Source organism: Tasmannia lanceolata, unplaced genomic scaffold (genome assembly GCF_043159265.1).
Source record: "Tasmannia lanceolata isolate RefF3 unplaced genomic scaffold, GAP_Taslan_0.1 ptg000011l, whole genome shotgun sequence".
In the NCBI taxonomy this organism is placed as follows: domain Eukaryota; kingdom Viridiplantae; phylum Streptophyta; class Magnoliopsida; order Canellales; family Winteraceae; genus Tasmannia; species Tasmannia lanceolata.
In genome coordinates, this window is record NW_027518688.1 from 16,892,522 (window position 1) to 16,956,111 (window position 63,590).

The following is a 63,590-nucleotide window of genomic DNA, read 5'->3' on the forward strand; positions in this document are numbered from 1 at the left end:
ATGTGAAAGGCCTAAAGATTAAACACAATGTTAATGTAGAAAATATGAAGGACCAAAACCGATCTGATCATGCGTAAAGCAATGAAAAAAAAAGGGAAGAAGAAGGGTGCAATGTGGTTTGGAAAATTTACACCTACATCTATGGCACACAATCATATAGAAGATTTACATTGTTCAGCAAAGATGCCTACATCCACAAGTGAGAACTCATTTTTCACTATGATAAAAAATTTAAAAGGTTATAATTAAGAACCAAGATCAACATACCTGAGAAAACCAAAAAGTATAACAAAGGCTACAATTAAGAACCAAGATCAAAAGATCTCTTAAAAGTATTACAAAGGTTACAAATAAGAACTGAGACAAACATAGTAGCTTAGGCCCAGTTTGTTTTGAATTTTGAGTATTGATTTTGAGTCCTGATTATTAGACTCAAAATTAAACATAATTTTGAGAGAAATAATCAGTTTTTGCGTGAAGGAATGACAATCTTCAATGTCAATGATGTCAGGGCCTAAACTCCTAAACAATGAATTGTTTAGATCTTTGAAGGCGTATAGCATAAAAATGCATTTTTTGAAAAAAAAAATCACCCGGGCTCACTTTGATCGAAGATCCAAACTGTTCATTTGTTTCGACCCAACATAAATAGGCTTTTGCCCCTTAAAAAATCTCCCTATGATGAACCTAACTCGTAGATCCGTGGAGATCCATATATGGTGTGGTCGTATTAGATCTGAGGGTTAGGATCATTGAGATGATTTTTGGGACATAACCTATTTACAATTGAAGCTCAACAAATGAACTGTTTGGATCTTCAAACAAAGTATCCCAGTGAATTTTCTAAAAATTACATGTTATATGATGTATGAACTATGAAGTATGAACTCATGTGAGGTGGGCCCACAATATATTGCGTTTGTTCATAGGTGAGCATATCTTTCGAAAAAAATACCATGAAGGCCACTTGTTCGAAGATCCAAACCATTAAGTTGTTGAGCCTTAATGTTACTAGATTGTGCCCAAAAATAAGCTCTATTGGATGATCCTAACCCTCTACTCTATAGATAAACTACACCATATAGAAAACTCTATTGATCAAAGAGATAGGATCATCCAATTGAGAATATTTTGACGCATTTACGTTGGGGCCTACCAACTGAATGATTTAGATCTTTGAATAAGGTGGGCCCCACTCTAATTAAAAAAACCGTGCACGTCCATACAAACGCCATATAATGCATATTTATTAGAAAATTCACTGCTAGCGTTTCGATGAATCTATTACACAACATGGAAAGATGCTTGTGAATGGAGATGAAAATCATTATGATTTTCTTGTTCTAGAAAATATTCTATCTCCTAGACGTCGTAGAAAATTGAGAATTTTAATGTGTTTCAATTCCATATTGTTCTGTTCATAAACGAAATGTTCCAAATGTTCCTGGAAGTTCCTGCTCTCATTAGACCATTTGTATCTATATGCATCAGATTCCCGATTCATGGATCTCTCGGTTCGAGAAATAAGAGGATCGAACCATTTCTTCTTACTCTTTTTCAAAATCAATTCCAAATTCGCTATTACATGTTTGCTCTAGCTTTTGTTGTTTTATATGTTGAAACGGTCTTTCTTTATCCATGGGCAATGAATGATGCATTGGTGATGTTCGGGCAGCTGGTAGAGCAGAGGACTGAAAATCCTCGTGTCACCAGTTCAAATCTGGTTTCTAGCACGTGGTTAATATATCAAATAGATACTCATACAAATGAATCAATATGGGTCGGGATCTATATTCTATTCGTTAATAGTCTAGATCATGATACATACTTATCCATCTAGGGATATATCTATATCCCCATTTTATTTTTATTTATTTTTTGAATGGGTAAAGAAAAGAATTAGATTATGTACCCTCTTCTAAGCGAAGTTGTGTGATGATCTAATCTTCTTGGAAGTGAGAGAAATGTGATAAAGATTGGTCCCGGTAGCAAAGATCTAATATGCCAAAAAATGCACTACATTTTTTTATTTTATTTATTGATAAGATGGTCTTAACACTCCGATCTATAGTGGCTGATTGAAGGGATCAGTATGGAGATGATTCTATGGGCTATGTTGGGGCCAAACAAATGAACAGTTTCGATCTTCCAATCAGGTGGGCCCAAGTGATTTTTAAAAAAAAAAATAGTTCATATGAGAGAGAGAGACCTTTAAAAGGGTCATCTCTCATCTCATTTACATGTCCATTGTTGGTAATATAAACCCCTTTATTCTTTTTCCTTTATAAAAGGTATATGCATATCTATTTATCTTTAAAAAGAAGCCATGATTCGGGCTGTGATGGTGATGAACACGCAGGGCAAGGCTCGATTGGCCAAATTCTATGATTTCCAGGTTTGGGTTCTCCTCCTCTCTCATTTCTCAATTACCAACCAATTTGCTTATCTCATCATTTGGGTTCGTTTACTCTTCTAAATTTTCATTAGGCTAATTGTTCATCATCAATGGAACTTCCTTTATTGAATCAGAAAAATTATAATTCTGTATTTATTTTGGGTCTTGATGTTTTCACATTTCAGAGGGGTATCCAAATTTGTTGTAGTTGATTCTTTATATTTTTCCCTTCATTTTTTTTTCCACAATAGGCCCTAATTCATTGATTTGGATTGCAAGATTAGCCTGTGGAGAAGCAACAAGAGCTGATACGGAGCATATTTGGAGGTTGTGAATCTTATTCATCCACCTAGTTTTTTATGGACACATTTTTTCTGGGTTTTTTTTTTTTTACATTCAGAACAGTTATTACAAGAAAAAAAAAATATGAAAATGGTGCTAAATGTTGTTAATAGGTTTTTAACTCTAGCTTATTACTTTGTTTTAATTTGTTTTAGATTTTTATATTAAAATTCCTTTTTGTTTGACTAACCAAGGGGTTTATTGGAGTAAATGGTAATTAGATGGCAGTTGTTTGGAATTTTTAGTTCAGTATTATTATTTTCTTATTATTACTCGTTCCAAGTTCCAAAGTCACCAGCATATGAAACTCATTAGAGGATATCCTACTTAGTTTCTGATTTATTTTACGATGCCTATGGCCATTATAGTCTCTTTTTCTTGCATTAGTTAGAGCAATATGATTCTTAATGTCTTGTGTATGGTTTGGACTTTTCTCCCTCTTTCATGAGTGAAATAATTCTCATCCTCTCTGTAATGGTGTATACTGTATGGTATACCTGTGGATACGGGGCAGTCTTTTGCATATGGGGGGCCCAACATTATTTCAAGATCCACACACCCACACCACCACCACCACCACCATCCATGCCCAACGGAAAGTGGATGAACCAACAAAGTCGGCAAATGATTTTAAGAAAAGACAAAAAAATTTGAGGTAGCCCGCATGTGAAGTCATCTTCTTTGGTCTCGTGAGTGCAATGACTGGAGGGAGGGTTTTTTATTGTTTAGTTTTAGCACTTACATAGGTTTCATTCTTTTTTAGATTTAAGGTTTCTTCGATCAGTACTAGCTACATTTTTTAGACTTCAGTTGTTTTTTCAGGGAAAAAAAAAAAAAAAAATTGTTCGTGGGGGGGTTGTTGGTGTTTTCCATGGCCAAATGTTGTTTTCAAAGGTTCAGCTTCAAGCTGTTCCAAAAGTCAGGTATCTGCCTAAAAGACCCCACATGAAGAATTACATCGTCATTGCTTGGAATGCAATGGGCCACTTAAAACTCCTCCATGATCCACAATACGTTGATTTAGATGCTCTGGCAAAAGGTCTTCTGGTCTTTGAAAAAACCAAAACCAACTAACTCGATCATCATGTTGCCACTTAGTCACATGGAAACCGCCTGAGACATGTTAGCGGCAATGGATAACCAAATGTGTCTTTCTAGCATTAATCCTAGGTCCTTTGCTTTCAAATTTCCTTCTAGAACCACCTCTTGTTGCTCTCACTTTGTGTAGCTAATACAAAGATAAAAAAGGGTGGCCCAGTGCATGAGGCTCCCGCCATTGTGCAGCTAATACGAATATGAGCCATAATACAAACTACTTACCATGATATAAACTAAACAAAGGAGAAATCCTATTATTTATGTTATCCCCAATGCTTCAGCATACAATCCCAATGCATAAGTTGGTGATATAGGAAGGAGAAACACTACCTTGCACATGATGCAAGGTAGCATTGTCTTTTCTATTGGCTACCTGAGTTAGGTGATTTGACTGAAGGTAATATACGTATGTTGAAGTTTGATCTCTATTTTGCTTATAGTGTTTCCCTGTGATGCTATTTTTTTTTTATGACATAGGGTATCCCCGCCCCAATTTTTAGGGAGGGACTATTCCCTACGAATGCGCGCAATCACCCGTAAACCACACGCATCAGGTAAGCCCCGGGGGATTTGAACTCTCGTCAATGGGGACCATACCCATGACTTTAAGCCAAAGAGCCGCACATGTACGGTTCTTGTGATGCTATTTTTTGTTCTAATACAGATGTAAATATTCTACGAGCACTGTCTTTTAAACACTGTTCAGTTTTCTGCCCAATATCACTACTCATTTATTTTCCTACCAATGATGGTCAGTTTAATGTAATGTAATTAGTATCAAAATCTATGCTTTGTGCAGTAACTTTTACTTAATTAAATCCAAGTATTTTCTTTACACACTCATAGAAGTAATCCACATGTTTGCTTTTCTTTGGCATTTTCTTTTCTCATTCTACAATACTATCCTTGCTTGTGAATTAGCACAGTTGTGGACGTCTATACAATTAATGATGTATCGGGTGTCTCGAAGTCACAGTGTCCACCTTTTACCCATCTATTTGTGTCCAAGTTTCATGGAAATGCGACATAGCATTTATATGCTCATATGTTTTTATGTCATTATCACTGGATTATTCATTATTTCCATGGCCTTCACTCTCACACAGTTCTATGTGGTAGACCAGAGAATGTCAGCAGTTTCATTGAATCGGATGCCATTTTTGGCCCAGTATGTTTCTCTTTCATTATCTGAAGAGCCTGTGATACTTTGCTTGTTTTTTTTAAAAAATGGTCACTTTGCTTGGTTATTCTCTTATGTATTTCTCGAGTGTCTTAACTGAGATAGGAGTTTCGTGTTCATGATCTGGTCATCTTTTCTGCAGGATACAAGACTGGTATACAAGCATTATGCTACACTCTACTTTGTATTTGTATTTGACAGTTCTGAAAATGAGCTAGCTATGCTCGATCTTATACAAGGTACGTCCAAAACAATTCCTTTATGGGGTCCCAATCCCCTTGCATTGACTAATTAGGGCTGGCAGGGCATTAGGTTTTGGAAAAATGTTTGGGCCTGTTGAATCTTCTTTGTGCCATGCTTTTCTAGACCTATTTCTCCTAGCCACAAATAGAGGGCCGAACATAAAAAACTTGTGTTGGAGAGGGGGAAATGGAAATATTGTTTGGAATTTATATTTAGGATACTTGAAAGATTGTGAAATTAATTATCTTACTCTGATGCTCGGGCTTTTGGATACGCCATGCCTACCTTTGCATGAAGTTGATAGAAGATTTTTGAATCCCGACCCGAAAGGAACATTACTGGTCAAATCCATATTCTCCTACTTATTAGACAATCCCTTTAACTCAACGGGTTGGTCTAAACTTTGGTTGTCTCGATCCTCATCACAGTTCGTGGCCTTCACTTGGACAACGGTGAAAAAGAAATTTAATAAGCGAAGGAACGTCCATATTGTGAGCAGATGCGTTTTTTGCTTGAAGGCAGAGGAGTCTGACAAGCACCTCTTCATCCACTGCCCAGTTTCCTCCTTTTTTCTTTTTTTTTTTTTTGGGGGGGGGGGGTGGGGTTGTGGGAGGCAATCTCTCGCTTTTTGGCTTGGCTTGCTCGTTCTAGTTTTCTCTAAAATCCGTTGTTCTTGCATGGAATCACGGACCTTTTGGATGCAACAGAAAAATATTATGGTAACTACTACTGTTTGTAGTGCTGTGGCATATTTGGTTGGCGAGGAACAATCTGATTTATTTATTTTTTAATGGTGGGGAGGAACGATCTGATCTTTCATAACAAAAACAAATCCCTAGGGAAGATCATCACAGAGATTAAACTTGATCTACTTGCTTGATCTAAGGATATGATGGCCTTTGGCTGAAGTGTTTCCCTTCTCAATTGGAAGACGGTCATTTGGGAGAAGAAAGGAAAAGAGTCTCCCCTAGATTGTGCCCTTAATAAAGCTGAATTTTGATGGTAAGCTCTAAAGAGAACCCTGGCTCTCCCGGAGTTGGGGGTATCTTTAAGTGCAGTTAGTGGCCTTCAATTGCGGTTTGAAAATTACTAGCCAATTTGATTTCTTAATGTTTGATGCTTATATTTGCTTATCCCTTCCTGGAATGTTCTGTTTGCCTGAAATTTCCTGGTTTTCAGTATTTGTTGAGACGCTGGACAAATGCTTCAAGAACGTCTGTGAGCTTGACATCGTGTTCAACTTTAACAAGGTTACTATTATCTGCTCCCTAATTATTTAATAGAATTTCTCAACTTTCCTACAGTTTTAACTTAATATTCAACAACTTGCTGATTGCTTGGAAAATAAGGTTTCAAATGTTGTGAAAATTTTAATTAGGATTTGCGTGCATGACAAACATGCACGTGTTATACTTACATCTATAATCTTTTTCTCTTTTTTTCAAATTGACGGGTGTTCTCAGATGCATACTATTTTGGATGAGATCGTTCTTGGAGGTCAAGTGTCGGAAACGAGTTCTGATCAAGTGATAAAGGCTGTTGATGAGATTATAAAGTGCTCTCTCTCTCTCTCTCTCTCTCTCTCTCTCTCTCTCTCTCTCTCTCTCTCTCTCTATGTGTGGGAATGTATTGTGCGCACTCATAGGGGACTGATTTGTTTACACCTCATGCAGGATGGAGAGGTCTTCCAATTCTCTGACACTGGGTCCGAAGACCGGTTCTGGCAGGCAAGGCCGATAATAAATGCCAATTTCCAAAGCAATGCCTAATCCTCAATTATGTGTAAGTTGGCACTTGGTTGCTGTCTAAAAGTTCATTAAGTTCTTGGAATATTTTGTTGTTCTTGCTAAAAGTAAACTCTTAGTGTATGTTGGGGTTTTCGTGTTTATGTTCTGTATTTAAGCTAACTCGTATTTTTAATAGTTAATTAAGAACAAATGCGGATGACGGTTGCTTTTAGGGGATTCTTAGCTTGAAGGAAGACAGGATATAATTTGATTTTATTGCTGTTCGTCGCCATGATATAAATTTGGTTTTGAAGCAGATTGCCTACTCAAGTGTCTTTTCACAATTTAAGATACTAAATGGGAGAACTTTCTCAAGGTTACATACAGAACTATAAACTGAGATATGTTCCAGTATAACAGCATGTTGAAAATCTTACCACCCTTAGACGGGTGGCATTAGGAACAGAGAATCCAAGCCCATTGCACCATGAAAGATATTCCCTTCTGTCAAATTTATTCAAATGCAGAGAAGTTAGCACAAGGTAAAAATTATGAAAAAGAGAAACTGTGCTACAAATGTTATTACTTAATAAAAGTATGGAACACCAAACAATGTATACAAATAGCAATTCAATAAAGATCACAAACAGCAACATGAAAAGAAGAAAGATAATTATTTTCTAATTCTAGTGTACAACATTTTTTTTTTTTTTGAAAACTGAAATTTTATTAATAAAAGTGAAGTAGATATCTTGTAGGGAAGTGATATATCCGCCCCTTTTTTACTTGGGACAGCCAGCTCTAGTGTATCTATGACTGGAGACGGACTGATGTACTTCACGTGGGAAGGATTCAACGTTCCTGATTGCTACGTACACTGCAACTGGCTGTCAGGGGTGAATTTATCATTTCCCTATGTTGTATAGTGCAGGGGATTAGCTATAATGCATCATATTAATAATCCCCAACTAGTCAATGTGTTCTCTGTGTCATTTACTGATCTTGGGATTTGCCTATGAGATTATTTCAGCTCTCCATTAAATCTTGTAATGATTTCCGCCTATTTTCAAAGCCCCGGACTTTTTTTTTTTTGATTGGTAAGATAGGGTTAGGCAGGACCCCAACCAGATATCATAAATGGAAAAAGATTACAAAGTTAGGGGGGCTCGAAGGCCTCACCACAGGGAACAAACTCCCTTGGAATTACATATAAGCACCCATCAGCGATGGTGGGGCTACAAAAGAGGGGGCAATCCACAGCCTGGAAGAGACAAAAGAAAATGAACAATACCAGAGAACAAAAGAAGCTAAATTCTTCATTTCCTAGTATAAATTTTACCCGAGGAGTCCTCGGAAGCGATTGCGACCAGATCCTGTGGCAAGCAGTGTAGGGGGATGTCCTCTCCTTTCATCGGACTGTCATGATTTGATATGAAATCTGCACCTCTGATTGCTTCTCCCCATGTGTGGGATATCTTCCATTGAGAAAGAGATTGAAGCTATTCTTTTATCCTATGAAGGATATGTTTTCTTCTCCAGGGGCAATTGGAATGACCTTTTATAATGTTGACTGCAAGGAGGGAAACGGATTCTATCCATAGATTTGAAATGTTCTTCTTCTGAGCCAGAACTAATCCTTTGTAGGTGGCGTCAATTTCCAGTTCCTGAATAGTAGCTGGAGGGCAAACAAGAGGAAGATTACAACCGAAGGTAGGATTTTCCGGAAAAATCCTCGGAGAGAATCATAGAAAGATCAAAAGGCAAGAGGTTACGAGGGATTGGGTTCCCTTTACATAAACAGTTGCTTTTTGAGAGGTAATCAGCAGCTCTATTACCCTCTCTCCAAATGTGAGAAATTTTCCAAGATTCCAATCTATTGAGAACGATGAGAAGGTTCTCTAATGCGGGAATTTGCTTCCAAGGGCAAGGCCATTCTTTTCTAATTATATTCACTGCCTGGAGGGAATCAGATTCAATCCATAGCTTTGGATTGGCGGCTTTGTCAAGCAAATGGACTCCTTGGATGATTGCTTCTAATTCAAGGTCTGAAATGGGCCCACGATCGACATCAATGGAAAACATAAAACGGGCATCTCCACTGCTGCCTCTGAGAATGCCTCCGATGGAAGCGGAATCACTGGACAGCGAGGCATCAGTATTAAGCTTGACTTCGTTGGCCTGCGGGGGAATCCAGACACAATATTTAAGCGCTGGGGCAGAACGAAATAGAGAAAGGTTCCATATCCGGGCATTATCTTCATTATGATCATCATCCAGCTTCAGGAATATAGCTCGGTTTCTTGCAGCACAAATAATTCTGTTAAGAATAATTCTTTTATGGGTTTTTACCTGGTTGTGAAGTCTGCTATTTCGTTCGGACCAGATAAAGAAGATAGAAGCAGTGAAAAGGAGTCTTGCGAGGATGCTCGACTGACCTTTGAGATTAAATTTTCGACGAATCCATAGCTCCTCCTCCCCCACTGAATTCTTCTGCTTTTTCCTATCTGAGATATTCTTGAGAATCGTCCTCCATAACCAAGCCAAGAAGGAACAGGAGAAGAAGAGATGGTTAACACTCTCAGTCTCGCAGCTACAAAGGAGACAAGATTTATCAACCGAGGGACCAAGGAAATGGAGGTTATCTTTGGTGGAAAGATGGTTTTGAATGGCCAACCAAGCAGAGAAACTGAATTTTGGGATATGGCCCGGGGGAACCAAATGGAGGAGACCCAACAGGGGGGCGAATCTTTTACTCTAACAGCATTCTAAACACTTTTAAACGAGCAAATATCATCTGGTTGAGGCTTCCAAATGGGATACGAAGGAGATAAAGATGAAAAAAGCCCATAATTTAAAATTGGTTTCAACTCCTGGAAGAGAGGGAGCTCAAGGATTTCATCCCAACCTCCATCTTGGATGGAGCCTCGAATAGAGGCAAGCGGGGGGATGAAGATGGAAAAGGATCCGAGGGAGGATTGGGATTCAAGAGGGCCTTTGGGATGCCAAGGGTCCTTCCAAAACAGAAGAGAAGAATCCGGACCAACAATGTAGCAAATGTGTTTCTTCGCAACCTCTCTAGCCTTGAAAATGCTTCTAACGGCCCAAGAAGGATTGCTAGGCATAGGAGAGAACCAAAAACTTCTGTTTCGAAGATACTTTCGGTGGAACCAGGTGACCCAAGGGCTGTTCTGATCAGACACAATTTTCCAAAGTCGTTTGATTTGAGCAGCAATGTTGAGGTCTTTAAGTCTTCGAATTCCAAGCCCCCCTTCAGATATAGGCTTACAAATACTATCCCAGGAGATAGGATGATGCTTTCTTTCCAGGTTCTGACCCGACCAGATGAAATCTCTAAACACTTTTTCAATGGAGAGGAGAACAGCAGAGGGCAGATGGAAAGCAGTAGACCAATAAACCTGAAAAGATGAAAGAACTGTTTTTACTAATTCTACTCTTCCCACTCTGGATAGATTACGATTCGTCCAACTGGAAATCCTCTTTTTTATTTTGTCTATGATTGGCTGACAATCATGAGAATTAAGCCTTGATGTAATCAAAGGGAGGCCCAAATATTTGATAGGGAGGGTTCCTTCTTCAATATGTAAGATGTTGCAGATGGCTCTTCTCACACTATTCTGAACCCCTGCAAAGAACACTTCACTTTTGGTTGGGTTGAATTCCAGCCCCGAACAGAGTTTGAATGACTCCAGACACTTCAAAATACCTGTGGCAGAGCTAGGGTTTGGGTTAGCATATATCATGACATCGTCAGCAAAGAAAGTGTGAGAGATGGATAAGTCTCCCTTAGAGAAAGGAGAGGAAATAGAGCCTTGGGCAAGATGGGATTGAATGAGAGAGGAGAGCATATCCATGACAAAACAGAACAGAAGGGGAGAAAGGGGGTCTCCTTGTCGGAGACCATTAGTGGATTTAAAGAAGCCATGGGGAGAGCCATTTAAGATGACAGAAAAAGATGCAGTAGAGATGCACTGATGGACCCATTTACACCATTTACTAGGAAAGCCCATTTTTTCCATAAAGAGGAGAAGGGAGGAATGGTTTACACTATCAAAAGCTTTTTTCAGATCCATTTTGATGCACATTGCTTTTATTGGATTCTTCCTATGGAAATTGTGGCATAAGTCATGAGCTATGAGAATGTTATCTTGAATGCTCCTACCAGAGATGAAGGCTGATTGGAAAGGGGAAATGAGAGAGTTCATAAGGGGTTTGAGTCTATTAGCCATGATTTTGGTGATGGTTTTATAAAAAAAATTGCAGAGGGCTACGGGCCTGTAATGTTCCGGGGTGGAGGCTTCGGGGCATTTCGGGATTAGACATATGAAGGTGGTGTTGAGCTGCGGAAGAATTTTATCTTTATGGAAAAAAGATTGGATTGCAGATGTAACATCATTACCTACTAAGTACCAGAAAGCTTTGAAGAAGTCTCCATTAAATCCATCAGGGCCGGGGGCCTTATTACCATCAGCTTTTTTGATAGTCTGCCAAATTTCCTCAGGGGAACACTCTCTGGTTAAGGAAGAAGCTTCATCTTGGGAAAGAACTCTGAGAGGATTGGGAATCTGGTCAGGATCGGTGATTCTCGAGCAATTTTGATTATTGAGCAGATTATCAAAGAATGCAGTCATGAGACGAGCAACTTCATCCGGGTTGGTGGTGGTACTCCCATCAGGATAGGTAGAACCTTGGATACTAAGCTTATTGAATCTAGCTTTTACTGCGGAATGAAAGTAGGAGGTATTGGAGTCACGCAAATTCAGCCAGCTATTTCTGGATTTCTGCCTGTAAAATTGCTCCTCTTTGTTAGCTGTCTTGACATATTCATCTTTCAGGAGATGTTCTGCATTTCGGAGAGATAGATCCATAGGAGAGGCTGCAATAAGGGATTGAATAGAAGCTAGTTTCTGCCTCATCATAGGGGCTTGGATATCGATCCTCCCAAAGACATTTTGATTCCATATTCTGATACAAGCTTTGACTTCTTTGAGTTTTTGGGTAACTCTGTAAAGGGGGGTACCATCAACCTCCTTTTTCCAGGCATTTTCCACCACTGGATATAAGGATAGATCTTCAAGCCACATCGAAAAGAATTTGAAAGGTTTTTTCAGGTTTGGAGTTGGTCTAAAGAGTTGGGCAACAATTGGGGCATGATCAGAGAGGCCAGGGAGAAGGTAAGTAACAAAAGAAGCAGGGAAGTTGAATAACCATTCTTCATTCACTAAAGCTCTATCCAGCCTCCTAAGTTTCAAATTTCCAGTTTAAGGATTTATTGTTCTAGGATAAGGGCTGGCCAAAGGATCTCAGGTCGGAAAGGGAGTTATCATCTATACAACGGTTGAAGTCTTCCACATCACTTCTGGAGGGCCCAACCCCGCCCCATTTTTCCTCTTCATATCGAATGATATTGAAATCTCCAAATATGAGCAAGGGGAGCGAAATGTTCGAAGCTATTTGGGAGAGATGAGACCAAAGAGGTCTACGATCAATTCCTTTGTTCAGAGCATAAACAGTAGTGACAGAGCAGCTGGTGTTGGTTTGAAGACATCTGATTTGAGAGAGGACAAATTGCTCGTTTTCTTGAAGAATTGTGACCTGGATCAACTGCGGATTCCAAAGAATCCAAATTCTTCCTCTAATGGAAGAGGAATAGTTGGAAAAATGATACCAGCCTTCACATATCTCATTAACATATTTCTGCATTTTGTTCTCAGGGACATGGGTTTTGATGAGGCCTAAGAAAGGCAAATTTTCTTTTTGAATCAATTCTCGAACCTCTTTTCTCTTGTTTGAGGTTCCAAGGCCTCTTATATTCCACATACCAAGTTTAATCATTTGACAAGATGGAAGGAGAAACAGGGCCTACATCCACAGTAGTTCTAGGGAGAGGAAGGGGTTCAGAATGGGTTTCTGATAAGGATTCCAGTAAAATCTGAGGAAGGGAATCTGAATTTCGAGCTGAGAGACCAGGGTCTGGGGATAATAATGAAGCAACAGAATCAATATCAGAATTATCAATGGTTATGGAATCTATATCAGCTTCTATAGGAGGGGGATCAGAGTCAAATTCTAAGACTGAAAATTTGTTATTTGTGGGAATCAAAGAAAGATCAAGGGTAATTGAATTGGATGAATTTGATGGAGGGGGGAATAAAGGTGATGAAGGAGAGAGGGCAACTATGGGAGGATCTGAGTTAGCAGCAGGGAAGGGGGCGGAGGTTCTAGGAAATGAAGAATCAATGGATAAGGTTGCATTAACAACTGAAGAGGGATCTAAGATTTCAGGTTCAGAAGGAATGGGATTATCTTGGGTTTCTGGAAGGACTGCAGAAGGGGTGAGTTTAGTAACCCATCTTTTGGCCGGAGGTTTCTGAGAGATCAATGGGGGCGGATTATGACCAGGGGAGTGAGAATAATCTTTGCAGGCTTGGCAGGCTATCGGCTTCCAATCGTATTCCACCAGTTGGGGATAGGAATCTAGGGGGGTGTGAATATGGATAAAATCGGGGAGCTTCGTCCCTGCATCAACTTCCACACATACTCTGGCGAAGCCCAGTCTTGTCCCTTCGGCTGTTTTGGAATCCATGTATAGGGGTTTCCCTATAGAACTTACGATTTTACTGAGACCTCTTCTGGACCAGAATTGAAGTTGGAGACCTGGGAGCTTAATCCAGAGAGGTATATTTGAGAGTTTGAGCTTCTCCAGAGAACATCCAGGAACCCATTTATGAAGGATTAGGGGTCTACCACTTACATTCAGAACCCGACTTTCAAGAGCATTTTTACAGTCTTCTGCAGAGGAGAACTTGATGAGGAAGAAATTTTTTGCCATGGGAAGGATGTGGAGGAAGCCTTTTGTTTTCCAGCTTCTGACGAGATGATCATGGAGAGCTTTGAAGTACGGTTTTTTTCCCAAGAGGTAGCCTAGAAGGCAATTCGTCCATTTTGATTTTGCTTTTTGAAGGTCGTTTTCCTGGAGGTGAACTTTCGTGAAATTAGGATCTTCAGAGAGACATTCTGGAAAATGGTCGAGCTCAGTGCTTTCAGCTAATTTCGAGGATTTATTCTCATTGAAAAGACCTCTCCAGCTCTTAAGGCTGTCACGGTTTTCTGGAAAGGGGCTTTGGGAAGTGGTTGGCGGGATTGCCTGAGAAGGGGTTGAAGCTTCTTGAAGGGGTTGGGGGCATAAGTATGGGCCAGCAATGGGGTGGAGGGCGGTAAGATCGGGAGATTCCGAAATTGAAATTTGAAATGAGGGGGGCTTCAAGGAAGAGACTGCAAGAGAGGAGGCGGGTCCCGTTTGTCTGAGACAGACGGAGTTTGAATTTTGAATTTTCAGAGAGGGGCCAAGATATTTTTCAACTTTTCCCGCTGCTGCAAGTTTGAGATTAAGAGGGGGACTCGGGCTTTGAGGCGGGCTATGACCCGAAGGATGCAGGGGGGCAGAAGATAGACGTAGAAGGGGAAAGTCCTGACTTTTCAGAGTTGATGGAGACCTTTCAGCTGACAGGATAGGAAAGGAAGAGTCTTTTTCCTGGTTAAGGACCGAAGGGCAGGAGGACGAACCGAGATTACCATTTGTAGTTACGGGTTCAAAGGGGATATTTTGAATTTCCAAAAGAGGAAAATTAGAAGGGAAGTCTTCTTCTCTATTGGGGCAGAGAGAGGTAACAGGGGGGAGGAAATGGCCTAGGGAAGGCGGTGGGGGAGGTTTGAATTCAATCAGAAGTTTTGGATCATGAGGGATGGGAGGCTTTCCCAATGAAGCAGGTAGACTTTTCTTCTTTTTTTCTGCTAGGGGGGCCAAGCGAGGAGATTTAGGAAAGATTTTGTGAGTGCGGGTACCCTTTTTGGCATGAGTGGGGATGGCAAACTCAAAGTCTGAGGGGGAAAAAAGGGAAGGTCTTTTTGCAGGGGGGGGGGGGGGACTGGAGGAAGAAGGGGGAGGGGAGAGCGGGAGGGGGAAAACTCCAGGTCAAGATGTCAACCAGCAAGAGGCGGGTAATCGCCAGAGGAAGCGGAAGACTTAGGGAAGCTTGGAACCGGAGAAGCTAGCATCGGCCAACCTTCAGATACTACCTGCAGGGAATCCGTACCCTTAAGCTTATCAAACCCAAATTTCTCCTCAAGGCCCAAAGGATCCTCAGAAAGGGGAGAAATGGAGGGCGAAGACCAAAATCGTCCTCTAATCTCTTCAATCGGAGGTTTACCAGGATCCGGAGGATCCCAAGGAGGAAGAAAGCTCGCTCGAAGAGCGCCAGAACCAGGACCGGAGGTGGACTCCATCCTCCTTCAAAAGGGTTTTTGCAAAGACCAGAGTCTTAAAAAATATATTCCGCCTGCTTCTTAACAAAACAAAACCAACAAAGCCCCAGACTTTATTTCTTCGTGCAAGCTATTGCATTTGTGAGACCAATGTTTTGAAAACAGGAATAGTAAATCGTAAGATTAGATAGATAGATAGATAGATAGATAGAATGAATGAATGACTGGTTCAAATCAGATCGATTCGTTAGAACTTCTCCACCTTCTTTGTCCTCTTTTTTTCTACAAGAGGATTTTCAAAGGCTTCTTTTAATACAAAAGGGAAAGGGGGCCTTCCTATTTTCTTTCAAAAAAAAAAAAAAAACTTAATTAGGATAACTCGCATGGTTTTATATAAATCCTACGATTTATGATTGAATGACTCCTTTTAATACAAAAGGGAAAGCGGGCCTTTTTGAAAGAAAATCTTATTTTCTTTTATACAAAACTTAATTAGGATAGGTCACATGAATCGTACAATTTATGACGATAAAAATCATAAGATTCGTACAAATTAAGATTCAATCATAGGATTAACATCATAATCTATGAGATTTAATTTGGATCGTAAATCGCAACAATGGGTGGAACAGCCTCCACCGGTGAACAATTGGCAAATTTGTCTTTGAAGATGCGAAGCCCAAAGAAGAGTGACCAACTCTTTGCTTCATTTGAATCTTTGCCGATTGGTGCTGAATACATTTGGTAATCTACCCAATGTGTGCTAAACCCTCTCCTCCAAGATTTGGTTTGATGCCGACTGCCGAGGAGACCCCTAGACCCCATATCATGTCATAAGAAGAAACTTGCCACAGGACTTTCCTTCGTTTCCCATTTGCTTAGACCAATTGGAAAAAGATACACCATAGTACAAAGAAAGGCTCCATAACATTATACTAATACAATCCCACTATAGAAACAACCCTTTTTCCAGCAGCATTTCACCCTCTTTTTGTTTGTTGTCTCCGCAAAATAAAGTCATTTTAAGGTCAATACAAAAACAATAGGGGCTGAAATGCTGAGATATGGGTGAAAATATCATTTCCCTATATATGAATCGCATGAGATATATATAAATTACAGAAAGCCATTGTAATGAAATTGAGCTCCCATCTCAATCTAACAAATGTGTGAACTTAGCCTTTCCTCGATGATTTTCACTGACCTTTAGACCATGTCTGGCTGCAAGAAATTTTTTTTCATGATAAATGAGTGTCGAGGTGAAAGAGGTGTCGGGCGGGGTGAGAGGAGAGATTTGAGAAGGCTGGTTGAGATTAGTGTGAAAAGTGGCTAAAAAAGTCGATCGGATTTTGAGTATAGTTTTTTGTTTCCTGATATTTAATTAGCCCCTTCTCACCACTTGGAGACGCTAGTTTCCTGTATTTTGTTTCCTGATTCTTAGCCACTACACCTACCCAACGCCTCTCACCACTTGGAAGCACCAGTTTATCATTGTGGGGGGGATTTTCATGGTAGCCAAATGCGCCCTTACTTAGAAAGTTTTTTTCCTATAAATCCAAAATTAGTTCTCAATTAATAATTGAAAATATGAATTGATCAAAAATTTTAACTGTTTAGAAAATACCTCCAACAGTCCCTAAATAGTTCACTAATTCAAACTAATTTATTGACAAAAATGCCCTTCTTCTAAGAGCATGACTCCTTCAAAAGTTGGGGCAAAAAGTTCAGAAAGAAAACCTTCGACAGAATGGTAGGCGTTGCAATGGACTAAGTTTTTTTATTTATTGCATTTATGGTAGGCGATGATGAATCTCTTCTTCTCTAGGGTCTCTTTGATCTTCCCTCCCCAAGGACACTCCGATGGCAGGGTCCGATTCAAAATGCATAGTGACCCAGACTCACAAATGAAGATCCGAATAAGGACACCAAGGATTATTCTTTTAGATCTACTCGAAAGGCATTTTTGTCACGGTCGGTACCCGATGTTTGTTACTCATTTCACCCTTTCTATCTCGGTCTGACAAATACAATTATAACCTAATATCAAGCATGTAAAGATTCATCACTTGAAAAGATTTCACCTTTTCTTTACAGACATTTTTTTTTTTGAAAGATGGCATATTTTATTGATATTAAAATAGCAGTTGGGACCAGGAGTCCCTTCCTATATTACGGGATATGATTAAGAACCGGACCGGGCATACATAACAAGATCCCAGATTTTGAAGCTCTAAAGTAATCACCACACCCCAGGAGATAAAATAGCAAATCAAGAGTTTCCAGATTGAGACTAGTTTAAGCGAAAAACGTAGTCTCTCATGCCAAAACCTTTGGAGTTGCAGTTCCTCTGGATATAGATCGAATACATTCTCTTTGCTTTGTAACCAGGACACTCATCCCTCTATAATAAAAAACTATCACCATTCTCCCCAAATCTCCCCCGTACTTACACATCTAACAAATCTACTAGCTAACTTTGAAAAAACTCTTCTCAACCAGCTATGCCATGGCCCTAAGGCAGACTCCCCTAAAAGACAAAAAACTCGTAAATTCCTGGACTCACACCAAGCCATTGTGAAAGACCTAATTTGAAACGGGAGCTCATTACTTGTCAAGAAACCCCTCCCCAGCCTTCTTTTCAACCTCTTTCTCTCTTTCCTTTCTTTCTTCCAAGTCTCTTGTCGCCATAGCCAAGAACATTTCTTTAGTCGCCCCCAAATCCTCCTCATATCCGATCCCAAAGACGAGAACATTTCTTTAGTCGCCCCCAAATCATCCTCATATTTGATCCCAAAGACGTCCGTCATTGATAACAAATCATCAAACTCTTCCGAGAACGACCCTCAATCCTCAAATTTTCCTGAATTATCTATCATCATTTTACCCTTACATTTAGTATCCACGATAGGCCCCAAACGCTCCCCAACTAGCTGACTTGCTTCCAACCCAAGCGAGTCGTGGGAAACAATAGGCTCATCAACCGAGACGGTCTGTATTTGCTCCAGACCCCTTATTACAGCCCTCTTTTCTGCCTCCCAGCGACAGCTACTGGTGCACCTTTTCTTCTCTAGAATCTTACTAAAGATGGGGAGTTCTAGGAGGGGCACATGCAATTCCTTATCATTTGTCTTCTCAGGTGAGTTATGGCAGTTACCCCCACTGTTTCTGGAGTCATTCTTTAGCTGAGCCCATCGCTTTTTTAGCGGGCTGAAAGAAACCTCACATGGAGTGGGTAATTCCTTCCTCGCCAGTTTTATGTCATAACTTATGTCTTTTAGGAGGTCTAAATCTTCAGCTTCGAATGTAAAGTCCTGAACATTCCTTGTGTTGCTAGTCTGGTTCACTTCCTCCCCTGACATAGCTCCATCTGGAAATTTATCGAAATCTCGAAGAAACTGTTGCAAATCGAATACGAGTTTTCTCTTAAGATGCCTCTGAGTCTTCTTTTAAAATCAGAAACGCCACCTCGAGTAGCTAGCAATCGTGCCTCCTGATTAGTACCTCTACGCGGTATATTACCTTTCCTAATACGTAGACGCTTCTCCTTGATATTTTTACTCTCCTTATAAAGTCCGTTTTTTTTATTTTTATAGATTTTTTTCTCTTTTGCCGACTTCAGTGTACAACTGTCAGCAAGGCTTTTTCGAAGAGCCTTACCCTTCTCGCCACGTGCTGCTATATTTAATGATTTCAACATTACCCATTTTTCGAGCTAACCCCACTTCCCACTCACAGCAGCAATTCTGCTATCTGACAACCTAGTCGGATTGTTGTATGTTGAAACAGGCGAGGAGCTAGGCAATTCAAAATTCAAAGAGGGACCCACCAACGACTCCCTGCCACAGCCATTACCCTTGGGATTAACGTCTGCCACATTTTCCGATGGGACGACCATCACCGGCGACGCCTTGTCGGAAGCCTGCATATCGGGGCCCTCAAAAAGAGTCAGAGTTATCTTTACTACTTGATTCCCCCCCCACCACCGACAATGCCAGGCTTTTAATACTATCCATGGAAATCACCTTAATTCCTACTGAATAAATGATAGAATCTATCCTTAGATTGATAAACGAGGAGATAGTCCAAAGGGGTGTCATGACCAGAGCCGAGGCAAAAGCCATATAGTGGTCATGGTTGCCATAAAGGTGGGTCTGGATCACCTGGCCCAGGTGTTAGCCAAGGATCTCCACGGTTGACGTGAACCATGCATGAAGGGGGATATCATAGAATCTGATCTTTATGGTTCTAGCACCCGTGCTATATGCAGGAAACTAAGGCTGAAGAGAAGAGAGGTATCCACCCAGGGCATCACCTCCATGCCTGAGAATAGAAATGGCATGGGATTCCGATTCAAAGCAAAATAAGATGTCCACTGAGTTGAGGGAAAAAAGGTTTTTGCAGATCGGGGAGACCCCACCATCGTCTAGCCCACTCCAAAACATCTTCCAACAGTCAGGATCCAGACTTACAAGCTCCCAATGAGGCAACTCTTGAGTAGACCTGGCAAACGGGTGGGTCGGGCCCGGTCAACCCGCGGGTGATGCAGGTGCGGGTCACACGGGTCGGGTCAGGAAGTGACCCGCATTTTTGCGGGTCAGAATTTAGGTGACCCGCGCGGCCCACGGGTGGGCTGGGTCAACCCGCAGGTCACCCGCAAATTCAAACAGTGGTTTATTTTGGTAAATGTAATCACTGGATTTTGACGAGGGCGGTATGCCAGCACCGTGGGATGATCCAAACCGTCCATTAGATGGCTCACAGCCTAAATAGGTTGTGCCCAAAAAATCATTTCAATAGGTTGATCCTAACCCTCCGATCTATAGAGGGTTAGGATCAAGTGATCAACCCTATAACATTCAAATCGAAGGGTTGGGATCAACCTATGGTGCCAGCGACAACCTATTTATATTTTATGGTGCCAACCATAACCTATTCAGGCATCAAACCCTTAAAAAATAGATTAGTATGACAAAATCACCATCCTTTGCATTAGAAAGAAAAAAAGCCATCTAACTAGATTAACATGACAAAATCACCACCCGTAAAAAAGCAAAATGACCCGCGGGTTGACCCGACCCGACCCGTGTTTTTGCGGGTTGGGTCACCCGCGGGTCAGTTTTGACGGGTCACTAAAACTCAGACCCGTGCCCGCAAATTTGCAGGTGGGTCGGGTTGACCCGCGGGCACGGGTCGCGTTTGCCAGGTCTACTCTTGAGGTTCTTATTCCTTTCCTCCACCAGGCTAACTGGGATATCAAGAGCCGGGAGATCATCCTGAACAGAAACCTGAGGGGTTCCATCTTTAGGTCTCCAAACCATGGATGGAGCCAGCTTGTTCTTAGGTCCTGGGCATTTCCTACAAACATTGGGCGAGCTAAAGTTTTTATCATGGCACTTCAAGCACATCCAATCGCTACCATTCGATGGCACACGTCGATTAAACTCAGTAGCTCTGCGATCAGGGACTTTTCTAGCCCCAAATTCCAATCTTCTCACTCTAGTATCCATATCCTCAATGCTCCCCAAGGATCCAGAGCGAGATCTGGGGGGAGCCCATTGGGGTCTGACAAGAATGTATCCTTACCCAAACAAGCTTAAAGACTACCGGCAACAAATATTGAAAATCCCCATGGATTCAAACACTTCCAATGCATGATAACCGGATTCTATAAAATTTAAGAAATGCCCCGCGAAACGGTCAAGATTAAGACCGCGTGCGTGCAGGTGAGGGAATCCAGCGAGAAACTAGAGACAGGAGCCATCGGAGGGAGAATTCGGCGGCTTCTGAATACATCCCTAATGGTCATCTAGTCCTTTTCTTTACAGACATTAGCAGGCACAGATCTGCAATAGCCCCTCCAATTGAACCTTCTTCCACATGTAGTCAGACAGAATCATATATTTAAGAGATAGTTAGAGAAAATAGTATCTTATATTCAACTGAGGGCAAGAAAGTAACATTATTGAAGAATAAAACAAGGAAAATGAACAGAAGAACATATGTGATGGGTCAGTGTGAGATGAATTAGAATTTACAGGAAGACAAAAAAACAGTAGCAGCACTACCTTGTGAACCCCATCACCCAAGAAGTGCCAAGGAAGAAACAAAACATAAACGACCTCAATACCTCCCCGCGGCACCAGCAAGAACCCATTCTTTGAGAAGAATGGGCCGCGACTTTGATATTGGAAGTAGCATGTATGAACTGGAATGACCCAAAGTATAGCAATATATATCGATTGGTTAGTATAAATACTCTCAATCTTATGACAAGTCAAACGATCCCTGCCCTTCACTGATAGCATATAGTAGTTTCTTGAACATAATTTCCTGAAAAAGAGTAAAATAGAACTCGGTAAGGAACAAGAAAAGCATTAATAGGAACTCGGAAATTATTATAAGACCAGACCTTGGTTGAATAGGGAGGAAGCTTGAGATAATTAGCACAAGTCATAACACTTGGCAAATCATCATCAGCCGATTCAGATGGCCCAGTTCCATTTGATGCTGTGTTCGTCATAGTCGAAGAATGCTGCAGTCAGATGTAAAAATTAGAGGCATTAACACAAACATTTTAGAGAAAGTCTAAACTGAAGGGTGGGCTGCCCTTCCAAAAATCAGATGATAGGGCACCCTCATTGGTTGCTCATCACCAAAGTGCATTTATGATTTATGACAGCACCGGGCATTGTAAAAATAAATGCACTATGGTGATGAGCAACCAATGGGGGCGCCCTTTCATCTGATTTTTGTGGGGAAGCAAAAATGCTAGCATAGCAAATATAAACCATCTATGTAAGTATTAGATGAGTCATTTGCATACTACCTTCCTGACTATGGTCAATTTTGGATTCAACACAGCCAGACCACCCGGTGGAAGCCTAGGCGCACCGGTTACGAACTGGCAGAAAGCACGCTGCTGGTCTGGGTTGAACTCTCCCATGATCTCCAGTAACTACGGCATCAGTAACAAGAAAACAAGCATTTCGTGTTTTAGATGAGGTGAGAAATGAATATAAACTCTGAATGAAAATCTCTCCCTCGAAATTCGGAAAGTGAAAACATACATTAACAATTGCAGGGCTCTTAGCAGTGTATCCATGATCGAATTTTATATGATCGACCAGAGTCTCAGCCTGTAAAAAAGATAGCAGGGAGTATTTGACAATGACCCCAATAGGTGAGCCAACTTCTAAACTCATAAAAATTGTAAAATAATATAATATAAAAACAAGCTTACCTCCCACAATTCTCGGCGGCCACATAGTAAGTAGTCCAGTTCATGTGGAGAGAAGATTTGCAAAGATGTAATGTCAAATACCTGAACAACATTTTTTTCATAGAACACCAAATAACTTTTAAATCTCAATAGATAGAGATGCCCAACAGCGAAATCTACAAGAGTTCAAAGACGAATACAATTATAGAATGATTATAGAGCTCCAAAGCAAACCAGCACATAGGCCTCGGAACTGTTTTAAACCCACGAAGTATCAAGTGCCTGACAGGAAATAGATCGCTTGCGATGATTAAAAAAAAAGGTTTGAAAGATGCTCTTTTTAGTGTTCTACAAGGGAATCTACTAAGGGATATGTAGGAGACTTAAAAACTTAACGGGGTTTCCTTCGATCACGGAGGAGGGTATTTTTTGAGATAATCGATAACTTTATTAAATCCCAACTAAGGAGATCCAAGGCATAAGACGCAGGAAACAAGATGTCTCCCGGCATCATTACAACCAGTTACACATATGGCTCCATCCTATGAATTAGCCATCTCGGAGGAGTGTATTCTTTTCTTTTATGGGTAATAAAGTTTATTCTTGAAAGAGCTTCTGAGAAACAAAAATTAGGTGGGCGGTTCTCTCAATAAATTGTGACAAGGAAGTGGAGCCAGATGGATTCACCATGGCATTCTTTTAAGAAAAGTCAGATATGTAAACGAATGATGGTGGAAAATCTTTAAGGACTTCATTGAAGATGTAAGGTGAGCGTGGAATGTGGTGCCACTTCCGAGTTTTTAAGCTTAATAAAAGAAAAAATGATAAAAGATGTCAGGTTTCACTCGGGCCGGGTTGCCCAAGCCCTCAACCCAACCCCAACCCGAACTCAACCCGACTTATTTTCGGGCTGAACCTGACCCCTTAGTCTACGAGGTTGACAACCAAACACTACTTACCACTATTCTCCGAGGTAAGTTCCAGGCAAATCCAATGACTACTTATTGCACTTCTCTCAGAGTCTATTAGGGGTGCAACTCGGGTCGGGTTAGGTCGGGTTGAGGCCAACTCGGACCCAATCCGAATGACAATTTGATCAAATCCCCGGCCCGGTCTCAACCCGAAGAGGGTCAACCCAACCCAACCTGCATAAAAATTTCCCAACCCGAATCCGACGGTCTCAACCCAGCTGCAGAAATCAAAACAAACAAAACAGAAATAGAAGAAAAGATGTAACTTGGGCTGCTTCTATGCAGTGTCATAGGTGTCGAGAAAGATAGAAAGAGGTGGAAGATTGCAAGTTTGCAAACTTGAAATTCATCAGAAATGAGATCTGCCGGGCGCTTCAGAATCTCCCTGTCAGCGATCTAAATCAGCCTGAGGGGCTGAGGCAGGAAATTGCCTTCCCGTCGAACTTCTTCTGATCTTCTTAGAGATGATGAACTTGAAGAAGTCGCCTTGAGGTCAGCGGCGATCTCGCCGTGCTGGGTGGACAAGAGGATCGTGGGGTCAAGGATGGGGACCATGGTGCCATTGTCGTTTTGGATAAGGATGATGATTTCGTTTCGGTGAGGCACCACCAGCAAAGGATATGCGATTAGGGTGGATGAGAGGTTAGGGTTACTGGGTTTAGGGGTGGATATCCTTTAAAGTCTATCAGCAATAGTAATTAAACCATCCAAGTGAGTTTCAAACAATAAGTTCTGGCCAAGAAAATCAACTAGCTAATCAAACAAAATCAGATACCAAATAAAGTCTGACCTATAAATCAGATCAACACAAAAATGAAGAAAAAATATGGACAAATGGTATTTAATAGCGTGATGGGATAGGGGTGGATGATATACTCAGGCTATAGTGTCAGGGTGACAAGGATAGTATTGGTTAGGGAAGATAAAGAATAAAATTGATGGTGTAGGTGGTGTATTTATTTGCCTAAGGGCATTATGTTCTTTGTATCCTTCCTCTTTTAATCTAAATGCATACGTGAGGGGAGCATATCTCCATCTCACCATTTCTTCTCATTCTTCTCTCTTCTCTTCTCCTCTCAACATGGTATCATAGCCCTAGGGTTTTGATCCCCTAGGGACCACCATTGTTTCTCCTTCTCTTCTTCTTCTCCCTTAATCATCTCCCTCAACCTCATCCCTCATCCCTCTTCCCTCACCACTCCACCCTCGCCACTCCAGCATCACCACCTCATCTCTCCCTGACCTCACGTCTCTCCCTAACCTCACTGATGGGGATCCAAACTCAGGATTTCGAGTATACCAACGATGGAGAAGACATAGGGGCAAGGAGTTGACTTCGATTTGGATGGACGACCATATTCTTTGATCCAGATGTTTCAGATCGACGATCTGACGGCACAGATGTTGCAGACGCTTTTCATATGCCCGACCGGTCTACATACATTTTCAGAGATGATTCATATATCATGCGGGCCCTTTTGAGTCTTAGATGATTTTCTTGAGTTTTTCTTTTAATTTTAGGGTGTTAAAAGAATCTTTTATGAGTCTTTTTAGTTCTATGGGGTAATAGGGTCTTTTTGCATCAAAATAACTCACGTTGTGTGAGTTATGGTCGTTTTAAATTGGCCCCACATGTATTACGGGATTTTAAGTGGGAGCATGTCTTTGAGTCTTTAGAAAAGGGTAGTTAGGTCCTTAGGGTTTTCTATTGGTTTGATAAAAATACTTTATGTTGGGTTTGTAAAAGAAAACAGTATTGTCATTTTGTTATAAGATATGGAGAGCTTCTTGAAGAGAAGGGTTTCATCTTCTTTGGTGAGATGCCAAGGATTCTTTGGTGAGATGCCAAAGAAACTCATGGCATGAAGCCTTGAGATAAGTAGTGTTCTTGTATTACTGCTCATCTATTGATTTACTATTTTCTCTCCTCTTTTAGTTTTTCACCCAAAACCTACCTCCCTCCAAAAAAAAACCCTACACATCTTACATTTTCTTTTTTCACCTACCTCCTACCCAAAACACTAGAATACCTAATAAAAAAATCCTCAAACCTTAAAACACCATCAAAACCTATCGTAAACTTTGTAGGAATTTTTCCCAAGCCTAATCACCTATTTTAGAACCCAAGCCCTAAAGTTTTACTCATTTTTACCCACATTCACAACCCCCATAGTCTACACCATCCAGACATCCTTCGACAACTACCCGGTTTGTGTCCGCACAACTCGAAACTTACCCAAAGCCCCTTTTGAGGACCAAAACCTTCCACAGGCATATTGTTATTATGTGAGACCTTGTGAATTTTCGTACGTGAGATTCGAATACATTTTGTGGGGTTAACGAAATTTCTTGTTTGTGAGAATTGTGACTTCTTGGAATTCTTGCTATTTGCATGCATGTGTAGATTGATTACATAATTAAATTTACTCATGGATAATCTTAAAATCTCAATCGTTTAATCATATTTCCATGGTTGAATCATAGAAGTTGTTCCCATCCTACGTCACTCACGCCTCTCCTCCAAGCCACTCCACTCCTCCTCACTCTATTCCTCCCTCCCCACTCTATTCCTCCCTGACCTCACGCCACGCCTTCAACCTTGCAGCCCCATCCTTCCTGATTACTTGAACCCAAAAACCTAAGTCGCACAACCCTGCATCACTCTATTTAAGCTCTCGCCTCACCCTCCTCTTTTCTTCTTTTTGAAATCTTCATGTAACACTCTTTCATGGTTTAAATAATCCTTGGTACCTTCTTCCTTCCTCTCTTTCTTCCTTCCTCTCTGTGGCTCCGTGTTTCACCAGCTAGCCTTCATGTGTAGATTGATTACATAATTCAACCATGGAGAATTGTGACTTCTTGGAATTCTTGCTATTTGCATGCATATGTAGATTGATTACATAATTAAATTTACTCATGGATAATCCTAAAATCTCAATCGTTTAATCATATTTCCATGGTTGAATCATAGAAGTTGTTCCCATCCTACATCACTCACGCCTCTCCTCCAAGCCACCCCACTCATCTCCTCCCTCCCCCCTCTATTCCTCCCTGACCTCACGCCACCCCTTCAAACTTGCAGCACCATCCTTCCTGATTACTTGAACCCCCAAAACCCTAAGTCGCACAACCCTACACTCTATTTAAGCTCTCGCCTCGCCCTCCTCTTTTCTTCTTTTTGAAATCCTAATCTAAAGGCTTTTCATGTAACACTCTTTCATGGTTTAAATAATCCTTGGTACCTTCTTCCTTCCTCTCTTTCTTCCTTCCTCTCTGTGGCTCTGTGTTTCACCGCCTAGCCTTCATGTGTATATTGATTACATAATTCAACCATGGAGAATTGTGACTTTTTGGAATTCTTGCTAATTGCATGCATGTGCAGATTGATTACATAATTAAATTTACTCCTGGATAATCTTAAAATCTCAATCGTTTAATCATATTTCCATGGTTGAATCATAGAAGTTGTTCCCATCCTACGTCACTCATGCCTCTCCTCCAAGCCACTCCACTCATCTCGCCACTCCACTCCACCCCACTCATCTCCTCCCTCCCCACTCTATCCCTCCCTAACCTCACGCCACCCCTTCAACCTTGCAGCCCATCCTTCCTGACTACTTGAACCCAAAAACCCTAAGTCGCACAACCCTGCATCACTCTATTTAAGCTCTCGCCTCACCCTCCTCTTTTCTTCTTTATGAAATCCTAATCTAAAGGCTTTTCATGTAACACTCTTTCATGGTTTAAATAATCCTCGGTACCTTCTTCCTTCCTCTCTGTGGCTCTGTGTTTCACCGTCTAGCCTTCGGTCTCCTTTTTGCCAGTGCTTATGTCTCTTTCTCCAATGTATATCGGAGCCATGGTGCACACCACATGTTTGCTAAAATGTCCGAGTGCAGTGTTGTGCCTCCTATTTCATTTCCTAGCCTCTCTTCCCTTCCGGCCACGGTGCACACTTTCTTCCTCGGAGCCGCGGTATCATGGCCGGGCCCGTCGTGTGATTCGTCACCTCTCCATTGTTTATCTATGCCATTGTTGTGGTCTGCACCTTTTCTCTCTATTTCTGTCATCATGGATCCTCATGTTAATTCGGCTCCTACTCTCGGATCAATTGCTTCATCTTCAACTACCGTCTCTGGTTATTCCTCTTTTTTGGAGGTTACTTTCCCACAGATGACTTATGTCCCTCTTGACGGATCCTTTCCATCCCCCAAGGACCTCTCTCTCGCGTGTGGCCCCATGGGTCTAATACCCCTTCTATTGGTACTTCTATTCTTGGCACGTATTCTGGCAGTGACAATTCTAGCCGTGGCGAAGGTCACTTTGCCAGAGGTCTAGGCAGTCATTGGTGGGCGTGGGCGCCCTTACTACACCCCTTATCAGGCAGCGAGACATTATGTGCCTATGTGTTATGCCTCTACATCCTCCTCCGATGGACCAGTAGCACATGATGACAGTTTCCTTGTCACTGAGGCTGACTATGATGAGTTTTTAAGCTTGCGTGCACACTGCAAGCACCTACTGCGCCCTTTGCACAACCCAGGGGTTCACCAGCTTCACTTCTTACTACCTCCAGCTATTGGATTATTGATTCAGTGGCCTCCAACCACATGACAGGTACCTCTGCCTCCCTCAGTTCTTCTCAACCCCTACAGTCTGCCTCTAATACCGTTACATTGGTCGATGGGGCTACTACACCTATTTCTAGTATTGGTGTTATTTCCCCTCACCCTAGTCTTCTCTAGTCCTTGGTACTATGTGTTCCTCAATCCGCATTTAATTTACATTGTATCAGCCAAATTACAAAGAATCTTAAGTATTCTGTCTCTTTCTTTCCTTCTTATTGTGTCCTTCAGGATCTCTCAACTGGGAAGACAATTGCTTCGGGTCGTATGACGATCTCTATCGTCTTGATTGTGTTCCCCGTACTGCTGTTTTGCATACATTAGTCAATCCTTATCAATGGCACTGTCGTCTCGATCATCCCTCCCCGCAAAAGCTTCAGCAGTCATCCTTTATTCCAAGTCATGCTCCCTCTTCCCAGTGCGAATCCTGTGAGCATGGGAAGCACCGTCGTGTGTTCTTCCCGTCTCAAGTTCTTAGTCGAGTCTCTACGCCCCGATATATGGGGCCCCCCTCCAGGACCACATCTCTCTCTAGTTATTGATATTTTGTCATTTTTGTCAATGATTTCTCTCGTATGACTTGGTTATTTCTTCTCAAGGACCGCTCTGAGGTCTTTCATGCCTTTCGCACATTTCATGCAGATAACTACACAATATGCGTGTACTCTTAAATGTTTGCACGCTGATAATGCTAAAGAGTACTTCTCTGCTGCCTATTGCGATTTTCTATCCTCCCATGGCATTGTTCAACAGTCCTCTTGCTCCTATACCTCTCAGCAAAATGGTGTTGCCGAGAGGAAACTCTGCTACCTACTTGATATGGCTCGCACCCTTCTCTTTCAGATGCGGGTTCCTCAACTCTGTTGAAGCGATGCCATCCTTACATCATGTTTCTTGGTCAATCGGCTTCCTTCCTCTATTTGAGATGGTAACTCATCCCTTTCGATTTACATCCTCAGGGGAATCCCTTTCCCCTCACTCCACACGTCTTTGGTTGTGTTTGTTTTGTTCACCACCTATCACCTTGCCTCGATAAGTTGGCTCATCGGGCAGAGCAGTGTCTTTCTGGGGCACTCTCGCACCCAGAAGGGTTGTCATTGTTATAGTCCTTGACGGTGGCACCGCTTTGTTTCCTCACATTCTTTGAGTTCGTCTCATTCTTTATTGCCCATACAGCGAGCAGCCCCTTTCTGCCCAATCCTCCGGTTCCCTTCCTCTTTCGGTCCTTCCTAATCCGGTTGTCCCCTCTTGTCCACCGTTAGAGGTATCAGTGGCTCCTACTATGTCAGATTCTACTCCTGCTCCTACAAAGACCTATCAGCGGCGTTCCCGAGCAGATCCCTCTCCTATGAAGGCATTGTCTTCTCATCAGGAGATATTAGCTCCTGCCTCTCAGGTACCTTCTCTTGCCTCTCCTGATGTTGTTACAGATTCTCCTATTGCTTCACATACTCATTCTTGCTCTACTGCCCACGCTATTTCTCACTTTGTTTCCTATGATAAACTAACTCCTGTCTTTCGAAGCTTTGTGTCTTCTTTGTCTTATGTTCCTTTACCGCAGTGCCGAGGCCCTTGCTCACCCGGGATGGCGCTCTACTATGGACCTTGAGAGGGGTGCTCTTCAAACCAATAAGACTTGGGATTTGGTCTCTCTTCTTTTGGGGCTCGACCCGTGGGGTTTCAATGGGTTTTCTTCATCAAATACTTGCCGGATGGGAGTGCCTGAAGGCGCGCTTAGTTGCGGTTGGGGTTGATTACACAGAGACTTTGTTTCCTATGATAAACTAACTCCCGTCTTTCGAAGCTTTGTGTCTTCTTTGTCTTGCGTTTCTTTACCGCAGTCTGTGGCCGAGGCCCTTGCTCAACCAGGATGGTGCGCTACCATGGACCTTGAGAGGGGTGCTCTTCAAACCAATAAGACTAGGGATTTCATCTCTCTTCTATCGGGGCTCGACCCGTGGAGTTTCAATGGGTTTTCTTCATCAAATACTTGTCGGATGGGACAGTTGAGTGCCTGAAGGCGCGCTTAGTTGCGGTTGGGGTTGATTACACAGAGACCTTTTCCCCTGTCGCCAAGATCCCTTCTGTCCGTGTGATGCTCTCCCTGGCCGTTAACCATGGTTTGCCCCTTTCAGCTAGATGTGACGAACGCTATCCTTCCTAGCAACCTAATTGAAGAGGTGTACATAAAGCAACCTCCTGGGTATGTTGCTCATGGGGAGATGTCCTTCGTGTGTCGCTTGCGAAAATCTCGCTATGGCTTAAACAATCTCCTTGAGCATGGCGATTTAGTGAGGCTATCATGCGTTTTGGCATGAAAAAATTCGTCGTCGATCAATCTGTTTTCAGTCATCAGTCTGCGGCTGGTTGTGTTCTTCTGATAGTATATGTTGATGATATTATCATTATTGGCAGTAACTCCGTGGGTATACAGATATTGAAGACCCTCTTGCAAAAAGAGTTATCCACAAAAGATCTAGGTCGCTTGAGATACTTTCTTGGGATTGAGGTAGCCTACTCCACTTAGGGGGCCTCTCTCTGAAAGAAAGTGTTGGATTTATTTGATGAGACGGGTTACCTTGGGGTGAAACCTGTTGTTGTGCCCATGGATCCTAATGTGAAACTTTATCCAGAAGAGGGTGACTTGTTAGATGACCCTGGTAGATACAGGAGGTTGGTTAGCATGAGCTCCCCTCGTACCTCCCACTGGGCCGCGGTGCTTCAGATTCTAAGGTACTTGAAAGGCGCTCCAAGAAGAGGCCTACTCTTTAAGAAGCATGGTCATACGAAGATAGAAGGGTTCTCTGACGCAGATTGGGGAGGATCTCCAGCAGATAGGAGATCAACCACTGGATATTGCACCTTCATAGTAGGTAACTTGGTGTCATGGTGAAGCAAGAAATAGGATGTCCTAGCAAAATCCAGTGTAGAAGCCGAATGCAGGGCAATTGCTCACACGAGTGGAGAACTGATCTGGTTGCACTCCCTTTTGTTGGAGATCGGTAACGCCCCTTCCTCTCCTTCTCAATTGTATTAAGAAGGAGATTTGTCTGTCCATTGATCTTCTGGTAATTCGTCCCACATGACTTGGCAAGGCGGTTTCGAGGCGTGGGTGTGATAATAGGGTCGCAATTCATATTGCTACAAATCCAGTCTTCCATGAGCGGACTAAACACATTGAGGTGGATTGCCTTTTCATCCGTAAAAGAATCCACAGGGGCGAGCTATGTACAGTTTTTACTATATCAATGTATCAGCAGGCTGATATGTTCACCAAATCCTTAAGGCTAAGTTGAGCGATATTTGTAACAAGCTGGGAATGTATGATATATACATTCCAGCTTGAGAGGCCGTGTTAGAAGGTGTATGTATTTGTCTAAGGGCATTATAGTCTTTGTACCATCTCTTTTAATATAAATACATAAGTGAGGGGGAGCATATCTCCATCTTACCATTTCTTCTCATTCTCTTCTCTTCTCTCAACAGATGGGAAAGGTACAGGGGTGGAAAAGGATAGATATAGGGAAATAGAAAAGTAGGGATCCGTGCTTGGGTTGGCATGTCGGGCCTCAGACCCAGACCTAGGCAGTCCTACTGCAGGTGGACTCCAAGACAAGATAGAGAGATGGCCAGAGAAACAGGCAGTAGATGCCTGATCTCATCTTATACAGCGTCATTTTGTGGGCCCTTCGCTTTCATTACATCGATGTGGATTACCTCAAGAAATAGCAATAGAACTTCTCCAGACATTTGTAATTCGTGGTCTAATCAGACAAAAGATCCATTTTACATCATATCTAACGGATTACTTGGTTCGGACCGAAGAAGCAATGTCACTCGATCATTATCATAATCCATTATCTATATCTATTCCATAGTGGATACTTCATAACACAAAAAATATGGATACGTGTGCATCACATATAATATAACTAGGGATGAAAAAAAAATGATGGGTTCAAAGGATTTTCTCCTATATTTCCTATTCCCGTCTCCTTTCCTTCGCTCTACGAACGAATGGATCGTATTGAATTGGAAAACGGAAAGATTTGTACAGGTTATATGTTTCGTCACCACTTTGTGGAAAATCATTAGGTATGAATATGTCAGATACCCGTGACTCGATTTCACAAGTAGAGACAATAGCATTGTATTATCTGACTCATGAGGATACATGGAAGTATCTTTATTGTCAAAATGAGTACTAAAGGATCGAATTAGATTTCGTACATTCCCATCAATTTTATATGTCATCTTCAAAGAAAGGAAACCTTTTCATTCTTATTTATTGTTGGTAAAGCAAATTTCTGTTGACCAGTTTTGATTCTTCTTTCCCCCATATAGATATTGAATGGAAAGCACCATACCAATTAGTACGAATTATTACTTCTTCGAACAATATATGTGTCGAACCAACAGCAAAAATTGATGGGAAAAGGGGTTTGCAAGGTGGGGAAAAAGCTGGGAGGCGGAGGCCACAGGTCTGTGGGAATAGAGGGGAAAGAAAGAGAGGTAGGATGGAAGATAGAGGGAGGAGGAAAAGAAAGAAGGGGAAGAGGGTTGTTGGCTAAAGATTGGCCGAGAGTGGGAGAAGGAGAGAAAAGGGGTTGAGCCTCTAGCTCAATTGGTAAAAGGTTTTGTTCCTAAACCAAGAAGTCGAAGGTTCAATCCCAACTTACCCACCAAAAAAGGAGAAGAGAAGAAAAGAATAAGAGAAGGAAAAGGGAAAAAGAAAGGACGAAGAGAGGGTGGAGAAAGGGAAGAAAGGAAGGGGTGTTGTTATTTTTTTTTTGAAAGATTTAAAAGAGTATTAACGATGCTATCATGTCCTACCCATGAAAATCAACTGTAATTGATGTAAAACAGCTGACAAAGTTAAAGAGTGAAAAGTTCAATGTTGGGAGCTATATTCACCAGGAAGGGGTGTTGTTATTGGATGCATAAACCATGGGGTAAGGGAGGAAAAGAGAAGAAAAGAAAAGAGAGAGGGGGGTGTTAACCTATTTATGGTCCTTACAAACATAGGGTTCTTTGAGGAATTTTATACAAGGGGTGTTAGTTAAGTGATGGGCCATAGGGATAGCCCATGGGATATGAGTTAGGGGCGGGCAATAAGAAACAAGTAAAGGGTGAGGAGGTTTAAGTGGTAGGCCATGGTAGTAGCCAACAAGACATAAGGAGATTTAAAAGGTTTAAATGACGGTATTGGTCTTTGAAAATGGAATTCCTGTAAAGGGTAGTGGCCCATATATTGATGCCCCCCCCCCCCAAAAAAAAAAGCATCTAGGCTAAATAAAATGCATAAATTATAAATAACCACTACCATCTAAGAGGAACAAATAAATCTAATCATGGGGCTGCTAGATCACATCAACTAGTCAACAAGTGGTACTAAAAAGAGGCCAAACATGTAGCTTGTGCAATAGCTCATGTGCACTTTGGACTAGTTTAGCTACTGCAAGCACATGACTACGTCCAAAATTATGAGAAAGACGTGATTTAAAAATTAAAATAAATGACTTAAAATTTTATTTGAAAAATAACGCTTGCAATAAAAATTTGAGTTGGAAACATAATACACCCACACAAATACATAATCATACCTGATTGAAGCCGGCTCTAAATGCTTCCATTTGTCGTGCAATTCCAGTCTTCACAGTCGCATCAACCACCAAAGAAATGTAGTCCTCCAAATTATAGATATCAACCTAGAAAAGACAGCCTCAATGAACCTCAAAACTCCCAACATAAAGGCATCAAAGGGAAAATAAAGCATGCTGTGAGAGCATTGTCTAGAAAAATACCAATGTGCTTTCCTCCCCTTGTTTTAGGATGTAATCTGGATATCCTGGAAGTGTAAAATCTAGACAGAGATCTTCAATAGGAGCACCACGGAAACGTAAATCAGCAATTCCCTTCTGATCACCACCAGCCATTGACTCCAGATACTGTTTCCGACAAACAAGAACTTGCATTTCTTGCAAAATTCTCCCAAACTCAGAGTCAAATGAAAGAATATCGTGCAAATCAAGCTCCTGCAGAGAATTAGAGCCGTTATATTTTTTGGATATAAAAACCTTTAAAAGGAAATGGAAGATCATCAACTAAGAAGCAGCGGAAATAAATAGAAAGAGCCTGAAATTGGCTTACTTGACCCAACACAAGCCTATAAAATGCTGTTGACATTGGCAGGTCCAAAAGCCGTCCATCTTGAAGGGCTTTTGCCATCACTCGACCAACTAGCCGAAAATATTCGATTCCTTTAGAAAATTGGCTACCCTCAGAAGCATCTGCACTAGGAGACCACGGACGAGGAAACAAACCAAGAGGAGCTTGTATGAGATCTCTGCTCCCAACAGTAGAATCTGGTCCAAGTTTCTTTCCATCAGCAACATCATTAATTTTGCTGTTTTTCTGTTCACTGCCATCAATTTCCATCTCGGCCTTTTCTAACGAAGAATTAGATCTCCACATTTCCAGTCCAACTTTTTGAAGGTCATGACTTAGAAGGGTATAAAACTCCAGAGTGGGTCCCAATCCCGTGCCGACCTCACCAAAATATTCTACTTCAAGAACCGCCTTCTGGCTAGAATACATCTCCATTACTTTTGCGGCGGAATCCAAGATCCGATTCCGGGAAACACGGACTTTCTGTCGCTGTAATCTGCCAACACGGACCTCTCTTTCGTTTGACGAGCCATGACTATCGGCACCCTGTTGCTGCTGAAGTCTATGCAATGCGCGAGATAATCCAAAGGCGGTTGAGTAAAAATATTGCCTCCTAGTCTCAAAAGGAAAGAGGAAAGGGCAGGCTTTGGTCAACTGGTAACACCATGAAGGGAGACTCCCACTACACAATGCAAGAGCGTCCTGGATTTGCCGTGCCAATTTGGGGGTGACCTTGCTATTGATAAATTCTTCTGGAGGAACCTTGGCACCAGCTGAACTAAGTTCATCCAGACTAGAAATCTTCCCCTCTGAAAAATCATCCGATAACGCCTGCACTCTTAGGCGAGGTGCTAATTGATTCAGACCCTCTAATACACGCAGTAGTGCCAAAATGTTGTAAGTGGGACCCAATTTTTCCATATCACAAGGAAGCTCCCCTTGCAAGATGCTATCCAAAAGTGAGGATTGTTGCCATGAAGGGTCAACACTGGAATTAGAAGAGCTGACTTTGGCGGACTTTGGTAGAGGAGTGGAAGTAGAAACTCCGGCCGAAGCCCTATCAACTTGGTTGTTATCTGCCTTCTGATATGTAATGTTATAAATATCGCCCCAGAGCCTGCTGCCATCACTAGCCAAAAAATCCGAGCCGGTATACCTGTCATCGTCATCCTCATTGAGTACGAGCTGGCGTTGAATAGCTTGATAGATAGTTAAGTTCCTGTTGAGCTGTTTCCCACCTGCTAAAAATATTAACTTTGGAGGATCATTTGAACTACCAACCAGAGGGAGCCCACGGCGGTCCCTACCACCCCTGATACCTCTACCACTTGCCGATGCAAGCCCAGCCATGGCTGCCGCAGCAAATGACATAGCGCCCTTTGAGCCAAAGGAGCTCCCACTCCTAAATTCGGCGGACTCCATGCCTCTAACTGAGGCAGTTCTGTTACTAGAACCAGACGAAGGATTTGTCTGGCTATCACTTGTTGCCGAGACAACTGTACCATCATCAGTTGAATCTCCAAGTTTCACATCATGTACCTTATCCGGTACGCAAACGGGAAGAGAGTCGTCTCTTAGTACCTGGAGAAGAATGACAAATACAGTATCCATAAGAGAGAAACATTAAACGAAATGTAACTGGAAAAAAGGTAATAAATTGAACAAATACATGTTAACTAAGGGCACGGCTAGCTACCATTCAAAACAAAAAAACATGTTAACTAAGGGCACGGTTGGCTACCATGAATTCTTTTTCACGATAAATCGGTGTCACCCAAGTGGAGATGAGGGTGAAGACAATGTGAAGTGGCTAAACATCTGGAAACAATATACCGGAAACTTTTCCAGATTTTTAGCCACTTCTCAAACCGAAGACACTAGATTCCGGTATTTTGTTTCTGGATTTTTAGCAACTTCACCGTCATCTCCACTAGGGAGACACCGATTTATCATGAAAAAAATTCATGGTAGCCAAATGTGCCCTAAGTGTAAGATTAATACGTATTGTCCAAAGTTTTCAGGCATGAATATTCTAGAGGTGCAGAAAATGTTTCACCTAACTTAAAACCAAAAGAATAATAAAAGAAAACAAATGCTTAAACAGCGTACTTCTTCATGGTCATCATCTTCATCCTCTGACATATCATCCTCTTCAATCACCAGTGCATCCTCAATCTCAACAGGAGAGACATCCAACTCCTCATCCTACAGAACACAAACAGAGTAAATTTTGTATGACGGTGCACCAAAATACAGCCTGTTTATACACAGAATACAATGTGAGCAGTAAAACTTATTTTCATGCATCAGAATACTTCGAGACTTGGGATCAGCTATGTTGCATGGATTCTTTGCCCCCCTATGCCGAATCCGTGTCGACTCGTCTCCGCATCCGAGTCGTACATGGATTTACGTGGGACACACCCGGATTCCTGTCGCAGCCACGAATCCTAATTTTTTCGGGCGAATCTAATTCATCGCTGTCTCTTTTGAAATGCGAATCCTGTATATTTTTCCTTTAAACGTATTTTCTTCTTAATTTTTTTTATACGAAAGCACAACCCGTACTCTTTTAATAAAAACCCTAGTGCCTCGACCCTCGAACATCGACTCCCTTCCTTCTTCAACTCTCTTAATACAAAACTCGCCTCAACCCTCTACCCTTTAATTTTTCATGAATATATATGCAGACAAATATATATATATATATATATATATATATAGAGAGAGAGAGAGAGAGAAGTGTTTCTAAGCACGTGCTTAGAGGGCTCCCTAAGCACAAGTGGCTTAAAAAGCCACCGATTGGTCGCTTTTTGTGAACCCCGCCATACGAACCAATCGGTGGCTTTTTAAGCCACTTGTGCTTAGGGAGCTCCCTAAGCACGTGCTTAGAAACACTTTTCTCATATCTATCTATATATATATATATGAGAAAACTGTTGGTGCGCTTAAGCTCACCAAACTTTTGGTGAGCTTAAGCGCCCCAATCACATGGGGGCCCACTTTGTTAGGTGATCCAAAGCATTCATTTTAAAGTCCCTTACATGGATAGGGGGTGTACCAAAAATCAGCTCCATAGGATCATCCTAACCCCTCCATTTGTGGAGGACAAAAATGGACAGACACAAATCTGCCCATTTTTGTCCTCCACAAATGAAGGGGTTAGGATGATCCTATGGAGCTGATTTTTGGTACACCCCCTATCTATCATAAGGCCTTTAAAATGAATGCTTTGGATCACCTAACAAAGTGGGCCCCCATGTGATTGGGGAGCTTAAGCGCACCATAGGTTTGGTGCGCTTAAGCTCACCAACAGTTCTCTCTCTCTCTCTCTCTCTCTCTCTCTCTCTCTCTCTCTATATATATATATATATATATATATGAGGAAATGGTTTCTATCTGTGCATGGCTGCACAAACCATAGTAGGGGCCACATTTTTTGGGGGATCCAAAGCATTCATTTGGAAAGCCCTTCCATGGATAGGGTGTGTACCAAAAATCAGCCCCATAGGATCATCCTAACCCAATCAAAGTTGGAGGGGAAAATGGACAGACATTGTTTCTGCCCATTTTTTCCCTCCACAAATGGCAGGGTTAGGATGATCCTAAAGGGCTGATTTTTTGTACACACCCTGTCCATGGAAGGGCCTTCCAAATGAATGTTTTGGATCCCCCCAAAAAAATGTGGCCCCCGCCATGCACAGATAGCCTATCTGTGCAGCTTGACTATCTGTGCAGCTGCACACAAACCATTTCCTCTCTCTCTCTCTCTCTCTCTCTCTCTCTCTCTCTCTCTCTATATATATATATATATATATATATATAGAGAGAGAGAGAGAGAAGGGTTCCTGAGGTGGCGCTAGCGCTACCTTATATGAGGTGGCGTTCACAAAACATAGGGGCCCACTTTGTTTGGATGATCCAAAGCATTCATTTGATAGGCCCTCACATAGATAGGGTGCCCACAAAAAATCAACTTCATAGGATCATCCTAACCTTTCCATTTGTGGAGGTTAAAATGGATGGGTATAAACCTCCATAAATCTAAATCTCCACAAATGGAAGGGTTAGGATGATCCTATGGACCTGATTTTTTGTGGGCACCCTATCTATGTGAGGGCCTATCAAATGAATGCTTTGGATCATCCAAACAAAGTGGGCCCCCTATGTTTTGTGAGCACCACCTCATATAAGGTAGCGCTAGCTAGGGGTGCAAGTTTGGCCCAGTGAGCCTTGACCCGCCCTGAGCCCGAACAGGGTCAAGGCTAGATTTTCCAACCCTAAGGGCGGGCTTGGGTTCATTTTTTAGGCCCTTACTCAGGGTCGGGTATGGCTAAGGGTTGATACCTCGGGCCAACCTGACCCGGCCCGACCCGACTCTGTTTACACTTCTACATAAATGTATTCTTGATATCATTCTCAGATTATATGCAACAACCTCCTTATCTCTAAGGCAATTAGCATACTACCGCTTTCATGTTGTAATGTTGTATTGGAAATTGATTTTCCTGTTCTCATTTCTCCATCTATTGGGTTTTGGTTTGTATTTATGTGACCAAAAATCACATATATCAAATAGATCCTGTGGAAGTATTTTGACAATAAAATAGACCGAAAACATGTATAATTGCCTGGCTTGGTCCGACCCAATCAGGGCGGGCAAGGGTTGGGCTGAGCCCTGTAGGGCGGGCATTGGGTTTAGGTTTTTTGGCCCTAACTCAGGGTCAGGGCTAAGATAATGGGATCCAGGGTTGGGCTAGGGTTTTGAAAAACCAGGCCCAACCCGACCATGTTGCAGCTGTTTACTCATATATATATGTGTGTGTGTGTGTGTGTGTGTGTGTGTGTGTGTCTGTGTGTGTGTGTTTGTGTGTGTGTTTAAATTTTAAATTTTGAAAATTTTATTTTATTTAAAAATTACCGAATCCGACACCTCGAATCCGAATCCATGCAACACTGGGGATCAGATATGTAAGGTAAAAAGTATCAGTTACTTATGCAGCATACCTCGGAGCTAGTGTCACCATGTGCAGGTTTCATTTGTGTGTCTTTATCTGAAGCGGCTCTTCTACGGGCAGCATTTCTTGTTTGAGGTCCTTTTGCCTCATCAGGAGCGGATTTCAGAACAGCTTTACCCTTCCCCTTAGCTGAGCTTGCTTGTCCTTCATTAGGATCCTTTCTAGCCGCACCACCTATTGTTACTGATGACCTAGATCTAGTAGAATGGCGACGCCCGGAAGGGGCAGGAGTAGATGTCGATGGTGATCCAGCTGTCGTAGGTGCTGTCCCGGGATCAGAATTTCCAGTAGGAGCTACGGGCTTCTGCCCTGAATCCCCTCGTTGAACTCTCGGCCAAAGAAATTCTTCAACAGCTGCTAAACTTGCCAAAGGATCAATGAGTACAACATTTGAAGAATAATCCCGGAGAGACTTTTCACCTTGGGCCCTACATAGGCGTAACTTGAATGGCTGCGATAACGCACTTAGTCCAGATGAGAGACGTGCATTTCCGGTAGATGACCTAGACGAATGGCTCAATACAACTGGAAACCGCTCCAAGGAGGATAAAGCATTTTGAAGTTTCTGGATTAAGACAGTCATAGGAGCTCCATGACCTACGTTAACGCCAGAAGGAAGGGCAACTGCAATAAATGCTTTATATTTTCTAAGTGCCTGTTGGCGAAGCTTGGGCAAGTTAGCCTCTGAGGTCCTCTCCTTGGAAAAGGTTCCACACGAGAAATAATTCAACAAAGCTGCAACAACTCCACTACCAATGAACTCAAATGTTGACACACCGTCGCCTTTGCCTAGTTCTGATAGCATCTCAGATATAACTCCAACCGAGTGCTCCTCGTTATTAGCAGAAAAATCAGTGAAACGAAGTCCAGAGGCTTTGGACTTGCCCTTACCTTTAGTCTTATGATCCTCAACGCTAACATTCAGCTTCATGCAAAGATTTTTCAAGTGTAGAAGATCATCTGTAACTCCAACTTCAGTTGCCCCAGGGTCGGCAGGGAAATATTTATCTTTGAAAGTTTTGGCACAGGCACTGACTGCCGCGCGAAGACTAGAATTAACAGTTGGCACTTCCAATGTAGTTGGGGGTGACCCAATAGTAGAACTTTTTGGTTCTTCCAAAGCACCGCCATCTGTGTTTGAACTAACACTACGCCGCCGATACCTTCGAGAACGTGTCGATGTTCCAGGCAAAGAATCATTGTCCTTTTCTGTACTAGAAGAATCTGAGGATGTAAGTGCGTCTATTGCATGAACCACGCCTTCTCTGACAAAAATTTTCGAGAAAGTTCCAGGAAGTTTCTCCATAAGAATCTCTGCAATCTGGAGAGATGGAATCAAGACTTGCGGATCCTTCCATGCTAAAACACCAGCTAAGAAACTGGAAAGGAACAACCATAAGTAGTTTCGAATTAAACCTTTTAACCATTATAATATTATAGCATTAAAAAGTCATGTCAGAGCAAAAAAGTTGTCCAGTACCTTGATATGTTGGTTACACCAAGTAAAGACTGGATCATATCGGCAGTGCTGAAGTACATTAACTTGCCAATAACAGACAGGCATTTATGGCGAACTGGGCCATTAACACTGGATCCATAGATCTGTTTCCCAAGGAGAAAAAAGTTGTCACGATTAAATGACTGAACATAAGCATCAGATACCAGCTGCATTGAAATCATGATTATAAATTTCGGCCAAAATACCGAAATTTTGGATTCCGGTTGGGACCGAAACCAAAACCACCAAAATCCGAAATTTCAGCCAGAGTCCAAAATTTCGGCCGAGATTTCAGGTAAATTTAATTTTTTAAATTCTTTTCCAAAATTTCGGTATTCCGGCAGAAATTTCAGTTTCGACTAGGTCTGAAACCGAAACCGAAACCGAAATTTTAAACCATGATTGAAAGCACTAACCTGTATTAGAACAGGAAGAAGGTCCATTCCAAACTGGAGTAGAAGTTCAGGTTGATCGTGAAATAATTTCTCCCGGGCTGAAACTTCGGCTACAATTCCATTAGTCTCATCTTGCTTGCTGGAGCTGCTGGCTGGAGGCTTCTTCACGGCGGACCCTTTCACCAGGAAATTAGAGCAGGTCGGGAGTGAAATGGTTCCTTGTGGCAGTGGGGGGAGAAGCTCATCCGCAAGGTTCACAATCTCAAAAATCTAAGACATGGAATGGAAATAAGAAATTTTCAGAATTTAATGATAGATGGGAGTCTGACAGGTTCGTAACAGTACATCAGTAACACTCACTTTGTTTTGTTTTGTAGATTTTGATCAATGCAACTTAAAGGCGTTTAACAAAGTCTCCGTGTGTAAAATACATAAGGCGCAATGAGAAGCAAACCAAGAAAACATTTTTATAGAACCAACAAGCCTGTATTTGGTATGTCGGGTGCTTATCATATGCCCATTAGGGTTTCTAATAATCGTTCATGAGTGCATGCATGAAGAAAGTTATGGTGTATACACAAAGAACCATGGTGGTGAATTACATTTGTGTTCCATACAGATCGCTCTATTTAATGAAGGTCAAACGACCCAATTTTTGGCGTATCATATGCCCATTTGGGTTTCTAATAATCGTTCATAAGTGCATGCATGAAGAAAGTTAAGGTGTATATACAAAGAGCCATGGTGGTGAATTACATTTGTGTTCCATACAGATCCCTCTATTTAATGAAGGTCAAACGAACCAATTTTTTGGGGTATATACACACTCAAAGTTATGGTGTATATACAAAGAGCCATGGTGGTGAATTACATTTGTGTTCCATACAGATCCCTCTATTTAATGAAGGTCAAACGAACCAATTTTTTGGCGTATATACACACTCAAAGCAAAAGAAACAGCACCACCTCTGATACGTGTCCCAGATTTTAGATTCATGGGTGGATAACATTTTTACCCCTCAATTGGCTATCACTTCAAAAAAAAAAAAAATTACCCCTAAGGGTAAATTCTACGTTGATTTGCCCATGGGCAGACGTTCAGTTCTTGTTTATCAATCCAAATCTACAATCAGAGATGTTATGAAAACAGAACAGAATATCTGTGCACAGACCAATGATCCAGAAATGCTCCTGTGTTTTCTTCCTGATTTACAGAAGGCAAGGCTTAATAAAAACAAGTGAAATAGCAGCGCGTTATAGGTAATCACATGCAACCTGCTATTTAGCCATCCAAAAATTAGTGTCTTTGTTGCATCATATATTCATATATACCGAAAGTTTTTCAAAAGAAAACCCGGCAAGGCTGAAGTTGTATCAATAATTCAACATAAAAGGCGCAACTCTGCAAGCACCCGAAGAAAGCTACACCTATCAAGTATGTGTTGGACTCTACTTATGACGGGTTCAAGGAGTTCTACTTATGACAAGGAGTTCTATGTGGTAGTTCAAGCTTTACGCTCCGGGAGACATTACTAATTGCCGCAAGAACTTGAATTATGCTCTAACCATCAAGCTTTATGCTGCGGGAGACATTACTTATTGCCGCAAGAACTTAAATTACGCTCTAACCATCAAGCCTTGAAATATCTTAACTCTCAGAAGAAATTGAGCCCAAGACATGTGAAATGGAGAGAGTTTCTTCAAGAGTATACTTCTGTTCTCAGACATCGAGCTGGTATTGAGAACAAGCATGCTGATGAATTGAATCGCATTACTGTGCTTCTCCATTCAACGAGCATTGAAGTAGTTGGGTTTGAAAGGATTGAGAACGATCATGCGATCCCAGCTCATAGCTGAGAGAGAGAGAGAGAGAGAGAGAGAGAGAGAGAGTAACAGCCGGAGGAGCAGCTGTCAATACAAGGTTTAAAGCCCAATGAATATAGACTTAAAAATGAAAAGAAAAGAGAAAAAATGGTGAAAATAGAGGAACAAAGAGGAAAAAGAAGAGCTGGGAGGATTTTGATCAAAACTCTGAGCAAAAACCAGAGATTTTGAAAGATAAAGTTGAAGGAATCAAGGTGGAGAATGGAAAAGTGGAAGAAAACTCAAAGCTAAAGAAGAATTTTGTGTAAAAATTGATTTTTTTGTGCTTGAAACTGGACTTTAATGTTTCTGAAACTTTCCAGCGAGAATTGGCCGGAAAGTTCAACATGAAAGTTGTACAAATTTTTCCGTAGATCCAAATTCATATAAAATTTGCAAAATTTGGTAAAGTATTGAGTGAGTTATGTTAATTTTAAGATTCTACTAAAAGGAGGGTTTAAAATGATGTTTTTCATGTTTTCCAGCCACCTCCGGACTAAACATAAAAATTTTGAGGAATAATAAACGGAACATCTTTTATTTTTTTCAGATTCTGTGTAGGAAAAGATACACTAAGTTTAAGTTTTCAGCTGAACTTGAAACCCTCTTTCATTCATTTGAATAAAAATGTGATTTTCCGGCCATCTCCGGTGGGAATTTGCTGGAGTGACCAACATGAAAGTTGTAGGTCTTGATGAAAGGACCAACTTTTATGTTGGGGACTTTTTGAAAATCTTTGTGTATGAAGAGAAGTAGCATGTGAAAGTTTTCAGCAAACCTTGAAACCCTCTTTAAAACCATCAGAATATAAATTCATTTTTCCAGTCGTCTCCGGCGAGAATTCGCCGGAGGGACCAACATGAAAGTTGTAGGTCTTAGTAAATGGACCAACTTTCATGTTGGGAAGATTTTGAGATTCCTTCTTTTTTTAAAGATGACTTTTATTGATAACAATAACAGAGAGGGAACAAGGAGTCCGCGATATCTGTAATTATATTAATCACTGGGAAAACCAAAATTACAATTACGGAATAGCAAGTGTGTTGAGCCTATTATCAGCTACAGCAGGGTGCCACGAAAATCACAGTGGATTGTAATAGAACACCATCTTTGGCGAGTTGGTCTGCCATTTCGTTAGCGGAGCTCCTCCTATGCTCGATAATAGGCTTAATCTCCCGAACAAGGTCTTCGATTTTCGTAATACAATTCCGAATCTGCCATGGTCCCTTCGCTTCGGTAGCAACCCAAGTGATTGAGTTTGAGGAATCGCCTCCAACCATAAGTGGTCCTAAGTTATTCGTAGCAAACTATTTAAGCCCGAATAGAAGTGCTATGACTTCCGCTTCGTTAGCGCATCACAAACACCTACCGACCAGAGTGGCACATTATTACCGATCCGTTGTAGTCACGGATGACGCCCCCGATTCCTGCCTCGCCTGGGTTTCCAACTGCACTCCCGTCAAAGTTTCAACTTAAACCAGTCATTCGGTGGTGGTTTCCACTTTGAAGCAACCTTGAACTTGCTCCTCCTTTACCAAATAATGGCGTTCCAGTTTCTTAGTATTTCCCCCGTGCCATATTCGGTGTTTCTTCAAGCTTTTACCCAAGCGATTAATTCGCACTTTGTCTGCAACGGGACCCAGCACATTCTCCTTTCCTTCTCTACAAATAATCTTTCCTTCCAAACATTCCATATGACAGCATAGGGAAGGAGCTTCCACAAGGCCTGCCCTGTCTCGCCGAAAGCGCCTCCACGCCAACTCAGTAATACCGATTTGATATCTTTTTGGAATGCCCTTGCCACGCCAAAAGGCCTCATTAGGGTTGTCCATATGTAATACGAGAAAGGACGGTGGAGTAGCAGGTGATCCATGCTTTCCTCGCCCTGTCTGCATAGGAAGCACCAGCAAGCCATCTGAAATTTCATTTTTCTTCAATCTATCACTTGTGTTAATGCTTCCGTAAATAACGGTCCAAGCAAAAGCTACCACTCTGGGAGGTGCATGAGATTTCCAGATGATTGCTCGTCTCTTAGCCTTCTTAGATCCATTATTTAGGGCATCAAAAAAGGATTTAACGGAAAAAGATCTATCCGGCTCCGGAATCAAGATTCTGTCATCCTTGCTAAAACCCGATTTTGTCATCCAGATTTTGAGATTCCTTTTGTAGAAAAAGATATGGAAGATGATTTTTCTTTGAGTAGGGCAAATGGTTTGGAAATTAGGGGACAAGTTTTGTGATAATTGTTTTGTGTATTTAGGTATTTCAGAATCAGTAAGGAAGAAGAATACGGGAAAAAACTCAAGTGTTCATAGGTGAGTAATTCAGCACAGTTATAGCATTAACCCTGCATGTGCATGAAAAGATTATTAATGCAAAAACTTGCATTGTATTCCAGATTTTTGATTATATATACTATGCTTTAAGATGTGCTTTAAAACTCCTTGGTATGTACGAATTTTCGCTACTAAGTCAACACTTCAGTGTTGCTCGTATATGGCTCATGAAAAGTTGGACAATATCAGTAGGCTCGCCAATGGGATATAAATATGTTGGCCCTCTTGTCAATGGAGGTAGGGAAAAATAATAATTGACCGTGTATACATGTATATGCTTTGAACCGCAGTGATAGTTTATTGCTTTCTGTTTCATGAGCAACTTTGAGCTATAGTTATATATTATTACTTTGATAGTAAGTTTTGTATATCTGTTAGTCATGCCCAACGATTGATTTAAAATGTTTTTTAACTGTTATTTGCAAATTTGTATTGGACATGCTACATCTGTGCTTTATTTATTCGTTCGTTCTGCAGAACTGGTGTGGATTAAACAACATTTTTCAGACTCGGTGAATAAGCCCGAAGAGAGATCGATTTAGTGTCTGGTTATCCGGGAGCCTCGTAGTTGGTTGGGTAATATTAGTATTTTCTTTTTTGATCTTGTATATATGTATTTTTCTTAGATTCTCAAATATATATATATATATATATATATATATATATATATATATATATATATATGATTCGATTTGGTTATTTAGTATTGCTCTGGATATTGATTTATATTTCTGTACTACTGATATCTGATTTGATGCGATTCAGTTTCCGATTTGGCCTTGCACGCGTGCGAGGTTCGTCCTGGCGGGCATGCGGCGCCTGCCACGAGTCCCGAAGGTCTCAAGGCATGACATGCGACATGTCCTTCAGGAAAATATATGCTTCCTTAAGAGGAGAGCATCCCAATAAGCCTCCGATTAATTGATTCGAGAGAGGGATTTCTGTTCAAAGGTAGTAGACTCTAACTCCCACGATCTTCTCTTAGAGACTTCATTGTGTGGGAACTTCACGCTCGTGGCGTTGCTGGCCATTTTGATCGAGGCAAGACCATTGTTCTGGTCAAAGATTGGTTCTATTGGCCGATCCTCAAATGAGACGTTGCAAGGGTAATTGTCCAATGCCGAACTTGTCACTCGGCTAAGAAGAGGAAGAGCCCAGGAATGCATACCTCACTCCCTGCTCCTTATGCCCCATGGCAGGATGTAGAGCATGGATTTCTTTTTGGGCCTTCTAAAACATCAAGTGGTCATGATTTATTTTCGTCGTTGTGGGCCACTTTCCAAAAATGACCCATTTTATTCCTTGTACTAAGACCTCTGATGCTTCAAACATCGCAAAGCTCTTCTTTCGAGAGGTTATCGGGTTTCATGGCCTTCCTAAAACCATAGTGCGTGACAGAGACGTAAAATTCAGCAATTACTTTTGGAAGACTGACAAATCTTGGGAACTAAATTACAATTTTCTTTGGCTTTCCACCCACAAACCTATGGTCAAACCGAGGTCGTGAACCGAAACCTTGGAAACCTGTTAAGAAGTCTCGTCAGCGATCATGAGGTTGGGATAGAATGCTCCCTCAAGCTGAGTTTGCCTATAATAGCTCTGTGAATCATACTACTAGTTTGGCCCCTTTTCAAAGAATCACAGGAAACCAGTAGACCTTATTCTTGTGGTGTCAAGCGTTGGGTGTCTAAGCCAGCCGAGTCCTTTTAGCAGCACATTCATACAGAAATAAGGCAGAAAATAACTATAAGCAATGAACATTACAAAGCTTTTGCATATGCACATTGCACGCATCATGAGTTCCATGAGGGTGACATGGTCATGGTTTGGTTTAGGCCTGAGCAATTCGCTAAGGGAGCAGTGAAGAAATTACACGCTCGGCAAGTCCTTTTAAAGTAATCAAAAAAATTACTGCTAATGCATATGTTTTAGAATCGAGATATGGGAATCAGCAATATCTACAACATGGAAGACTTGTGCCCTTTTAAGGACCACCTCCTACACCTACCTTTATCCGAGACCCTAGTGATGGCTTTCCCAGGACAACAGTTGACAGCCTTGATTTGGCCGTGATACCACAAAGCACATCTCCATGTCTCCTTTGCCTTCATTACCTACTCCACCTTTGCCTCCACTTCTTACATTTCCAAAAAAGAAAGAAAAGGTAAAAGGTATTCTTGATGAGCATATCATCTCCGCCTGCAATGGAGGTTGTTACAGAAAGTTTCTAGTTAAGTGGCAAGGGCGACTCGAGACAGATTGCAAATGGATTGCTAGAGATGAGTTTCAACAGCTCAACCCTGGCCTTTATAAGCAGAACTGGTTTCACACTTTTACTTCACCTGAGGCGAATCTCTCCAAGCTGGGGAGAATTGATAGGGACATCGACATCGGATTCCAGGTATACCAGCGTAGACGACGTCATCACCTGCCATCCAGCGCCTTCATTTGGCTAGGTGATGAATTACAGATTTACCGAACAGACAGGTCATCATTACGGGAGCCTAATGCAGAGATCTACGAGGACGATACCTATATCGAGTATGGTGCACCACTAACAGCTTACGAGGGCTCTAGACTTATTTTTTCCATTTAGTAGTAGAATAATGCACCATGAGGGGTGCACTATTTTTTTACAGGCAGTCCTGATAGGGTAATTTTTCAAATTTTAGTACTTGGTCATTAGTTTTTTTTTTTTTTTAATGGTTACTTGGTCATTAGTTATAATTTTAGACATTTTAGTAAAAGTCTTTAATTGTAATTTCTTTCTCTATGTCAGAAAGTGGTAAGATAAAGAGATGATAGAGAAAACACACAAATTTAGGGAGTTGAATGGTTTTGAAAAGTTTCACATGAAAAGTCCATTTTTGTAATCGATGAATTATGAATATTGAATGAAGTGGTCCCTTTTCTCAACTGCAAACTTTCCCTTCTTCTACAACAGGTGTGGATTTCTCTTCTATTTAGCATATTTCCTGTCCATTTTATCTCTCCTTTTCTTCCCTGGTTTCTTCCCTAATCTCTCCCATGATTTCTTCTATTTTCTTTCTTTTCCCTTTTTTCTATCCCTATTTTCTCCTAGATCTTCTCAATCCTTTCACGTTTATTTTTCCTTTATTTGAATTGGCTGATGGCTTGTTTTGATCTTGTACTTTCATGGTAGGGCATGACTTGGTGGCTGATTGGATTGACGCTCGTTGATTAACTTGGCCAAATTAACAAAAATATATTTTTTGTAAAATTTGAAAATTAAAGGATTCGTCCAACCAGATTTGAATTTTAACCTTTAATTCCCTTGAAAACTGTTTGAAAAAACATGATTTACCATTTTTTTAATTTCTTTTGCTCCTTTTGAAAGCCTTTACCCATTTAGTCGTCCTGCTTTGAATACTTTTCTGAATCCATGGAATGAAGCTACAAGTTTGGTTAGAAGAATTTTTTGTTTATTTTAATTGGATTTGCATTTTAGAACAGCAAAGAAGGCCTCTTTTCCATGTATTTTGTGGGGCCTTATTTGGTGCTCATAAATGCCTAACACGTACAACATTTACAATTGCTTTGCCGTAATTCAGTAGCTATAATAGTTCTACTTTCGTATGCTTATTTTGCGTGTTTTGCATCATGTCTGTGTTGTGGCCCAAAAAAAAATTGCCCTCATTAGTTTCCTTAACCTTAATTTATCCATTGACCTAGAAGTTCCTAGATAACGTCCTGTTTCACGCCCTTGGAGGATTTCATAGATTTTAGGTCCATCCTTGGGTTTCTAAATGCCTCACCTGTGCAGCCAGTGGTGTTCGTAGAATGGACAGTTTTTTTACAAAGAGAGAGCTGCAGGAATCTAATCTGCTTTGCCATGTGCATTCCGTCAGGTACTCATTGTTTACAATGTCTCTAATGGTTCTCCTTTTAAGAAGTTTCATTGGGTAGTCTGAGGAACTGTATAGAAACTAATCTAAATGTCATTTACTAATTATACATCTATACAAGAACTGATGATTCTCTATGAAGCTTCTTCCTTCATGATGCTTCTCACGTTGCTACGATGCATTTGCAGGTTGTGATTGAGATCCCATTTATTTTTGTCCACACTGTAGTTTATGCATTTTGTTCATGTACTTCACGCTCTTATACTTCAACTTTTATAGGAATATGTTAGTAGCTCTGGCTCCACATCGCTTCCGTAATTTCTGTTGCATTCTATGCATTGTGGAATCTCTACTCAAGTTTTCTGATTCCAAGTAAGTTCCAATTCTCTCTGTTCTTTTACATGTTGGCTTTCCTGAAATAGAAAAAACACTAGTCTGTTGGTTGACAGCAGAGGGTTCCTGTGTGGTGGAGTGGGTACACTACTGGGCATGCCCCATGGCTTGGACCCTATATGGGCTAATTGCTTCGCAAAATGGAGAAATACAAGATACATTCAAGTCTGGTTAGACCTGAAACAGAAGCCCAATTCCTGAGGAGCTATTATGGATTCAGGCATGACTACCTAGTATTGGTTGCCATCAGATTTGCGACAATGGTATTGAACTTCAAGAGAAGATAGATAATGTTTCTCTAAGGCACACCCAGTTATTAATTTGAATGCTGTGGATCAAATCAGCCCTCCTACGTACACAACAGAGACTCCAAAGCGATCAAAAATTGAGGTTCTAGTACGATGTGAGTGAAGAAACTGGTGAAGGAATTTATTTGTATATCTGTGTTAGGTTTTGCAACTGTTCACCGCATAAGTATAAAACCATGGTCCCAGTGAACGATTCACTTTGAATGTTTGTTGCTTATTTCATTATTTTCATCAACAAAGTCAAGAGTTGGTCCTTGGTCCAACAATCTATCTAGTATAGTAGAACCTCTATAATTTAATATCCTTGAAATAGTTTGTTATTTATTAACTTATGAAGAATTAAATTAGAAAATAATCATTAGCAAATATTATTAATTCTGTGAGACTTATAAACATGAAAGCTTAATATCAAGAAAAAACATCTCCAAGGTTTAGAAATCAAAGTAGAGCTTTCAACTGTCTATCATATCATATATTCTTGAAACAATTAGGGTGTAACATGGGATAAGGATATCACAATTCGACTAACATAAACTATGTCGAGCATTCTAAGACATCCCTTTAAGTAAATGCAAGAAAAGACATGTTGGAAGATGCAAAGGATATGGAAACATTAATGGCTCAAGTCTGTCAACTACCTTACTTCAACACTATGGATTTTACCACTTAATTACCCAAGTGAGCATCAATTAGCATATGTTCTAACAAAGCAAGAAGCAGTTGAGGTGGTTGAAACAAGCAGAAGAAAAAATGAAGGGAAAAAATGCAATCTGCATCACGCATCCGGCATCCTGCATCCTCTCCTGTTTCCATCGCCCAAGTGGTAAGCAAAAATGCGACCTCTCATCTCGTACCTCACAACCTATGTCATTCCTTCCTGCCACTCTTGTCGGTGACCAGCCTAAGATTGAGCTAAGTTAGGATTTTGTTGACGAAAGCCTCAAAGACCTTCAGTTTGCTCGTCATTAAATTTCTCGGCAAGCTCCCTTCCATATAATGGGTTTACTAATACTTGGCCTCCATTATGAAAATTGCCAACTGTGTTTCCATATCTTGGATGAGTTTTGACTTTTTTCCTTTTCAAATGTTATTCTGAATTCGACATGGTTAATGCTATAACTTCATTCCCACACATTCACATCATACACTGTCTCTTTAGATAGGATTGGCATCAGGGAGGATCGGCTATGAATAGGTGTTTGTGTTTGTGTCTAAGAGAGCATCGGTTGGGTTTGCAGCAGCATTGGGGCGGTATAAGGCCAAGCAGACCGGCTGGATCAGCTGTCCACTAGAGAATAGACTGTTGTATTCTAATCAAAGCAAAGTATGATCAATCAGCCTGCTCTGATACCGCGTAAAGATTAGAAATCAAATGAGATTTATTCACTAATCTTGGATGATTACACAATACACTAATGAGTGCTTATATGGAACCTTTAAAGAAAATACATAGAAAGAGAATAAGATTATGAAAATAGATAAATAAAGATTATCCTAATCTAGACTAGTATCATAACCTAGTTGTTAATCTAGCACTGAGCGATCCAACAGTCAGATCTAACAAGATCTGATAGATTCTAACACTCAATTTCAATCCCAATGAGCATGATCCTTCTTTCATCCCAATTTGGAACCCAGTTTTATGGAGAAAAGCTATATTATTTCCTATGATTTGTGGACATGGACACGAGTGTCGCGTGTCGACACGGGCACAGAGTGTCGGACACGGCAAACTCCCAAAATTTAGAAATGGATACACAGCTAAAATAGAAAGTACCTATAATCACCATTCAAAAAAAAAAAAAGTACCAATAATCATTATATGTGGATATGGATTCGTGTGCTGAGTTTTGACACGGATATGAGGCATCTGACATGAAAACCCTTAAATTCTAGAAATAGTGGCACACTCATACGCGTACATACATATAGTTCCTAATACTTAAGCAGTACATTTAAAAGTGTCTAAAGGAGTATCGACAAGTGTGGACACGGGCAAGAAATTCAAAGTGTCAGCCAAATCATAGATTATTTCAAATAAGAAACATGGTTAGAAATCCAATCAACTTGAAGCCCTCTATGAGACAGCATCTCCTACCCTTTTCAAACATTCTTCTAACAGCATCGGACACAATCGTGTAAAGGAAAGGCGACAGTGGATCTCCTTATAAGGCCACGAAAAGATTTAAAAAAACATTTAGGTGATCCAATTATAAGAATGGAGAGCAAAGCAGCAAAGCAGAAGAGAGACATTTATTAATCCAAGTGTCATCTATTGCCAAACCCCATTTGGCCCATAATATAGTCTAAGCATTCCCATTCCACTTGATCATACGCTTTTTCCATATCAACCTTGCAAATCACACCGTGATAGTGATGGAATTTCAAGCGTAGTATTCGACCATTTTGTTAGCGACCAACACAAATCTGTGAGAGCCATCGCTAGTCTGTCTGAGCAAAGTTGGAACCGGAAAAAAAAACAATTATATTATTCATCAAAGAAAAAATACAGTTATCCCAATCCACCAAGATCCCTCCCGCCACACCCTCGGAGTCCAAAGAAGAGAATACAGATCAGCTTTTGCACTGGAGATTCCTTATGGTTGATCTATTAATACCCCTAAACTTAGTTTCTTGAAGACTCAGAATATGATGTTTTTATTGCCTTATAATTTCCTTTTACAGGGGCAATCTTTTTAGAGGAGCCCAACCCTCGCACATTCCAGCTTAGAATCTTCATGGGATAACCAAGAGTTGTAAAATCATCCCCCCAAGTTTTTGTTACCTCCAGCTTTAGCTTTACTAGTCTGATCATCTGCTAGAAGAAGCCCTTCATAGCTCATGGACAATTGGAGGCACCACATTTCCAGAATAAACCTCCTGGAATTTTCACTCCTCAATTGACCCAAGGGGTCCCTTATTTGTTTGTATCGGATTTCAGCTCTAAGGAATAAGTTTCTGAATTCTTCCTCCACACCCGCAAAAGATAAGCTTCTTTGCTGGCCACCAGAACATGACTACGTAAAACTGTGTTTTTACCTTCCCCTCACTTTCTGTTTGAGAAGTCGGGATTTTCTGGTCCTTACCAGTCCAAAGGTTCACATTCTTCATCTTCCATCAGAAGAATGACTAAATCATTTGGATTCAGTCTATCAGATCCACCTCTTTCTCATGATCTAGGGATGCGTTCCTGTTGTCCACAATTATTAGAATTCTCCATATCGATTCATTACTTAATTCTTTCTCAACTAGCAAGATCCAAGAAAGCTACATATCCCAGCGAGACCCTTCCTTTTGTAGCCACACTTGGCTCCTACTCCCAGTGGGGTGTCAAATCCTTCTACCAAGCTCTCTGGATAGGACTCTATTTACCTGCAAGAATCAGGGCAAGTACATCAATAGGCCTAGGGATGGTGTGCGTACCTGATCCTCGAGATGGACTCAAGATGGAACACGGATTCAAATGGGAACTTATGGGGAAGCTCCTGCCAGCCACCAAATCCACTGAACGCCGCTCTCATTTGCTTCCTGGCTCCAATAAATCTTCTTGCAAAAGGGATATGGGTTGTTTGCCAATATTAAAATTGACAATGCTATCTCCTTCTAGCACAGGAAAGGGGGCGAGGCATGGAGCACCTAGAGAAGACTATGACGAACATGACTTTGGACAATGCACAAGGTCATGTTCTCTCCATCGATTGTTTGTGCGTACCATTTCCGGAGGCCAAAAGGTACCTTGAAATGGACATGGGCCCTGAGTGTCCACCCACGAAGCAACTAAAGTCAAAACCCAAGAGCTAGAAAAGAACGTGTGGGTCGGCTCCTCTTGAACCTATGAAAGCCCATTGGGAAGCCCAAAAAAAAGGACGACGGTCTTGATGCCGATGCCGATGCCGCCCTTGTATAATCCAAGAATGATATGGTCTGACCATCAGACACGTGCAGGTCAGGGACTGCCACCAGGCAAGGAGCTCCAATCAATCAATATACACGCAGAAGAGTGCAGAGGCCAGAGGGTGATCTGAATTCAAAAGATGATTAGGACCGCCTGATTGGTGATCCTGAACATCCATTAGATTAGCCGCGATCAATGCAAGAGATTCGTTTGAAGAGAGGCGGCCCATCGACTCGAGCGTGAAATCGACGCGACTATCTCCACTATTGAAGCACGTCAAGATGACAGCCTCAGATCGGGGCCATTAATCAGCTTCTTCTCCAATAAGTCTCTCTACTACCGAGATCAGAGGGAGTAGCTCCTGGAACTGCTATCGACTTCATATGCTCTTAGGAATGACACCACACCATTGCCATTCAAAAAAATGACACTACACCATCCTTAAGATCTAGCAAAGGGGATACAGACAAAATCTGAATCCAGAAAACCTTCTCGTCCACCGCGATAGTAAAGGCATTATCATTCAAAGAATACTTCTTCGAGCTGAGGCAAAGTCTACCAACATCACACCCAGAACCAGGGTTGCACGATCTATCGATGGAGACAAAATGCCCTAAGGGTGTGTTTGGTTGCACAAAAGCCAAGGAGGCTTGGGGATTTTGCCTGGCATCTGGGTGTCTCCTGGAGATTCCCTGTTTGGTTGCCAATGTAGCATTGAACTCCCTGGAGATTCCCAAGGATGTCTCCTGCATAATTATTGCATGTCTGCTCTTGTCCCCTCCTTATGACATCCAAGGAATTTTGCTTGAATTTTCTTGGGGATGGTGGTTTTTCTCTCTTTCTATCCCCCCTATTTTCTCTCTCCAGATTGGCAATGACAGCCCATACTTGTTCCCAGCTCTCCGAGTCTGCCGAGCAACCAAACACTACTTACCACTATTCTCCGAGGTAATTCCAGGCAAATTCAATGCTCGTCTCCTCCCTGTTGGCGACTTATTCCACAACTCCCCGAGTCTATGCCGTGCAACCAAACAGAGTTGCACCAATAGATCCATTCCTCCATCTCTACCAAGGGACACCCTAGTTGGGATTTCCATAACCGGACTACATCACTGTGGTTGACCTCTGAAGCAGGGAGATAAATACCTCCATGGCCCCGATTTGAAAATTTATAATATTGCATTTGATCCTACTGTCCAAGACAGACATGAAACAAGGTAGTCCATGTCCCCAAGGACCCCAACCATCTATCTTCCTGTTTCCCTCTCATACACTTGGTGAAGCAACTATAGGCTTTGATCCTATGTAATCCTTCCTCTACGGGCAGAAAAACCCTCTTTGGTTCCAAAATTGGAGGAGCTTGTTGCAAACAAGATTCTACCATAATACTCTCCAGCACTGAATAAACGTTGTTAGGTTTGCAGATGGGGGCTGAAGCCCCGAACTTTGAAGCTTTTCCCGACCATACGATCCATCACCCGATGTGACTCTTGGAGTAAGATTTGGTCTAGGCCCAACCAGATATTTCGACAATGCCAGTAGGAAACTCGGCATGTGAAGTTCAAAAACTCGCACTTACACTGCTCTCAGCCTCTCATCAGCCAAAGGCTTCTCTCCTCTTCCTCCTTGGCATATCGCTATCCTTACCTGCTTCTCTGTTTCTTTGTTGCTGCAATCCCTCGCTGAACCAATGTCATTCACTTCTCTCCCCTATTAAATGTGTTAATACTCCAGCTCATCATAGCTAAGGACACACCCAGAGTAATATGGCGCAATATTTGGATGTTCAAAAACTTGCACTTACACCACTCTCAGCCTCCCATCAGCCAAAGGCTTCTCTTCTCTTCCCCCTTGGCATATCGCTATCCTTACCTGCTTCTCTGTTTCTTTGTTGCCGCAATCCCTCGCTGAACAAATGTCATGCACTTCTCTCCCCTACCAAATGGTGTGTTAATACTCCAGCTCATCATAGCTAAGGACACACCAATAGTAATATGGCGCAATATTTGGATGGCCCCAGTCTCTCCTAGGATCCAATGATACTCTTGGAGAGACTAAAGAAGATTAACACTAAATCCAACCTAATTCCTTCAAAAAATTCTTGATAAATCTACTAATATTCCAACCATAACTTCATACATTCGCAGCTTCCTACCCTCCTTCGAAATACATGATTTACTTTTATGAGATGAATGTGTAAAGATATTAATCATATAAGACTTAGACTGCAAACAAACATGATCAACCCCTAAAATGTAAACAATTCTCAACATGTGGCAAAAAATTTACAATGTTTGCTACTTTATATAGTGTAATGCTAAAACAAGCCATGAACAGTATACATACACAGCATGAAAATGATGATAGAACACATTGTTCACTTAAGTATGCATGCAGAAAATAGTGTGACTTCTCATCTCTATGGGAGCCAGGTGTCATATGTAGAAAGTAGACAAGAAAGATAGAGGAACCAGCATTTACCTGCTCCGCGGGTCTGGTTAAAGCAGGTGAAACAGAGATGCTTGCAACTAGACCAGAACCTGAAAGAATGTCTTTGAGAATGCCACTAATTCCAAGGAGGAGGAGAGTCTTGGCTCCTAAAGGGGATCCACTTGCGCATGTTGATAGAAGACGGATTAAACCCTGCATGCTTAAGAAGTCACAATCGAGGCATTCGAAAGCATGTAGTCTGCAATATGAATCCATGCATTTGAATCTACCGTGTACGTAGGTGTGCTGAGGGATGCCTGGCCTCCTCCTGAATTGCTAATGGAGATAAGGCTGGCGGCTTGAGCAACCAATCCATGATTACAAAGCTCATCTAATTTTTCAGGAGATGAAGCGAATGCCTCCGCTATTCGAGTCAAGCAAACAGAAGCATGGTCTAACACCTGTGAAGTAATACCAAATGAGAACTGTGTTATTCTACAAAACAGAAGTGGGTAGAAGTGAGAACAGCTGGAATAGGAAGGACAGAGAATAAGCAATTACGATAGAATAGATTCAACCTGAAATGGATTCCGTTTACCTTTGAATCATGGTATTGAAGAAGATTTGTAAGCAAAGGAACAGCTTCCATCACAAAGTCAGCTGCATCAGCTGGGAGTTTCTTACACATATTTGCAGCGGTGGACAATGCCACCCTCTGAAATATGCCATCAAAAGAAAGGAAAACTCGTCAGATTCCAAAGGACAAAGAACTGAATTTCCATTTACAATAAAGCTATCAACTGGACACATAAAAGTTTAAGAACAAGACAGTACCTGAACTCCTGTCGAGAAAAAGTCAAGATAGGAGAGCACCGCCATAAGTGCACCAGCACGCAGGCAGGCAGTTGGGTGTTCTTGGGATATCTTCTTCAGAGCTTGAAGAGACTGCACAAACATACCAGTAAGATAAACAGGCGTGGGTCTTAAAGTAATCAAAACATTACCAATGGAGGTTAGATATTAACAACAAATGGAATAATAAAATGTAGATGATTAGTTTACATTAACAGACGAGGTAGGTCCTTGACGCGACTACATTGTAACTACCAAAGTCTTTAACATGTAAACTCAGACATAGCAATTGAACAGCATGTAAACTGATGAGAAACAAATGATTTTGCATTTGCATGTATACTCGGATGCGCAGACTCGGAAGAGGATAGCTTGGCTGGGGAAGGAGTGGCGGGAAGCAAGCTTCATCTTTTTTTATTTTTCCCCGTGATCGGGGCTGTCTTCTTTTTTCAGTTGTGCTTTTCCTTTTTTTTCCTGACCTTCTCGGTCAGAGGTTTATGGTTTCTTATTTTATTAACTATTCATTACCATTGAAAACAACAATTGCTCATTTCAACTTAAGGGTGGGGGAGGAATCACCTGTTCTGCCAAGTCCATGTACTCAATGGTGAGCAACCGAGCACAGAAGCACGAGACAGCACCATAGTGCACGACAGCTGCACAGGACGACGGCAATACATCACAAAGGTGTGTGAGTGCCCTAGCAGCAAGTAACATGATATCGGCATTGCTCTCGTGGTTAAGCAACCCAACAAGAACAGGCACAAATGAATCAACAGAGAACGTGCTGAGCGAATCCTCAGTCCCAATTGACAGCATCTCACAAAGCTGCGTCAATGCCTCAACTTGACGCCCTTCCTCCCCATCCGCACGCAACCCAGATAAAATCTTCTTAAGCCGACCATTCTGATGCGAAGATGTAGCGGCACCCCCAGAAGTGGGCAGCAGATCATCCAGCCCCGCCCCGAGTTTTCGAAGAAGCCCTTGAAGGGCACTGCTCGCGGAAGTCAAATTCTGGTGAAGAATTCCAATCCCACCTTCACTATCATTATCATCTTCACCCCCAGCATCAATACTAATCCCCAAATTCCTTTCCCTTTCCCTTTCTCTTTCCCTAACCCTAGTTTCAGGCTCTTTCTCTTTCCCCTTATCAGACTCTTTCTCCCTTTCAGAACCCTGATTTTTACCCCGACGACCACTGGAATCACGGCGGGAGGCAGAGGCAGACGATTCGGTGGTGGAATCCATGGCAATTACTGCGGCGGTGGAGTCTTGAGAGCGAGAATTCTGTCGGGAACGGGTGGAGATTGTGGAGACAATGGCGGGGGTGGTGGAGGGAGACAAAACGGAGTTGCGGGTTCTCTTACTGGCGCGGAGCTGTGGGGAATTGGCTGTGGAAGATGAGGGTTGTGAAGAAGGGGCTGCTGAGGAGGCCTCCGCCCGCTTCCGACTCCGCGTTTCCATACAAAATTTTCTTCCCAGCTGGAAGAGAGCGATCAAGCTCCTTCCGATCTAATGAATTTTAGCATTTCTATTCTCTGGTTCCGATTCAAACAAACAACAACAACAACAACAAAATAATACAAACCCTAACCCTAGCTTATCTGAATACAGATGGCAAAAACCAAACCCTGACCCTAAGAAATCCAAGAATCTGATCCTTTCTAGGGTTTGGAAGAAGAAAGAGACGAATAAAATTGGCAGAGGACTTCGATTTTCTTCCAATTCAAGCCCTAGCTCATCTGAATCCAGATGAAAAAGAAGCTAAGAAATCCGAGAATCTGATCTGTTTCTAGGGTTTGCAAGAAGGGGAAGAAGAAAATTAGGGCAGAAGACTTCTATTTTCTTCCGATTCAAATAAACAAGAAAAAAAAATTATACAGACCCTAACCCTAGCTCCTCTGAATCAAGATGGCGAAGAAAAAACCCTAAGAAATCCAAGAATCTGATCCGTTTCTAGGGTTTGGAAGAAGAAAAAGGACGGAAATTAGGGCAAAAGATTTCTACTTTCCTTTTTCTGTATAAAAACCCTAGCTTTTCTGAATCCAGATGGCAAACAACAAACCCTAAGAAATCCAAGAATCTGATCCGTTTCTAGGGTTTGAAAGAAGAGTAGAGAGGACGTTGAGAGAGAGACTTGTTTTTTGAGAAATGAAACCCTAAATTATAAAGAATCTCACAAAGCTTCCATGGCGGTGAGTACTTCGCCTTTTCGCATATGCTTTGATGTTATGCCCACTCCTCCTTTACCTTGATAGTTCCAATTGGTTTATTTTCGTTGGTTGCATGTCAACACTAGAGCCAATTGGGTGTTGTAGTCATTGAAAAAACTGTACAGACTTGTTTGGTGGGTTTGCTTAGTCATTATTTTCTAGGACTAAATGGCATGGATTTGGTAATTACAACCTACTTTTTGTTGTTGATTTGTATTAAGTGGGTGTTTGGATGTGGGCATAAGAAATTGTGGAAAATAAGGCTTTTCATTGAAAATAAATATTTCATGAAAAATAAAATAAAATTCCTTGCAATTTTCCTATTAGAAAAAATTCCATAAAAATGAGTTAATCAAATGCCGGAAAATTTATTTTCTACTGGAAAAATACAAGATCCAAAAAGTACCTGAGAGCACGTTTGGGTACCATAATTTTGTTTTCATGATAGATTTGTTTCTCCGAGTGGAGATGAGGGTGAAGTCGATAAAAATCAGGAAACTAGTGTCTTCCACGATTAGATGAGGAAATTGTCTAAAATGCATGTTTGGTTTACATGGATAGTTTATTTTTCGAAATTTGAAAATTAGACATGAATGGGATATGAAGAGGCCATGTGCATACTTTGTTGTACTGTCAATTGATGATTATGCAACTCATTATTGTATATTCTAGCAAGAATTTACACTTTGTGAGTTGTAAACTTCTATAGGTTATTTAAGAGGATTTTACACAATGCACCTCCTAATGCCCCTAGACTATATTTTGGTTCTTATTACCAAAGCCATATTCATTTAAGATTATGACAGTTGATTGTGAGTCCAAAACCAATTATTGGACTCAAAATTAAACGTACTATTGAGTCCAATAATTGGTTTTTCTTATCACCGAAGCCCTACTTGTTTAAGATTATGAAAACAGATTGTGAGTCCAAAACAAATTGGGGTCACTACCACAACTAGAAAAATCTAGTTGTGGAGCATAAATATCAAACTAATTATTGCACGAATTGAAGTGATCAGATTGGGGGGTAGCATACAAATTTGAACTACCTTATTCACCAGAGGGGCTTGTTCTAAATGTGGAGTCCAATTAGACCGTTCAACATAAATTTAGACTCAAATGGGTTGCAATTTCCCTCATGGGTTGCAATTCCATTGATGGTGATCTCTTGCATGATCCTCCCATTTATCGCCACTTAATTGGATGCTTAATTTATCTTACTATAATTCAGCATGATAATGTTTTCTCGATTCAAACTCCTAGTCAGTTCATGGTCACTCTAAGACAATCACATTAGATGCAGCTTGAGATTACTTTGTTGCATCAAGAAATCTCTTGGTCAAGGCAATATTCTTTCCTCCTCCAGTGACACTCAATTACATGCATTTTGTGATTATGACTGGGCAAGCTTCCCAAAAGCACGCCGCCATGTTATAAGTTACTGCATCCTCTGAGGCTCTTCTTCTATTTTGTGGAAATATAAGAAGTAAAGCACAGTTTCATGATCTTCTACCGAAGCTAGATATCGTGCAATGGCTACTACGTGTTAGGAAGTAACATGGCTTCCTCACTTGCTTCGGGATTTACAGCTCATGCATCCTCAATTGGCACTCATGTTTCATGACAATAAAGATACCCTCCACATCACAACTAATCCAATTTTCCATGAGCGCACCAAGCACAACAAAATTGACTCACATCATTTGTGAAAAGCTATTGGGCATTCGTGCTTCTTATATCAACACCCAAAACCAACCTGCTAATATTTTTGCCAAACCATTAGGAGTTGCTTCATTCCATACCCTACCTCCCAAGCTGGGTGCTTTTGACCTTCACGCGCTGACATAAGGGGAGTATGAGGAAACCTATCTTTTAGGCAGCTAATTGAATGGAAAGCATGGCCTATGGATACATTCTTTCCTAATCACTATCCCTAATATTGGGAGAAGTTCTTTAACCTTTCTCTATAGTACTTTTGTTCTTTTATCATTGACGTAGGGAATTGCACTCATTAAATTCAGTCTGTTTTTTCTAAATCCTTGATTCCAAGTGGCTATAACAACTGATTTTTTTGAACTAAGTGGATTCACTCTAACACGATTTTATTCCACTCGTTTCCCCGACACTGGAAAATGGAGAATGAGAAGCGTCAAATAACTCAAACCAAGTGTCCCAAAAGTAAGCCTCAAATCATGTCCTCAATGTGCAGGAAAGACTAGGAATGGACCACTAAAAAAATTGGATCAAGTGTGCTTGTCAAAGAAAGAAGGTGGGTTGGGGATAACAAATTTAATCAGAAGAAACAAGGCTCTTTTGGGGAAGTGGTTATGATGTTTTAGAGATGAAAATGAAGCCCTTAGCAAATCGCTGTCAAATGGAGGTATGGGGACACAAGGGATGGCTGAGAGGTATGCAAGTTAAGTAGAAATCGAGGCTCGGGAGTGTAACGCCCTATTTTCACCATTCATGATATTGTTACCCAAGGGTTTAGATTTAGGGAGGTGGATGGGGGCGATAGTGGGGTTTTGGAGAGATAGGTGGTTATGTATTGTCCCATTAAGCCACGAATTCCCGAGCTTATTTAGGATTGTAAAGAATAAATATGTAAGAGTATGGCATGCTTTCAAAGGGTGGGGAAGCGTGATTTTAGGGGTAGAGTTGGATAGAAACCTATTAGACCCTAAATTTGTTTGCTATACCAATCTTCTTTGCAGGTTGGAGGGGTCGTATATCCCAAGGGATCAACCTGATCGGTGGGTATGGACCCTGGATTATAGTTGTGTTTCATTGTCAAAACAATTTTTAGATTCTTAAGCTATTCCACAGCTACTCCTTTCCCCTGACAGAAAATTTGGAGACCTTTGCTCCTCCTATAGCTCATGCTTTCTATTGGACGACAATACTCCGCAAGATAAATCCTTAGGACGGGCTCAAAGATCAGAATTTTCATTTGGCGAACATGTGTTATCTCCATACAATGGAAAAAGAAACCATTTCTCATCTCTTCGTTCATTATCAAAGGACTTCTTTTATTTGGAATAGATGCTTGGATGGTTTGGGGCTTTCTATGTTTTTTACTAGCTCAACAAAAGCTATGGTTTTGGATCTAGAGTGTTATATTTGGACTCCCTTGGTTTGATACTCTGGCAGCTCACACTTTTTGCCTTTTTATGGATCATTTGGATGGAGAGTATCTCTCATTTTTTTTTAAAAATGAAGCTTATACCCTAAGATGGATGATATGAAAAATTGGATTCACGGTAGCTTCTTGGGCTCCTCAATATAAGCTTTTCAAGGGTTATTCGGTGGACGGCATCATTAGAAAATAGGATTCGTTTTTAATTGGCTTCATCACTAAATCAAAGAATGTCATTAAACTCAATGCTGATGTTCCCTTTGCGACCCATGTATGGCAGGGATTGGAGGCATATTTAAGATCTCTGTGGGTGAAATCATCTACTCTTTTACTATACCAATTGGTTATATTGATTCATTTGAATCCGAGGTGCATGCTCTTCATCACGGTTTGCATATTTTCGTTAGTCATGATGGATGGATACCTAGAAGTAGAGCTTCCAATTCTTTACGATGGGGAAAATGGATCAAAGACAGACCATTGGAATTAACTGAGATTATTGATGAGATTAGATATTTGAGTATAGACCATACTTATGAATTTCGTTTCGTTTTTTCCAGAATGAATGAAAAGATTCGTTCTGGACCGAAATCCAGTACGAAGTAGATACACATTCCGTTTCCTTCAGGATTTCATCCAGTTTCGGACGAAATCTAGTCGGATTCCGTACGTGTGGGACATGATCCCGCGAGAGGGGCGTGGGGCGCGAGCCGCCGCGCGCTCTCCCTTGGTCTCTCGTACCCACGCGATTGGCGTGTGCTTCTTAGTGTTGATTTAGATTCGTCTTTTATGTGAACTTGGGATCACTAAGACAATCCGAATTCCACATAAAAGAGACTGACAGAGTCGCCACCTAGATGTGGGATCTAGGACCCGTAATTAACCAGAAATCTAGACTCGCTACCTGGTTACAAGAATGGAAGGTATGGGGATTTATCCACCACATGCACCATTCCTGCCCGATAATCGGTCTTCGATTCCAAAAGCTAACTCTTTTAAATTTATTTTAAATGGCTCATTCAACTCTATGTTAATATGTTATCTACGGGACATGCATCCTATGATTTAATTTCAATGTGAATCCTAAATGTGTATTTTGATTTCTTGATTTGTTTGGATTCAATCTAAGTGCAAGT

At 41.3% G+C, this 63,590-nt stretch overlaps 3 protein-coding genes across 5 annotated transcripts; 1 reads left to right on the forward strand and 2 right to left on the reverse strand.

Annotated features, from left to right (window-relative positions):
- The first annotated feature begins 2,234 nt into the window (after nucleotides 1-2,234).
- LOC143886504 (Clathrin adaptor complex small chain family protein) lies at nucleotides 2,235-7,217 on the forward strand. Of its 3 annotated transcripts, none has more exons than XM_077390499.1 (8): nucleotides 2,257-2,395; nucleotides 2,647-2,722; nucleotides 4,313-4,389; nucleotides 4,942-5,003; nucleotides 5,158-5,254; nucleotides 6,438-6,508; nucleotides 6,722-6,813; nucleotides 6,932-7,217. In XM_077390499.1, exons 3-8 carry the CDS (start codon nucleotides 4,356-4,358, stop codon nucleotides 6,996-6,998), a joined length of 423 nt encoding a protein of 140 aa, XP_077246614.1. In that variant the 5' UTR covers nucleotides 2,257-2,395; nucleotides 2,647-2,722; nucleotides 4,313-4,355; the 3' UTR covers nucleotides 6,999-7,217. The 3 variants fall into 3 exon arrangements, with proteins under 3 accessions (XP_077246611.1, XP_077246614.1, XP_077246613.1); XM_077390498.1 differs by having other exon boundaries at nucleotides 2,293-2,395; nucleotides 2,680-2,722; XM_077390496.1 differs by lacking the exon at nucleotides 4,313-4,389 and having other exon boundaries at nucleotides 2,235-2,395; nucleotides 2,680-2,722.
- A 1,466-nt stretch (nucleotides 7,218-8,683) lies between these two features.
- LOC143885940 (uncharacterized) lies at nucleotides 8,684-12,087 on the reverse strand. Its single transcript, XM_077389970.1, has 2 exons — nucleotides 9,806-12,087; nucleotides 8,684-9,575 (listed from the first exon to the last, which is right to left on the reverse strand). Exons 1-2 carry the CDS (start codon nucleotides 12,085-12,087, stop codon nucleotides 8,684-8,686), a joined length of 3,174 nt encoding a protein of 1,057 aa, XP_077246085.1.
- A 9,093-nt stretch (nucleotides 12,088-21,180) lies between these two features.
- LOC143886506 (E3 ubiquitin-protein ligase UPL3-like) lies at nucleotides 21,181-59,394 on the reverse strand. The gene is made up of 17 exons (XM_077390500.1): nucleotides 57,685-59,394; nucleotides 57,088-57,198; nucleotides 56,852-56,968; nucleotides 56,544-56,714; nucleotides 56,305-56,466; nucleotides 41,184-41,432; nucleotides 40,750-40,871; nucleotides 39,259-40,648; nucleotides 36,361-36,456; nucleotides 34,234-35,832; nucleotides 33,888-34,118; nucleotides 33,687-33,791; nucleotides 22,509-22,589; nucleotides 22,336-22,404; nucleotides 22,095-22,223; nucleotides 21,678-21,800; nucleotides 21,181-21,598 (listed from the first exon to the last, which is right to left on the reverse strand). The coding sequence occupies exons 1-17, from the start codon at nucleotides 58,567-58,569 to the stop codon at nucleotides 21,533-21,535; spliced, it is 5,706 nt and encodes a 1,901-aa protein (XP_077246615.1). The 5' UTR covers nucleotides 58,570-59,394; the 3' UTR covers nucleotides 21,181-21,532.
- Nucleotides 59,395-63,590: the final 4,196 nt, after the last annotated feature.

Excerpts from the sequence above, each read along its gene's own strand:
- LOC143885940 (XM_077389970.1), bottom strand. The coding sequence starts at position 12,087 with ATGTGGCTTGAAGATCTATCCTTATATCCAGTGGTGGAAAATGCCTGG. Across the intron at positions 9,576-9,805 it reads TTTTCATCTTTATCTCCTTC|CTGCGAGACTGAGAGTGTTA; the intron begins GTATCCCATTTG and ends TCTCCTTTGTAG.
- LOC143886504 (XM_077390496.1), top strand. The coding sequence starts at position 2,327 with ATGATTCGGGCTGTGATGGTGATGAACACGCAGGGCAAGGCTCGATTG. Across the intron at positions 2,723-4,941 it reads GATACGGAGCATATTTGGAG|TTCTATGTGGTAGACCAGAG; the intron begins GTTGTGAATCTT and ends ACTCTCACACAG. Across the intron at positions 5,255-6,437 it reads TATGCTCGATCTTATACAAG|TATTTGTTGAGACGCTGGAC; the intron begins GTACGTCCAAAA and ends CCTGGTTTTCAG.
- LOC143886506 (XM_077390500.1), bottom strand. The coding sequence starts at position 58,569 with ATGGAAACGCGGAGTCGGAAGCGGGCGGAGGCCTCCTCAGCAGCCCCT. Across the intron at positions 56,969-57,087 it reads TTTTCTCGACAGGAGTTCAG|AGGGTGGCATTGTCCACCGC; the intron begins GTACTGTCTTGT and ends GGCATATTTCAG. Across the intron at positions 40,649-40,749 it reads GGTGTAACCAACATATCAAG|TTTCTTAGCTGGTGTTTTAG; the intron begins GTACTGGACAAC and ends GTTCCTTTCCAG.